General features: G+C 45.4%; 1 protein-coding gene across 3 annotated transcripts; it reads left to right on the plus strand.

The window, feature by feature from the left end:
- Positions 1-29,890: 29,890 nt before the first annotated feature.
- Positions 29,891-33,464, plus strand: LOC125508760 (protein DETOXIFICATION 21). 3 transcript variants are annotated; one of them, XM_048673552.2, is made up of 9 exons: positions 29,891-30,292; positions 31,036-31,577; positions 31,714-31,800; positions 31,932-31,988; positions 32,080-32,318; positions 32,451-32,569; positions 32,697-32,783; positions 32,920-33,038; positions 33,115-33,464. In XM_048673552.2, the coding sequence occupies exons 1-8, from the start codon at positions 29,987-29,989 to the stop codon at positions 32,998-33,000; spliced, it is 1,518 nt and encodes a 505-aa protein (XP_048529509.1). In that variant the 5' UTR covers positions 29,891-29,986; the 3' UTR covers positions 33,001-33,038; positions 33,115-33,464. The 3 variants fall into 3 exon arrangements, with proteins under 3 accessions (XP_048529509.1, XP_048529510.1, XP_048529508.1); XM_048673553.2 differs by having other exon boundaries at positions 33,139-33,464; XM_048673551.2 differs by having other exon boundaries at positions 32,920-33,464.
- Positions 33,465-72,089: the final 38,625 nt, after the last annotated feature.

Genomic DNA, 72,089 nt, shown 5'->3' on the forward strand with positions numbered 1-72,089 from the left:
CAGGGAATACCAAGATGTATTTGTATTTGAAGGAAACATTCTGGTGGACCGGAATGAAGAAGGATATTGCAGCATATATAGCAGTTTGTGACGTATGTCAGAGAGTAAAGGCAGAGCATCAGAAGCCAGCAGGATTGTTACAACCATTGCCGATACCCGAATGGAAGTGGGATAATATAGGCATGGATTTTATCACAGGACTACCCAGGACGAAAGCAGGCTATGACTCGATATGGGTAGTAGTTGATCGTTTGACAAAGGTAGCACATTTCATTCCAGTTAAGACCACTTACACCAGTGCTAAGTTGGCAAAGATATACATGACTAGGATCATTTGTTTGCATGGAGTTCCGAGGAGTATCGTATCAGATAGAGGAACCCAATTTACCTCAAAGTTTTGGAATCAGTTGCATGAAACTTTAGGAACCATACTAGAGTTCAGCACAGCTTTTCATCCGCAGACAGATGGACAGACCGAGAGAGTCAATCAGATTTTGGAAGATATGCTGAGAGCTTGTGCACTAGATTATGGATCTAGCTGGGACGATAACTTGCCGTATGCGGAGTTTTCTTATAACAACAGTTACCAAACCAGTTTGAAGATGGCACCTTTCGAAGCTTTATACGGAAGGAGGTGCAGGACACCGTTGTCATGGGACGAAGTTGGAGACGGTCAGTTCTTTGGACCAGATTTGATTAAGGAGTCTGAACGGAAAGTTAAGTTGATTTGCGATAGGCTCAAGGTAGCCCAGTCCAGGCAGAAGAGCTACGCAGATTCAAAACGCAAGGAGATAGTTTACGGAACTGGAGACAGAGTTTATCTCCGAGTATCCCCACTTCGAGGAGTTAAGCGCTTTGGAGTTAAGGGAAAGTTAGCACCGCGTTTCGTTGGACCGTATAAGATCTTGCAACGTATGGGAGAAGTCGCTTATAAGTTGGAATTACCAGAGGGACTGTCAGGAGTTCATGATGTATTCCATGTTTCTCAGCTAAAGAAATGTCATGCCGAGATGGCGGAGATACCGCTAAGAGATACCGTGCCAGTCGAAGCGATTCAGTTGAAGGACGACTTAACATATGAGGAGAAGCCAGTCAAGATTCTCGATTATGCCAGCAGAGTCATCCCGCAGCAAGGTTATCAAGTTTTGCAAAGTTCAGTGGAACCACCACTCAGAGGATGAAGCCACCTGGGAAAGAGAAGAAGATCTGCTCAAGGACCACCCTCACCTATTTTCTAGCCAACCCGAATCTCGAGGGCCAGATTCATCTTAAGGGGGGTAGGTTTGTAACATCCCAAATTTGCAATTTGGAATGTTATACACTAGATCATCATGCATATCATATTTCTTGCATTTTGGTTGATCCTAGAAATTTCACACAACTCAAGGACCTTCGGAGAGAGTTGGAGATTTCGTTATTTTCATATTTGAGAGTTTTCTCGAATTTGAAAAGAGGATCAATTGATTTATTTATTTCATCTTCAATTATTTTCCAATATCAAATATGAGAGAGGGAATAATATGACTTTCCCAAAAATTTAGGAAAATGAAGATCTAATGGATAAATCAATTTTTGTTTTCCAGAGTTTATTTGCATTTTATTTGGATAGGGAAAAATGCGTGTTTTCAAAAAATTGCATTCTAGGTCCGGAGTAAAGTTCATTTTGTTCGGCTCATTTTTAGGAGTCGGAGAAAATTTACTTTAGAATTTTTGGAGTTCGTTTAGTTTTCTTTTTCTTTGTTTTTCTATGCGCGGAACTATTTTAAAAAAAGGAGCCAGCGCCAGCCTGGGCCAAGGCCCAGCCGGCCGGCCAGTCCGCCCCGAGCGCCAGCCGCCCTCCCACCGCCAAGCCGAGTCCGGCTAGGACTCTAGGCCGGCGCCCCCCTTGCCCCTTGCCCCTTGCCCAAGCATCTACCCCCTCCCCCTCCTAGTATATATACCCCTCTACCCCCCCTCTCCTCACACCAAAACCCCAAGGCCCTCTCCTCCCAAGCAGCAGCAGCAGCAGCCGCAGCCGCGTGCCAGCCCCGCCGCCGCCTAGCAGCCGCCGCCGCCGCCTAGCCGCCGCCGCCCTTAGCCGCCGCCACCGGAGCCCCTCGCCGGAGCCTCGTCGAGGTAGCCGCGCCTCTCTTTTTCTTCCCCGGTCCGGTTTTTCCTAAAAGAACCGTTCCGTTTTCTTTTCCGGTTTTCTTTTCTTTTCTTCCGGTTTTTGTTTCGGTTTTCTTCTGAAACCCTAGATCGGTTTTCGTTCTTCTTTCGGACCGTTCGTCTCAACGAACGTGATCACCGATTTTTCCCGGTTAACGACGCCCGTTCGTTTAACCGTTCCTCGTTTTCTTTCTCGTCAGATTTATTCCGCGATCGTGATCTCAGATCCGATCTTCGTTCTAGTCTTTCTTCCCGCTCGTTTATCGGAATTAGGTGATTCAAGCGCCTGGAGTTTCATTTCGAAACCGCCGTTCCGTCTAATCAACTTGAACAAGTTTTTTCCCCGGTAAAATTTGACCTAGATTCAACTTGCTAGAACCGAGTTGTTTTCTTCCGCCGTTTGTTTTCCGTTTCTTTGTTCGGTTCGTTCTTTCTTTGCAACCGGAGTTCTTAAGTTGAACTATCTGGTTCGTTCTCCTGTTCGAGTTTTACCTGTGCATTAGATGAGTACTTATTGTGTGCTTGTTGTTTGTCTGTGATAGATCACCCGGATTGCGCCGCTTGTTACTTCGAAACCCTAGGTCTCGCGGATCATCAGCAAGGCAAGTAACACTTTGATCATACCTTTTCTACAACCCATGTTTTATTGCATTAGATCAATCCTCTCACATTGCATGATTAGGATCTAATTAAATTATGGGATGGGAAGTAGATGAGGTGGTACCTATCACCTGTATTACTATGAAACCCTTGGGAGTTACTTCTACGTTTGCTTATTATGCCATTCTATGCTAGTAGACGTGGATTGGGTGAGTGATATCCATGACAGATGTGAATTTGTTAATTTTTAATGGTTTATCTAAGGTGGCAACTTAAACACACATCTGGGTGGATTGAGGCACCTGATGTCTATCAGGACTTGCCTGTTTTTTTTCAGACCACCACCCAGGCTCAAAGGGATCGTAAGATAATTCGTGCTAGAAACTTCCGTGTGCAGCCACATGCTACTATGGGCTCTGGCATAGTTGACTAAGTTGTGCGAACTCTTACGGGGTGGACTAGCAGATGTAGGGGTTGTAGGTGGTACGGTCTACCCCACATGTAAGGTGCTAGTGCTTCTGAAAGACTATGTCTCGATCATCCGTCTTCTCAAACACCATGTAGTGCGAGAAAACAAACGGAGGCGATCGAGTCATGTGGGGAAAAGTGCGCAAACCTCTGCAGAGTGTACAAACCAATCATGATTAGTCGTGTCCCCTGTTATGGACAACTTGAGTATCTAGTACTTGAATATCATGTGAATCTCAACATGTTACTTCTAATTAATGTTGTTGGGTTTTAATTGTTCACTTAATTGGGATCGGAATGCTGTCAACCATTCTCGATGTTTCACAACCACCATGATAGTTAAATAAATTTATTCCTTTGCAGTAGGGGAAAACTGGCTTTACGCAAAACTGTAACCATAGAGCTTTCCACCAGCCATATATGCATATAGTATAGCTATTTCATTCCATTACTCTCTATGTGTTACTTTGCCAGCATATTCCATGTGCTGACCCGTTTTCGGGCTGCAACTTCTCATGTTGCAGACTTTTCAGACGACGAGTAAGGTGCTTTTAGGTCGTGGTTCTATACTCAGTGATGCCGCTGGAGTTGATGGACCCATTTATCTTCCGAGTCTTCCGCTGTTATCATTATTAGATGGCCTTAAGCCATTTTTATTGTAATAAGTTCTCTTTGAGACAATGTTGTAATAAGTGTGTGATTGCCACTCTGCTATAAATCCTTCGATGTACTGTGTGGTGTCAGCATTACTGATCCAGGGATGACACCTGAGCACAGAGCACTTGATCCATTCGGATCGGGTCGCTACATACCACATCATCTGATGCAAGTGCTTATGAAGTCATTGACTGAAGGAGAAGCTCCAAGGACAACATTCCTTGTGAAGGATTTGCTATATGTTCCAAAACAATGTATCTCATTCTGGCCAAAACCCTCAGCCCCATCAAAGGTCACAACTCCAACACTGCAGAAATTGTGGGAGTCATGAAGAATCTGATGTTCCACATCATACATGGTACTCCCATCAACATCCATTTTTTCTTCATGAGGACTTTTGTCACGGTGGCACATTCACCTTTTGATCTGAAGCCGTATGCTCCATCGATCATGAGATTCATCAGATCCCGGTCTTCAATTCATTACAAGGCTGATTGTCAGAATCATCTAAGCTATCTGCCACAAGTTGAAGTTCTTTAGAGCACTATCTCCTTAGTCCTGGCAAGGGCAAGGCTGTAATTGATGAAGGAATTCGTCCCCTTGATGGACAATTTTGCCAGCCTGTCTCAAATTCCACTATTGATGAAACTGCAAGCCAAGACACAACTGCAAAAGCTTCAAGACCATCTTATTCACCAGAAGGTCCATGTGTCATGACTGACCGTGAACTCCTCATAAGCTTGCACCAGAAAGTTGACAAGAATCATCGATGGGTTAAGCGTCAATTTGCTGCAATTCAAGCCAATATGGCTGTGACGCATAACGCCGACCGCAAGAACCATTACTATGCCCACGAGATCTTTGACATAACATGGGCCATACTCTCGCACCTAAAGACAGATGCAGAACTTGCTACAATGGATTTTCATATGAACTTTGATTGGGCCGATCCGCCCAGCAAGAAGTTCAAGAAACTCAAGTTCCTCCTCTCATGCCGAGCTCGGAGTCTTCATCGTGTTTTATTGATGAACATGAAGTTGTTGAAGACATTGTTGCTGGCCCCACTGCTTCATGCGACCCCAACAACATTGGCGCTCCCTCGACTTCGTCATGATGATATTCTTTAGGGGCGTTAGTGTTGGGGAACGTAGTATTTCAAAAAAAAAATCCTATGATCACGCAAGATCTATCTAGGAGATGCATAGCAACGAGCGGGGAGAGTGTGTCCACGTACCCTCGTAGACCGAAAGCGGAAGCGTTAAGTAACATGGTTGATGTAGTCGAACGTCTTCGCGATCCAACCGATCAAACACCGAACGTACGGCATCTCCGCGATCTGCACACGTACAGCTCGATGATGTCCCTCGTACTCCTGATCCAGCTGAGGCCGAGGGAGAGTTTCGTCAGCACGACGGTGTGGTGACTGTGATGATGAAGTTACCGGTGTAGGGCTTCGCCGAAGCACTGCAACGATATGACCGAGGTGTGTTTCTATGGAGGGGGGCACCGCACATGGCTAAGAGAAACTTTGGTGTGTCTTTGGGGTGCCCCCCTCCCACGTATATAAAGGCGGGAGGGAGGAGGAGGCCGACCAAGGGAAGGAGGCGCGCCAGGGGGGGCAATCCTACTCCAAGTAGGATTCACCCCCCCTTTCCTATTCCAACTAGGAGAAGGGGGAAGGAGAGGGAGGAGAGAAGGAAAGGGGGGCCGGCCCCCCTAGTCCAATTCGGTTTGGGCTAGGGAGGCACGCGCCACCTCTTGGCCTTCCTCCTCTCTTACACTACTAGGCCCATGATGCCCAATAACCCCCCGAGGGGTTCCGGTAACTCCCCGGTACTCCAGTAAATACTTGATACATCTCGGAACCATTCCGGTGTCTGAATATAGTCATCCAATATATCAATCTTTATGTCTCGACCATTTAGAGACTCCTCGTCATGTCCGTGATCACATCCGGGACTCCAAATTACCTTCGGTACATCAAAACACATAAACTTATAATACCGATCGTCATCGAACGTTAAGCGTGCGGACCCTACGGGTTCGAGAACTATATAGACATGACCGAGACTCATCTCCGGTCAATAACCAATAGCGGAACCTGGATGCTCATATTGGCTCCTACATAATCTATGAAGATCTTTATCGGTCAAACGGCATAACAACATACGTTGTTCCCTTTGTCATCGTTATGTTACTTGCCCAAGATTCGATCATCGGTATCATCATACCTAGTTCAATCTCGTTACCGACAAGTCTCTTTACTCGTTCCGTAATGCATCATCCTGTAACTAGCTCATTAGTTACATTGCTTGCAAGGCTTATAGTGATGTGCATTACCAAGAGGGCCCAGAGATACCTCTCCGACAATCGAAGTGACAAATCATAATCTCGATCTATGGCAACTCAACAAACACCATCGGAGACACCTGTAGAGCATCTTTATAATCACCCAGTTATGTTGTCACGTTTGATAGCACACTAAGTGTTTCTTCGGTATTCAGGAGTTGCATAATCTCATAGTCATAGGAACATGTAAGTCATGAAGAAAGCAATAGCAATAAACTAAACAATCATAGTGCTAAGCTAACAGATGGGTCAAGTCAATCACATCATTCTCTAATGATGTGATCCCGTTCATCAAATGACAACTCATGTCTATGGCTAGGAAACTTAACCATCTTTGATTAACGAGCTAGTCATGTAGAGGCATACTAGTGACACTCTGTTTGTCTATGTATTCACACATGTACTAAGTTTCCGGTTAATATAATTCTAGCTTGAATAATAAACATTTATCATGATATAAGGAAATATAAATAACAACTTTATTATTGCCTCTAGGGCATATTTCCTTCAGTCTCCCACTTGCACTAGAGTCAGTAATCTAGATTACACAGTAATGATTCTAACACCCATGGAGTCTTGGTGCTGATCATCATTTGCTCGTGAGAGAGGCTTAGTCAACGGGTCTGCAACATTCAGATCCCTATGTATCTTGCAAATCTCTATGTCTCCCTCCTTGACTTGATCGCGGATGGAATTGAAGCGTCTTTTGATGTGCTTGGTTCTCTTGTGAAATCTGGTTTCCTTTGCCAAGGCAATTGCACCCGATGCACTAGGTATGACACCTAGTTGGATATGAACTCCTTCATCCAGACTCCTTCATTTGCTGCTTCCGAAGCAGCTATGTACTCCGCTTCACACGTATATCCCGCCACGACGCTCTGCTTGGAACTGCACCAACTGACAGCTCCACCATTCAATGTAAACACGTATCCAGTTTGTGACTTAGAGTCATCCGGATCAGTGTCAAAGCTTGCATCAACGTAACCATTTACGACGAGCTCTTTGTCACCTCCATAAATGAGAAACATATCCTTAGTCCTTTTTCAGGTATTTCAGGATTTTCTTGACCGCTGTCCAGTGATCCACTCCTGGATTACTTTGGTACCTCCCTGCTAAACTAATAGCAAGACACACATCAGGTATGGTACACATCATTGCATACATGATAGAACCTATGGCTAAAGCATAGGGAATGACCTTCATTTTCTCTCTATCCTCTGCAGTGGTCGGGCGTTGAGTCTGACTCAACTTCACACCTTGTAACACAGGCAAGAACCCTTTCTTTGCTTGATCCATTTTGAACTTCTTCAAAACTATATCAACGTATGTGCTTTGTGAAAGTCCAATTAAGCGTCTTGATCTATCTCTATAGATCTTGATGCCTAATATATAAGCAGCTTCACCGAGGTCTTTCATTGAAAAATTCTTATGCAAGTATCCTTTTATGCTATTCAGAAATTCAGTATCATTTCCGATTAATAATATGTCATCCACATATAATATCAGAAATGCTACAGAGCTCCCACTCACATTCTTGCAAATACAGGCTTCTCCAAAAGTCTGTATAAAACCATATGCTTTGATCACACTATCAAAGCGTATATTCCATCTCCGAGAGGCTTGCACCAGTCCACAAATGGATCGCTGGAGCTTGCACACTCTGTTAGCACCTATTGGATCGACAAAACCTTTTGGTTGCATCATATACAACTCTTCTTTAAGATATCCATTAAGGAATGCAGTTTTGACATCCATTTGCCAAATTGCATGGTCATAAAATGCGGCAATTGCTAACAAGATTCGGACGGACTTAAGCATCGCTATGGGTAAGAAGGTCTCATCGTAGTCAACTCCTTGAACTGGTCGAAAACCTTTCGCAACAAGTCAAGCTTTGTAGACAGTAATATTTCTGTCAGCGCCAGTCTTCTTGAAGATCCATTTATTCTCTATGGCTTGCCAATCATCGGGCAAGTCAACCAAAGTCCACACTTTGTTCTCATACATGAATCCCATCTCAGATTTCATGGCCTCAAGCCATTTTGCGGAATCTGGGCTCATCATCGCTTCCTCATAGTTTGTAGGTTCGTCATGGTTAAGTAACATGACCTCCAGAACAGGATTAGCGTACCAGTCTGGTGCGGATCTTACTCTGGTTGACCTACGAGGTTCGGTAGTAACTTGATCAGAAGTTTCATGATCATCATCATTAGCTTCCTCACTTACTGGTGTAGGAATCACTGAAACTAATTTCTGTGATGAACTACTTTCCAATAAGGGAGTAGGTACAGTTACCTCATCAACTTCTACTTTCCTCCCACTCACTTCTTTCGAGAGAAACTCCTTCTCTAGAAAGGATCCATTCTTAGGAACGAATATCTTGCCTTCGGATCTGTGATAGAAGGTGTACCCAACAGTCTCCTTTGGGTATCCTATGAATACACATTTCTCCGATTTGGGTTTGAGCTTATCAGGTTGAAGCTTTTAAACATAAGCATCGCAACCCCAAACTTTGAGAAACGACAACTTGGGTTTTTGCCAAACCACAGTTCATATGGTGTCATCTCAATGGATTTCGATTGTTCCCTATTTAACATGAATGTAGCCCTCTCCAAAGCATAACCCCAAAACGATAGCGGTAAATTAGCAAGAGACATCATAGATCGCACCATATCTAATAAAGTGTGGTTACGACGTTCGGACAAACCATTACGCTGTGGTGTTCTAGCTGGCGTGAGTTGCGAAACTATTCCGCATTGTTTCAAATGAAGACCAAACTCGTAACTCAAATATTCTCCTCCACGATCAGATCATTGAAACTTTATTTTCTTGTTATGATGATTTTCCACTTCACTCTGAAATTCTTTGAACTTTTCAAATGTTTCAGACTTATATTTCATCAAGTAGATATACCCATATCTGCTCAAATCATATGTGACTGTCAGAAAATAACGAGCATCAACACTCATCGGACCGCATACATCAGTATGTATTATTTCCAATAAGTCTGTTGCTTGTTCCATTGTTCCGGAAAACGGAGTCTTAGTCATCTTGCCCACGAGGCATGGTTCACAAGCATTAAGTGATTCATAATCAAGTGGTTCCAAAAGCCCATCAACATGGAGTTTCTTCATGCGCTTTACACCAATATGACCTAAACGGCAGTGCCACAAATAAGTTGCACTATCATTATTAAACTTATATCTTTTGGCTTCAATACTATGAATATGTGTATCACTACTATCAAGATTTAGTAAAAATAGACCACTCATCAAGGGTGCATGACCATAAAAGATATTATTCATATAAATAGAACAACCATTATTCTCTGATTTAAATGAATAACCATCTCGCATCAAACAAGATCCAGATATAATGTTCATGCTTAATGCTGGCACCAAATAACAATTATTCAGGTCTAAAACTAATCCTGAAGGTAGATGTGAAGGTAGCGTGCCGACGGCGCTCACATCGACTTTGGAACCATTTCCCACGCGCATCGTCACCTCGTCCTTAGTCAATCTTCGCTTAATCCGTAGCCCCTGTTTCGAGTTGCAAATATTAGCAACAGAACCACTATCAAATACCCAGGCGCTACTGCGAGCATTAGTAAGGTACACATCAATAACATGTATATCAAATATACCTTTCACTTTGCCATCCTTCTTATCCGCCAAATACTTGGGGCAGTTCCGCTTCCAGTGACTGGTCCCTTTGCAGTAGAAGCACTTAGTCTCAGGCTTAGGTCCAGACTTGGGCTTCTTCACTTGAGCATCAACTTGCTTGTCATTCTTCTTGAATTCCCCTTCTTCCCTTTGCCCTTCTTCTTGAAACTGGTGGTCTTATTGACCATCAACACTTGATGCTCCTTCTTGATTTCTACCTTCGCGGCATTTAGCATCGCGAAGAGCTCGGGAATTGTCTTATCCATCCCTTGCATATTATAGTTCATCACGAAGCTTTTGTAGCTTGGTGGCAGTGATTGGAGAACTCTGTCAATGACACTATCAACCGGAAGATTAACTCCCAGCTGAGTCAAGTGATTGTGGTAGCCAGGCATTCTGAGTATGTGCTCACTGACAGAATTGTTCTCCTCCATTTTGCAGCTGTAGAACTTATTGGAGACTTCATATCTCTCAATCCGGGCATTTGCTTGAAATATTAACTTCAACTCCTGGAACATCTCATATGCTCCATGACGTTCAAAATGTCGTTGAAGTCCCGGTTCTAAGCCGTAAAGCATGACACACTGAACTATCGAGTAGTCATCAGCTTTGCTCTGCCAGGTGTTCACAACATCTGGAGTTGCTCCTGCAGCGGGTTTGGCACCTAGCGGTGCTTCCAGGACGTAATTCTTCTGTGCAGCAATGAGGATAATCCTCAAGTTACGAACCCAGTCCGTGTAGTTGCTACCATCATCTTTCAACTTAACTTTCTCTAGGAACGCATTAAAATTCAACGGAACAACATCACGTGCCATTTATCTACAACAACATAGACATGCAAAATACTATCAGGTACTAAGTTCATGATAAATTAAAGTTCAATTAATCATATTACTTAAGAACTCCCACTTAGATAGATATCCCTCTAAGCATCTAAGTGATCACGTGATCCATATCAACTAAACCATGTCCGATCATCACGTGAGATGGAGTAGTTTTCAATGGTGAACACCACTATGTTGATCATATCTACTATATGATTCACGCTCGACCTTTCGGTCTCAGTGTTCCGAGGCTATATCTGCATATGCTAGGCTCGTCAAGTTTAACCCGAGTATTATGCTTTTGCAAAACTGGCTTGCACCCGTTGTATGTGAACGTAGAGCTTATCACACCCGATCATCACGTGGTGTCTCGACAGGACGAACTGTAGCAATGGTGCATACTCAGGAAGAACACTTATACCATGAAATTTAGTGAGAGATCATCTTATAATGCTACCACCGTACTAAGCAAAATAAGATGCATAAAGGATAAACATCACATGCAATCAATATAAGTGATATGATATGGCCATCATCATTTTGTGCCTTTGATCTCCATCTCCAAAGCACCGTCATGATCACCATTGTCACCGGCTTGACACCTTGATCTCCATCGTAGCATCGTTGTCGTCTCGCCAACTATTGCTTCTACAACTATCGCTACCGCTTGGTGATAAAGTAAAGCAATTACATGGTGATTGTAATTCATACAATAAAGCGACAACCATATGGCTCCTGCCAGTTGCCGATAACTCCGTTACAAAACATGATCATCTCATACAATAAATATAGCATCATATCTTGACCATATCACATCACAACATGCCTTGCAAAAACAAGTTAGATGTCCTCTACTTTGTTGTTGCAAGTTTTACGTGGCTGCTACGGGCTTAGCAAGAACCGTTCTTACCTACGGCATAAAAACCACAATGTGGTATAGTGATTGCTTTTTGATCTTCAAAAAGAACCCTGTTCATTGAATCTGATTCAACTAAAGTTGGAGAAACATACACCCGCCAGCCACCTGTATGCAAAGCACGTCGGTAGAACCAGTCTCATGAACGCGGTCATGTAATGTTGGTCCAGGCCGCTTCATCCAACCATACCGCCGAATCAAGAAACAACTAGTGACGGCAAGCAATATGTATATACCCACGCCCACAACTCCTTTGTGTTCTACTCATGCATATAACATCTACGCATAGACCTGGCTCTGGTACCACTGTTGGGGAACGTAGAATTTCAAAAGATTACCTACGATCATGCAAGATCTATCTAGGAGAAGCATATCAACGAGCGGGGAGGGTGTGTCCACGTACTCTCGTAGACCAAAAGCGGAAGCGTTAAGTAATGCGGTTGATGTAGTCGAACGTCTTCACGATCCAACCGATCAAGCACCGAACGCACAACACCTCCGCGATCTGCACATGTACAGCTCGATGACGTCCCTCGTACTCTTGATCTAGCTGAGGCCGAGGGAGAGTTTCGTCAGCACGACGGTGTGGTGACTGTGATGATGAAGTTACCGGCGTAGGGCTTCGCCTAAGCACTGCAACGATATGACCGAGGTGTGTTTCTATGGAGGGGGCACCGCACACGGCTAAGAGAAACTTTGGTGTGTCTTTGGGGTGCCCCCCTCCCACGTATATAAAGGGGGAGGGAGGAGGAGGCCGACCAAGGGAAGGAGGCGCGCCAGGGGGGGCAATCCTACTCCAAGTAGGATTCGCCCCCCCTTTCCTATTCCAACTAGGAGAAGGGGGAAGGAGAGGGAGGAGAGAAGGAAAGGGGCCGCCCCCCTAGTCCAATTCGGTTTGGGCTAGGGGGGCACACGCCACCTCTTGGCCTTCCTCCTCTCTTACACTACTAGGCCCATGCGGCCCAATAACCCCTCGGGGGGTTCCGGTAACTCCTCGGTTCTCCGGTAAATACTCGATACACCTCGGAATCATTCCGGTGTCTGAATATAGTCATCCAATATATCAATCTTTATGTCTCGACCATTTAGAGAATCCTCGTCATGTCCGTGATCTCATCCGGGACTCCAAACTACCTTCGGTACATCAAAATACATACACTTATAATGTCGATCGTCATCGAACGTTAAGCGTGCGGACCCTACGAGTTCGAGAACTATGTAGACATGACCGAGACTCATCTCCGGTCAATAACCAATAGCGGAACCTGGATGCTCATATTGGCTCCTACATAATCTACGAAGATCTTTATCGGTCAAACGGCATAACAACATACATTGTTCCATTTGTCATCATTATGTTACTTGCCCGAGATTCGATCGTCGGTATCATCATACCTAGTTCAATCTCGTTATCGGCAAGTCTCTTTACTCGTTCCGTAATGCATCATCCTGTAACTAACTCATTAGTTACATTGCTTGCATTACCGAGAGGGCCCAGAGATACCTCTCCGATAATCGAAGTGACAAATCATAATCTCGATCTATGGCAACTCAACAAACACCATCGGAGACACCTGTAGAGCATATTTATAATCACCTAGTTACGTTGTGACGTTTGATAGCACACTAAGTGTTCCTCCGATATTCGGGAGTTGCATAATGTCATAGTCATAGGAACATGTATAAGTCATGAAGAAAGCAATAGCAATAAACCAAACAATCATAATGCTAAGCTAACGGATGGGTCAAGTCAATCACATCATTCTCTAATGATGTGATCCTGTTCATCAAATGACAACTCATGTCTATGGCTAGGAAACTTAACCATCTTTGATTAACGAGCTAGTCATGTAGAGGCATACTAGTGACACTCTGTTTGTCTATGTATTCACACATGTACTAAGTTTCCGGTTAATACAATTCTAGCATGAATAATAAACATTTATCATGATATAAATAAATATAAATAACAACTTTATTATTGCCTCTAGGGCATATATCCTTCAGTTAGTTCTCAGTTGTGTCTCATTTTGGTCATTTGATGACAAAGGGGGAGACGTCTGAGTTAGTCTTCAAGCGGGTCGTTATACGAGCTATTTTTTGCTGAGTTACAACTCTTGAACTTCATTTGATTTGATGTTTGATGGGTTGTAACTTAACTAACTATTGGTGGTATGACTCTTATGCTACTTCATTACGCATGCTCTGATCTTCAATATATCTACCCAAGCATGCACAATCTCGTCAGACACCATTTTTTCATCATCAATCATATTCTTGAAATATCTTATCATATGATCATGCATGATTGGATTCCAAGATATGGGGAAGATCTCCACAATTTCAACCTGTCATGTGCATTTGCAATCCAAATCAAATTCATCATATGCACATCTTCAAGGGGAGTTCCTCAATATCATGTAACCAATTTCTTCATACTTTGTATTTACACTTCAATTATTTACTCCCATTGAAAAGCTAACCAATTTGTCATCAATCACCAAAAATGGGGAGATTGTAGGCGCATCAAGTGGCCCCTCAGTGGTTTTGGAGTATTGGAGACAAATAGGTTGAGGGACTAACGTATTTGTGAGTGTACACAGGAGATATAGTCCCTGAAGATTTGGTTTAACACATGGAAGACGACCCCTAAAAATGGATTTCTTCAAGTGAAGGATTTGGTGATGAAATTGGTATGGTCTTTGAATAAATTGATGTGAAGACTTGAAGCTTGAAGACTTTTGTTTTTGTAGTTTCTCTCTTCTTGTTTTGAGTCATAGGAAAAAAATGTATTGTTAAATGGGGTCTACGTGAATCATAGTTCACATTTCCAAAGTGATGCTCAAACCTATACATACACAAGCCGCTTCGAGTGAAGCCTTTGGAAATCTCCAGAACAGCTGACGTATTTGATAGCGAGAGTGATGAAGTTCATCTGGTCGCTGACGAATTTGGTCAGGCTGAGGAGTTAGGATTTTGGCAGTGTGATCTACCTAAAAGTGAAGAAATTGAGTGCCCCAGCGAATTTGAGAGTTCAAATTTTGACCGTTGCTGCTTCGCGGGCCAGCTATCGAGCGGATGCTTATCTTGACGACGGTCATATCAGATAAGGGCATTTATGACAATTCATGTCGGGTTGCCACTTGGCTATAAATAGCCATCCCCACAACCACTTGTTGGTTGACTGCTCAGAGAGAACTTGACACTTGTCATTTGAGAGCAACCCATCCTCTAATGACTTTGAGAGAATCCTAAGTGAGGAAAACCCAGAGCCAAAGTGATTGAGCATCACTGAAGAGATTGATTTGTGTGATCCAATGCCTTTCACCTTTGAAGACTGTCATTCTTCCAGATGGTTAGGCGTCATGTTCTAAGCACCCAAGAGTCATTGTGGTGTGCCAGTGAACAAGTCTGTGAAGATTTTGGAAGTCTACGTTGAAGACTTACCATGAGTGATTGGATGAGGTCTAAGTGACCTTAGCTCAAGAGGAATACGGTGGGGACTGTGTGTCCTCTGAGTTCGTCTTAGCCCCCTCAACCAAACGTACAAATGATACAACAACTGGAACTGGTCTACCAAATCGTCGTGTCTTCACCGAGCCAACCTGGTTTCAAATTCCTCACCCACCCCCTTACTTTATTCCGCTGCTGAAGAATTTGTGATCTACTTTCTGAAGAACTTGAACTAAAGACTTTCATTATGTTGTATTCTATTTCTTCAGTTCATCTTCCTCATGCTTGTATGACTATATGATTGCATGTTCTTCATCTGTATATATCTTGAGCCGCCGGCCCTAGGCCTATGCTCCTCTCTCCCCCCTCCCGCCGCCGCCAGAGGCCATGCTAGCGTAGCCTGGCCAGTGATGGTGGTGGCGGGGCCCTCCCCCTCGTGCAATGGTGGCGGTCTCCTATCATCGGCGACGACTCATGGATTGGCAGTGCACCGGCTGCAAGGAGCAGTGGGCACCCGGCGGCGAGTGTGGTGGCAATGACAGCGTAGGCGCATTATCCCCGCGGTTGAGGAGCACCTGTGGCGGCGGCCCAGATCGCGGGCCTCGTCCGTGGGTCGGCAGATCTGGAGGGCGTCTACAGGCGGGCATGGTGGGCCTGACGGCGCCGGCTTAGGGACCATGGTGGTGCCATGGCCGGTCAGGCGGCGGCGGCTTGGATCCATCATCCAGTCCTCGGCAGAGATGGCGACGATCCGTGCACGGGATGCTTGATGGAGGTCCATCGGACAGATCCGGGTGAAAACTTGCTTTCGGCTTACTGCCAAAGCCGGCGGTGACGGCGCTATTTTGCGACATTCCCTTCTTGAAGGCATCGTCGAGGAGAGTTTTAAGGTCACTGTCTGCTACCTCTGGGGGTAACCCTAGATCAGTAGATCGGAAGACAGCGGCATTCTTATGTCGTTTCCCCCTTGGGGCGTCGTTCTTGGAGGTGTGCACGGGCTTGAGGGACCAGTGGACCACATCTTTGGTGGAGCGGTGCTTTATCCTATACATTAATGGCGACGGATCTCGACGGCGTGGCGCAGTGCAGATTTGGCGTCCGATGTACGAGGATGGACTTGCGCAGGAGGACGACGCTGTCTGGCGTCGTGGTGGCGTCGATGGCAGAGAGACCTAACACGGTAGATGCAACAATACAACTCTGAAGATGGATTGGTGGCAGGTGGCTGCGGCGGCATCATACCCGGTAGGCGTCCTGGTTGAGGAGTGCGCCGGACTGGTGGGTGCCCCATACCCGGCAGGCATCCTAGTTGGGACCTCATGTCTTAGATGTTAGGTTTGGCTGCGAGGTTTGTTTGGTATAAGGCCCAGACTATCAACATCCCTACATCTACTAGATAGGAATAGCGACAGATGTTGCCTAGACGGTGGCTTTAGTCTTACTGTTGTATGACTTTGTAAGGTCTTATGTGAATAATTAATAAAGTGGCTGCATGCATTGTCCAGATGCAGAGGTCGGGGGTTCTCCCCCATTTCTAAAAAAATTTGTATCTTGTATGTATGTTTTTCATTTCTATGATGACTTAGTTTTCTAGAGTTTCTATTTCTTCACTCTGATCTTCGTCAAATTCATTAGACGAATTTCCAAAATTCTCCCATCCCCCCCTCCTCTGGGAGTAAACATGCGCTTTCAGGATCATACTAACCGGCATGTAATCACCCACATGGGCCGCGTCTGACTTCTTTGGCAAGACCATGATGTTATGAGGTCACACAATCTCCCCAAAGGATTGCCAGCTGAAAGATGGTCAGCGTGATATCTACTTGATAATAACCCAACATGACTTGAAGGAGGGCACAATGAAGTCATCTAGTCCGGTAGCCTTGATAGATGAGAGGATAACACATCATGATAATACCCCCAACATGACTTGAAGAATGGCACAATGAAGCCATCTAGTCCGGTAGCCTTGATAGATGGGAGGGATAATACATCATCCTCGGTTTCATGATCATCAAAATTTGCCTCAAGATCCGAGAGGTCGTGGACCAGGATGTCCAAATTATCCTAGATCAGGCTAGCCTTCCTCCCGATGGGCGTCCCGAGAAGCTCAAGTGAGAGTGCGGGGCCTTCTCCTTGTCCTCGGTGATCGCAATGTCCATGTCAGAATGAATGGTATGAATGAAGTTCTTATACTTGTGACCATTGACCCTCGCATGAAACAGCTTCTGAATTTACGCCCCTACTCGATCCAAATGTGACGTGGTCGTTGCCCAAATTGATCCAAGTGAGATGGGATCGTTATTGTAACTTGATCTTTTGGATGAACAACATACCCTAATAAGAAGACTTTAGGATGCGCCTTAGGTCGCCCTCAACTAGATGCCTAGAGGAGCAACATACCCAAATTAGGAAGACTTCCTTTATGCCTGAGGTCACGCTCGGACAATCATAGGGATATGTGGTTCTTCGCAGGTCCAGGCACCAGATCACCTTTTTTTCATAATGAGCCGAGTCTTTAGGACACCCACTCACTCATGCTCTCACTTCTTGATGGCCTTGGTCGTACGACAAAGCTTAATATGGACGCGGCGGATGACATCTCATATGTTTCTATTTGACAGTGTCGATGTTGTTCTTTTTCATTTTGAACTTTTTGATTTTGGGTAAAACCTATATGCACTATATTAGTATGTTTTCTATGAAGTTTTCAAAAGTTTGACTTAGGATAAAACTGTATGCACTGTGTTTTTTTAGAATAAAAAGTAGTAGGAGTAGTACATATGGGTGGATATCAAGTGATGCCACCTTTCACATGCTCCCATGTTATACATTTTGAAAAATCACATTTAGATGTTTCAAAAATTTCTGAAAAAACTTGGGGATGTCCACAAGACATGTCTATAACCTCTAAAAAATTTAGATTATAATTCAAAATATACATCAAGAAACAAAAAAATACAAATCTATATGTGAATAGAGTCATTCCTGACACAGGTAATGTTTTGTCTTCTTTTGACAATATTCATTCTAGATTTGTCTTTTTTGTTTCTCAATGAGTATTTTGAATTTGTATCTGAATTTATTAGAGTTTGTAAACATATGTCTGGTGAACATCTACAGATTTTTCCAGATTTTTTTGAAACATCTAAATGTGATTTTTTTTTTCAAAAGTTGGAGCATGGTAGCATACAAGAAATTGATAAATACACATATAGGCGAACCAACTTGTGGTTGGATGGTTAGAGGGACTGTGGTATCCCCATCCCATCAAGGTTCAAATCCTGGTGCTCGCATTTATTTCTGTATTTATTTCAGAATTTTCGGTGACACGCATTCAGTGGGAGGAGACGTTCCCGTCGACGATGAGGCGCCTACGGTGACTTTGTAAAATCTCAAGATGATAAGCCGGCTCAGTCTTTCGGAGGTGCTCATAGGGGTAGGGTGTGCGTGTGTGCGCTCATAGGGGTGAGTATATGCGCGTGTATATGAGCGCTTGTGTCTGTACTGATGTTCAAAAAAAAGATAAATACACATATATGTATGACCAATTAAATGTTGGGGACTGATCGGCCAGCTATATGTATGGTCCAGCTAAGACGAAGGCGTGGGATGAGTTTACGTGCAAATCCTTAGTCTGGTCATAGTGGGGAGTAACTTAGGCTGGTCATTGTAGGTCGGAATCGTAGTCTTGGAGCGTACACTATCACGTGGAAACTTACCTCCTCCAAGAAATTTACGGTCAAGTCCCTTTATGACAAATTGACCGAGGGCACATCGCTAGACATAGCTAGAGGGTTATGGAAGGCCGTGTATCCCTCTTAAAATCAAGATATTTATGTGGCAAATGTTCTGCAACCGCTTACCAACCTCGGATAATGTGGCCAAGTATAACGGGCCGACGGATGGAACTTGCACCACTTGCGGTTTAGGGGAAAACGCAAATCATGTGTTCTCCAGGTGTGCTCTCACTAGATTCGCGTGGAGTGCGGTTAGGGATGCTTTCAAGCAAAACTGGAACCCACAATCTAGTGTTGACCTACTTACATTGATTTCGGCGCAAAGAGGGGCCAATGCAAGGATAATTTGGAGATGCGTTGGGCCGCTACTTTGGTCGCTTTGGTCGGTCCGAAACAAAATTACGACTGAACACAAGTTCCCGGCTCACCCTGCTGATATTATCTTCAAATGTCACATTTTTTCTTCAGGTTTGGGCGCCGTTGAGGAAGACGCGTGACGCGGATCGCATGAACGAGATCATGGAGCAGATCAAGACGACTATGGAGTGAAGGAAATATGCCCTAGAGTTAATAATAAAGTTATTATTTATTTCCTTATTTCATGATAAATGTTTATTATTCATGCTAGAATTGTATTAACAGGAAACTTGATACATGTGTGAATATATAGACAAATAGAGTGTCACTAGTATGCCTCTACTTGGCTAGCTCGTTGATCAAAGATGGTTATGTTTCCTAGCCATAGACATGAGTTGTCACTTGATTAATGAGATCACATCATTAGGAGAATGATGTGGTTGACTTGACCCATTCCATTAGCTTAGCACTTGATCGTTTTTGTTTACTACTATTGCTTTCTTCATGACTTATACATGTTCTTATGACTATGAGATTATGCAACTCCCAAATACCGGAGGAACACTTTGTGTGCTACCAAACGTCACAACGTAACTGGGTGATTATAAAGGTGCTCTACAGGTGTCTCCGATGGTACTTCTTGAGTTGGCATAGATCAATAATAGGATTTGTCACTCCGATTGTCGGAGAGGTATCTCTGGGCCCTCTCGGTAATGCACATCACTATAAGCCTTGCAAGCAATGCAACTAATGAGTTAGTTGCGGGATAGTGCATTACGAAATGAGTAAAGAGACTTGATGGTAATGAGATTGAACTAGGTATTGGTATACCGACGATCGAATCTCGAGTAAGTAACATACCGATGACAAAGAGAACAACGTATAGTGTTATGCGGTTTGACCGATAAAGATCTTCGTAGAATATGTAGGAAGCAATATGAGCATCCAGGTTCCACTATTGGTTATTGACCGGAGACATGTCTCGGTCATGTCTACATAGTTCTCGAACCCGTAGGGTCCGCACGCTTAAAGTTCTGCGACGATCGGTTTTATGAGTTTATATGTTTTGATGTACCGAAGGTAGTTCGGAGTCCCGGATATGATCACGGACATGACGAGGAGTCTCGAAATGGTCGAGACATGAAGATTGATATATTGGAAGCCTACATTTGGACATCGGAAGAGTTCCGAGTAAAATCGGGATTTTACCGGAGTACCAGAGGGGTTACCGGAACCCCCCGGAGGCTAATGGGCCTTGTTGGGCCATAAGGGAAAGAGAGAGGGGCCGGCCTAGGGCAGGCAGCGCCCCCCCTCCCCTCTGGTCCAAATTGGACTAGGAGAGGGGGGGCGCCCCCTTTCCTTCTCTTTCTCTCCCTTCCTTTCCCCCTTCTAGTAGGAGTAGGAAAGAGGGGAATCCTGCTCCTACTAGGAGGAGGATTCCTCCTCCTGGCGCACCAACAAAGGCTGGCCGGCCTCCCCCTTGCTCCTTTATATACAGGGACAGGGGGGCACCTCTAGACACACAAGTTGATCACAAAGATTTCTCCCAGCCATGTGTGGTGCCCCCTCCACCATAATCCACCTCGGTCATACTCTAGCGATGCTTAGGCGAAGCCCTTCCACGGTAGCTTCATCAACATCGACACCACACCGTCGTGTTGACGAAACTCTTCCCCGAGCTCTACTGGATCGTGAGTTCGCGGGACGTCACCGAGCTGAACGTGTGCTGAACGCGGAGGTGCCGTACGTTCGGTACTAAGGATCGGTCGATCGTGAAGACGTACGACTACATCAACTGCGTTGTCATAACGCTTCCGCTTAACGGTCTACGAGGGTACGTGGACGACACTCTCCCCTCTCGTTGCTATGCATCACCACGATCCTGCATGTGCATAGGAATTTTTTTGAAATTACTACGTTCCCCAACAGTGGCATCCGAGCCTGGTTCTATGCGTAGATGTTATATGCACGAGTAGAACACAAGTGAGTTGTGGACAATACAAGTCATACTGCTTACCAGCATGTCATACTTTGGTTCGGCGGTATTGTTGGATGAAGCGGCCCAGACCGACATTACGCGTACGCTTACGCGAGACTGGTTCTACCGACGTGCTTTGCACATAGGTGGCTGGCGGGTGTCAATTTCTCCAACTTTAGTTGAACCGAGTGTGGCTACGTCCGGTCCTTGAGAAGGTTAAAACAACACTAACTTGATGAACTATCGTTGTGGTTTTGATGCGTAGGTAAGAACGGTTTTTGCTCAGCCCGTAGAAGCCACGTAAAACTTGCAACAACAAAGTAGAGGACGTCTAACTTGTTTTTGCAGGGCATGTTGTGATGTGATATGGTCAAGACATGATGCCATATTTATTGTATGAGATGATCATGTTTTGTAACGGAGTTATCGGCAACTGGCAGGAGCCATATGGTTGTCGCTTTATTGTATGCAATGTAATCGCCCTGTAATTGCTTTACTTTATCACTAAGCGGTAGCGGTAGTCGTAGAAGCAATAGTTGGCGAGACGACAACGATGCTATGATGGAGATCAAGGTGTCGCACTGGTGACGATGGTGATCATGACGGTGCTTCTGAGATGGAGATCACAAGCACAGGATGACGATGGCCATATCATATCACTTATATTGATTGCATGTGATGTTTATTCTTTATGCATCTTATTCTGCTTTGTTTGACGGTAGCATTATAAGATGATCTCTCACTAAATTTCAAGGTAAAAGTGTTCTCTCTGAGTATGCACCGTTGCCAAAGTTTGTCGTGCCGAGACACCACGTGATGATCGGGTGTGATAAGCTCTACGTTCATCTACAACGGGTGCAAGCCAGTTTTGCACACGCAGAATACACAGGTTAAACTTGACGAGCCTAGCATATGCAGATATGGCCTCGGAACACTGAGACCGAAAGGTCGAGCGTGAATCATATAGTAGATATGATCAACATAGTGATGTTCACCATTGAAAACTACTCCATCTCACGTGATGATCGGACATGGTTTAGTTGATTTGGATCACGTGATCACTTAGATGATCAGAGGGATGTCTATCTAAGTGGGAGTTCTTAAGTAATATGATTAGTTGAACTTAAATTTATCATGAACATAGTACCTGATAGTATTTTGCTTGTCTATGTTGATTGTAGATAGATGGCCTGTGTTGTTGTTTCGTTGAATTTTAATGCGTTCCTTGAGAAAGCAAAGTTGAAAGATGATGGTAGCAATTACACAGACTGGGTCCGTAACTTGAGGATTATCCTCATTGTTGCACAGAAGAATTACGTCCTGAAAGCACCGCTGGGTGTCAGGCCTACTGCAGATGCTGCTGAGTTAAGAACGTCTGACATAGTAAAGCTAATGACTACTCGATAGTTCAGTGTGCCATGATTTACGGCTTAGAACCGGGACTTCAACAACGTTTTGAACGTCATGGAGCATATGAGATGTTCCAGGAGTTCAAGTTAGTATTTCAAGCAAATGCCCGGATTGAGAGATATGAAGTCTCCAATAAGCTCTATAGCTGCAAGATGGAGGAGAATAGTTCTTTTAGTGAACATATACTCAAAATGTTTGGGTATCATAATCACTTGACTCAACTAGGAGTTAATCTTCCTGTTGATAGTGTCATTGACAGAGTTCTTCAATCACTACCACCAAGCTACAAAAGCTTCGTGATGAACTATAATATGCAAGGGATGAATAAGACAATTCTCGAGCTCTTTGCAATGCTAAAGGCAGCGGAGGTAGAAATCAAGAAGGAGCATCAAGTGTTGATGGTCAACAAGACCACCAGTTTCAAGAAAAAGGGTAAAGGGAAGAAGGGGAACTTCAAGAAGAACAGCAAACAAGTTGCTGCTCAGGAGAAGAAACCTAAGTCTGGACCTAAGCCTGAGACAGAGTGCTTCTACTGCAAACAGACTGGTCACTGGAAGCGGAACTGCCCCAAGTATTTGGCGGATAAGAAGGATGGCAAGGTGAACAAAGGTATATGTGATATACATGTTATTGATGTGTACCTTACCAGAGCTCGCAGTAGCACCTGGGTATTTGATACTGGTTCTATTGCTAATATTTGCAACTCGAAACAGGGACTACGGATTAAGCGAAGACTGGCTAAGGACGAGGTGACGATGCGCGTGGGAAATGGTTCCAAAGTCGATGTGATCGCCGTCGGCACCCTACCTCTACATCTACCTTTGGGATTACTTTTAGACCTAAATAATTGTTATTTGGTGCCAGCATTAAGCATGAACATTATATCTGGATCTTGTTTTATGCGAGACGGTTATTCATTTAAATTTGAGAATAATGGTTGTTCTACTTATATGAGTAATATCTTTTATGGTCATGCACCCTTGAAGAGTGGTCTATTTTTGTTGAATCTCGATAGTAGTGATACACATATTCATAATGTTGAAGCCAAAAGATGCAGAGTTGATAATGATAGTGCAACTTATTTGTGGCACTGCCATTTGGGTCATATTGGTATAAAGCGCATGAAGAAACTCCATACTGATGGACTTTTGGAATCACTTGATTATGAATCACTTGGTACTTGCGAACCATGCCTTATGGGCGAGATGACTAAAACGCCGTTCTCCGGAACTATGGAGCGAGCAACAGATTTGTTTGGAAATCATACATACTGATGTATGTGGTCCGATGCATATTGAGGCTCGCGGTGGGTATCGTTATTTTCTCACCTTCACAGATGATTTGAGAAGATATGGGTATATCTACTTAATGAAACATAAGTCTGAAACATTTGAAAAGTTCAAAGAATTTCAGAGTGAAGTGAAAAATCATCGTAACAAGAAAATAAAGTTTCTACGATCTGATCGTGGAGGAGAATATTTGAGTTACGAGTTTGGTCTACATTTGAAACAATGCGGAATAGTTTCGCAACTCACGCCACCCGGAACACCACAACGTAATGGTGTGTCTGAATGTCGTAATCGTACTTTACTAGATATGGTGCGATCTATGATGTCTCTTACTGATTTACCGCTATAATTTTGGGGTTATGCTTTAGAGACGGCTGCATTCACGTTAAATAGGGCACCATCAAAATCCATTGAGACGACACCTTATGAACTGTGGTTTGGCAAGAAACCAAAGTTGTTGTTTCTTAAAGTTTGGGGTTGCGATGCTTATGTGAAAAAGCCTCAACCTGATAAGCTCGAACCCAAATCAGAGAAATGTGTCTTCATAGGATACCCAAAGGAAACTGTTGGGTACACCTTCTATCGCAGATCTGAAGGCAAGACATTCGTTGCTAAGAATGGACCCTTTCTAGAGAAGAAGTTTCTGTCGAAAGAAGTGAGTGAGAGGAAAGTAGAACTTGATGAGGTAACTATACCTGCTCCCTTATTGGAAAGTAGTTCATCACAGAAACCGGTTCCTGTGACACCTACACCAATTAGTGAGGAAACCAATGATGATGATCATGAAACTTCAGATCAAGTTACTACCGAACCTCGTAGGTCAACCAGAGCAAGATCCGCACTAGAGTGGTACGGTAATCCTATTCTGGAGGTCATGTTACTTGACCATGATGAACCTACGAACTATGAGGAAGCAGTGATGATCCCAGATTCCGCAAAATGGCTTGAGGCCATGAAATCTGAGATGGGATCCATGTATGAGAACAAAGTGTGGACTTTGGTTGACTTGCCCGATGATCGACAGGCCATCGAAAATAAATGGATCTTCAAGAAGAATACATACGCTGATGGTAATGTTACTGTGTACAAAGCTCGACTTGCTGCGAAAGGTTTTCGACAAGTTTAAGGAGTTGACTACGATGAGACCTTCTCACTAGTAGCGATGCTTAAGTCCGTCCGAATCATGTTAGCTATTGCCGCATTTTATGATTATGAAATTTGGCAAATGGATGTAAAGACTGCATTCCTGAATGGATTTCTGGAAGAAGAGTTGTATATGATGCAACCTGAAGGTTTTATCAATCCAAAGGGTACTAACAAAGTGTGCAAGCTCCAGCGATCCATTTATGGACTGGTGCAAGCCTCTCGGAGTTGGAATAAACGCTTTGATAGTGTGATCAAAGCATTTGGTTTTATACAGACTTTTGGAGAAGCCTGTATTTACAAGAAAGTGAGTGGGAGCTCTATAGCATTTCTGATATTATATGTGGATGACATATTACTGATTGGAAATGATGTAGAATTTCTGGATAGCATAAAGGGATACTTGAATAAGAGTTTTTCAATGAAATACCTCGGTGAAGCTGCTTACATATTAGGCATAAAGATCTATAGAGATAGATCAAGACGTTTAATTGGACTTTCACAAAGCACATACCTTGACAAGATTTTGAAGAAGTTCAAAATGGATCAAGCAAAGAAAGGGTTCTTGCCTGTGTTACAAGGTGTGAAGTTAAGTCAGACTCAATGCCCAACCACTGCAGAAGATAGAGAGAAAATGAAAGATGTTCCCTATGCTTCAGCCATAGGCTCTATCATGTATGCAATGCTGTGTACCAGACCTGATGTGTGCCTTGCTATAAGTATAGCAGGGAGGTACCAAAGTAATCCAGGAGTGGATCACTGGATAGCGGTCAAGAACATCCTGAAGTACCTGAAAAGGACTAAGGATATGTTTCTCGTTTATGGAGGTGACAAAGAGCTCATCGTAAATGGTTACATTGATGCAAGCTTTGACACTGATCCAGACGATTCTAAATCGCAAATCGGATACGTGTTTATATTGAACGGTGGAGCTGTCAGTTGGAGCAGTTCTAAACAAAGCGTCGTGGCGGGATCTACATGTGAAGCGGAGTACATTGCTGCTTCGGAAGCAGCGAATGAAGGAGTCTGGATGAAGGAGTTCATATCCGATCTAGGTGTCATACCTAGTGCATCGGGTCCAATGAAAATCTTTTGTGACAATACTGGTGCAATTGCTTTGGCAAAGGAATCCAGATTTCACAAGAGAACCAAGCACATCAAGAGACGCTTCAACTCCATCCGGGATCAAGTCCAGGTGGGAGACATAGAGATTTGCAAGATACATGCGGATCTGAATGTTGCAGACCCGTTGACTAACCCTCTTCCACGAGCAAAACATGATCAACACCAAGGCTCCATGGGTGTTAAAATCATTACTGTGTAATCTAGATTATTGACTCTAGTGCAAGTGGGAGACTGAAGGAAATAGGCCCTAGAGGCAATAATAAAGTTACTATTTATTTCCTTATTTCATGATAAATGTTTATTATTCATGCTAGAATTGTGTTAACCGGAAACTTGATACATGTGTGAATACATAGACAAACAGAGTGTCACTAGTATGCCTCTACTTGACTAGCTCGTTGATCAAAGATGGTTATGTTTCCTAGCCATAGACATGAGTTGTCATTTGATTAATGGGACCACATAATTAGGAGAATGATGTGATTGACTTGACCCATTCCATTAGCTTAGCACTTGATCGTTTTTGTTTACTACTATTGCTTTCTTCATGACTTATACATGTTCTTATGACTATGAGATTATGCAACTCCCGAATACCGAAGGAACACTTTGTGTGCTACCAAACGTCACATCGTAACTGGGTGATTATGAAGGTGCTCTACAGGTGTCTCCGATGGTACTTGTTGAGTTGGCATAGATCAAGATTAGGATTTGTCACTCCGATTGTCGAAGAGGTGTCTCTGGGCCCTCTCGGTAATGCGCATCACTATAAGCCTTGCAATCAATGCGACTAATGAGTTAGTTGCGGGATAGTGCATTACGAATCGAGTAAAGAGACTTGCCGGTAACGAGATTGAAGTAGGTATTGGGATACCGACGATCGAATCTCGAGCAAGTAACATACCGATGACAAAGAGAACAACGTATACTGTTATGCGGTTTGACTGATAAAGATCTTCGTAGAACATGTAGGAACCAATATGAGCATCCAGGTTCCGCTATTGGTTATTGACCGGAGACATGTCTCGGTCATGTCTACATAGTTCTCAAACCCGTAGAATCCGCACGCTTAAAGTTCTATGACGATCGGTTTTATGAGTTTATGTGTTTTGATGTACCGAAGGTAGCTCGGAGTCCCGGATATGATCACGGACATGACGAGGAGTCTCAAAATGGTCGAGACATGAAGATTAATATATTGGAAGCCTATTGGACATCGGAAGAGTTCTGGGTAAAACCGGGATTTTAGCGGAGTACCAGAGGGATTACCGGAACCCCCCGGAGGCTAATGGGCCTTGTTGGGCCATAAGGGAAAGAGAGAGGGGCCGGCCTAGGGCAGGCAGCGCGCCCCTCCCCTCTGGTACGAATTGGACTAGGAGAGGGGGGCCCTTTCCTTCTCTTTCTCTCCCTTCCTTTCCCCCTCCTAGTAGGAGTAGGAAAGAGGGGAATCCTACTCTTACTAGGAGGAGGATTCCTCCTCCTGGCGCACCAACAAGGGCCGGCCGGCCTCCCCCTTGCTCCTTTATATACAGGGGCAGGGGGGCACCTCTAGACACACAAGTTGATCACAAAGATGTCTCCCAGCCGTGTGTGGTGCCCTCTCCATCATAATCCACCTCGGTCATACTGTAGCGGTGCTTAGGCGAAGCCCTGCCACGGTAGCTTTATCAACATCGTCACCACACCGTCGTGCTGACGAAACTCTTCCCCGAGCTCTACTGGATCTTGAGTTTGCGGGACGTCACCGGGCCGAACGTGTGCTGAACGCGAAGGTGCCGTACGTTCGGTACTGTGGATTGGTTAATCATGAAGACGTACGACTACATCAACCGCGTTGTCATAACGCTTCCGCTTAACGGTCTACGAGGGTACGTGGACGACACTCTCCCCTCTTGTTGCTATACATCACCATGATCCTGCATGTGCGTAAGAATTTTTTTGAAATTACTACGTTCCCCAATGGTGGCATCCGAGCCTGGTTCTATGCGTAGATGTTATATGCACGAGTAGAACACAAGTGAGTTGTGGACGATACAAGTCATACTGCTTAACAGCATGTCATACTTTGGTTCGGCGGTATTGTTGGATGAAACGGCCCGGACCGACATTACGCGTACGCTTACGCGAGACTGGTTCTACCGACGTGCTTTGCATATAGATGGCTGGCGGGTGTCAGTTTCTCCAATTTTAGTTGAATCGAGTGTGGCTACGCCCAGTCCTTGAGAAGGTTAAAACATCACTAACTTGACGAACTATCGTTGTGGTTTTGATGCGTAGGTAAGAACGGTTCTTGCTCAACCCGTAGCAGCCACGTAAAACTTGCAACAACAAAGTAGAGGACATCTAACTTGTTTTTGCAGGGCATTTTGTGACGTGATATGGTCACATTGGTCGTAACATAGGCAGTAACATCACACATATCTAGATAAAATAGATGATGTGACGAGCAATAAGTGAAGAAAGAGAGGCATGTAGTAACATAGCTAGTTACTACTCCCTCCGTTCGGAATTACTTGTCTCAGAAATGGATGTATCTAAAACTAAAATACGTCTAGATACATCCATTTCTGCGACAAGTAATTCCAAACGGAGGTAGTACTAGTATAAGTAACATCACACATATCAAGGCATGATGAGTCTATAACATAATACATGAAGTGTTGCATGTTACCACACATATGTTACTCCCTACTAGAGAGGTAGTAGTAACATAGAGTAGTAGTATGAGCATGTTACTACTCTATGTTACTATCCATTATGGCTAGTCTTACTCCCACTACGACTAGCCTTACTCACTACTAGTATAAGTAACATCACACATATCTAGATATGATGAGTCTATAGTATAATAAATGAAGTGTTGCATGTAACCACACATATATTACTCCCTAGTAGAGAGGTAGTAACATAGAGTAGTAACCTGGGCTTACTACTCTATATTACTACATAGAGTAGTAACCTGGGCTTACTATTCTATGTTACTACCCACTATGATTAGTCTTACACCCACATATGTTACTCCCCATTAGAGAGATAGCAACATAAGTATGTTACTACTTTATGTTACTACTCATTATGAGTAGACATAAACAAAATGAGAAAGTTTCGATAAAGAAAATGAGGGAAGAAAAGAAATCGGAGGAAGACGTGCGTATGTGGATCGATCCGAGGAAATCGGAGGATGGGTGCGGGAGCTGGATTGCGGAATTTTCGGCCGCAGCCCACGCCTCGAATGCACGGAAGTAGTATTTTCTGGAACTGATAAAAAGTACTACTCCGTACAACTTTATAATATATGTATGACTAATTAAATGTTCGGGACTAGCCGCCCTCATATGCGGGCAATGACTTCTCTGCAGGGAGAGGGAGGGGTTCGATCATCAATGAATCTCGTCGTGGGCCGTCACCCAACGTGTTCAACTGCTGCGTCGGACGGCCAACGTGCGTACTGACGAGAGCTAGCGACAGTGCCACGACCGGCGAGGTCCAGGCGTCTACGTGCCAGCGCCCAGACCGCGCGCTGCAACCGTGGAACGCCACAGGTTAAGGTTAGCTTGAACCGCGGGGCGTGTAAACGCTGGTGACCAATGGCCGGGCACATATGCCCGATCTGCCCGTCCTGCTCCCCCCTACCAACCAAGAAGCAGAAGGTGCCACAGGGGCAAACTCGTCCTCGCGTCGCATCTACCAGTACCAAGCACGCACGCCCCCGGCACCAGCGAACTCTCTCTCTCTCTTGCCGCCTCCTCTATAAAGACGGCTGCCCGTTGTTAGGCCTGGCTGCGTGTGTCAAATCCGCGCCTTGATCAGATTCTCTCCAAGATTCTACTAGGATAGACGTGGCTGATTCACTGGGCCTTTCAGCCAATGGAGAAGAGGGGGGAGGAGAGCCAGGCCCCGCTGCTGGAGCCCAGGCCGGCGGCGGCGGAGAATGGCGGGAGTGACATGGTCGGCGAGGGAGGGGCGGAAGAAGAGGAGGTGGGGCTGGGGCGTCAGCTGCTGGAGGAGAACCGGAAGCTGTGGGCGGTGGCGGGGCCGTCCATCTGCACGCGCTTCTCCACCTTCGGGGTCACCGTGATCAGCCAGGCCTTCATCGGCCACATCGGCCCCACCGAGCTCGCCGCCTACGCCCTCGTCTCCACCGTGCTCATGCGCTTCAGCAACGGCATACTGGTAATCACCTTCCTGCTTTGCTTCTTCCTTTTCTTTTTCCGAACATCATGATTTTGCTTCAATCTGACAAAGAATTAAGGCTTGACCATAACTGAACTGCTTAAGTTTTTAGTATACTTGTATATACAAAAAACTGATTAAATTTGTAGAACCAAACCAGGAGCGCGCCCCTGCTTCAGTCTGTAGACAGTTTCAACATCATCATTAACATACAAACAACGGGGCAGAATAAGAATTAAGAACAGTGTTTCCTCGCAAAAATAGAACACGGTTTCTCTATGTGCAAGTAGCGCATTTTGATACCGATGATGTGACACGACATGATATTGATAGGAAATGTGCGGGCAAACATATACGCCAACTGTATCGTGGTCCATGCTTGGCACCGTATTCTTCATTTTTGGCAAATCAAACTCCAGTTTGCTGTCGACTTGTACACCAAAAGTAAAGTAGTTCTGGTACACGCAGTACTTTCAAGTCACTGCTCATGTCAAAGCGGGACAAACCCCATATGATTTTTCTTTGGGCGAAAACAACCCCATTGGATTTTTCTGTCATTTTCCATCCCGAGCCGGTCTAAGTTACTACTTAATACCATTTGCTCTTTGTCCGGTAGACCAGTGGCATTGCACCGGTTCAGACATTTCAGAGTCTTCACTGCATCAGAAGCAAATTTGTATCAAACCAGAAAAGGCTGATGATCTCAAACACAACTACTAATAACGTAAGTGAACTGAATGCAGCTCGGCATGGCGAGCGCGCTGGAGACGTTGTGCGGGCAGTCGTACGGGGCGAAGCAGTACCACATGATGGGCATCTACCTGCAGCGGTCCTGGATCATCCTCAGCGGCTGCGCCGTGCTCATGCTCCCCATCTTCATATTCACCGAGCCGCTGCTCGTCTTCATCGGCCAGGACCCAACGATCAGCGCCGTCGCCGGCACCATCTCCATATGGTACATCCCCGTCATGTTCGCCAGCGTCTTCAACTTCACGCTCCAGATGTACCTGCAGGCGCAGAGCAAGAACCTGATCATCACCTACCTCGCCTTCGTCAACCTCGGCCTCCATCTGTTCCTCTCGTGGCTCCTGACCGTCAAGCTGCACCTTGGGCTCGCCGGGGTCATGACCTCCATGGTCATCGCCATGTGGATACCTGCGTTTGGGCAGCTCATCTTCGTCCTCTTCGGTGGCTGCCCTCTCACGTGGACGGGCTTCTCCTTCACAGCACTCACCGACCTCGTCCCTATCTTCAAGCTCTCTCTGTCCTCTGGTGTGATGCTCTGGTATGAACAAACTTGAGCTTTCACTATATATACTATTTCAGCTGCCCAAGTGTACCTACTCACCAAGTGTGGGTCGACATTTTATACTTCACCGTCCTTGTCAATAATGCATGTTTTTCCCTATTTGCCTTTTCAGTTTGGAATTGTGGTACAGCACCATACTGGTCCTCCTAACCGGGTACATGAAGAATGCAGAGAGTGCACTTGACGCTCTTTCAATATGGTAATACATACTTATTACTCTTTACTTCACAGTTCATCATTTCATATTGTCATTGCATTGTTTCATATTGTTTCCCTGCCATTGCATATCAACTAATTAGGTACTGTGGTTTCTATCTGTGAAATCTGCAGCCTTAACATCAATGGTTGGGAGATGATGATCTCTATCGGCTTTTTGGCTGCAACAGGGTAACTTGTTGATTTAGAGCTCTCTGTTACTCGTATCATGTGACTGAATCAGTTTTCAGATTTTTGATGATAATGATTTTGTGTCTTATAGAGTGCGTGTGGCAAACGAGCTCGGAGCTGGAAGTGCAAAAAGGGCCAAGTTTGCCATCTTAAATGTCGTCGCGACTTCTTTCTCAATAGGCCTTGTGTTGTTCGTCTTCTTTCTTTTCTTCCGTGGGAAGCTTTCCTACATATTTACCACGAGTGAAGAGGTGGCTGCCTTAGTTGCTGACCTGTCGCCTCTTCTGGCCTTCTCCATCTTGCTGAACAGTGTTCAACCAGTGCTATCAGGTTTGCTTTAGCATTTGACTGAATTCCAAATCTTCTAGTTTGCTTACTTTTTTCAAAACGAGGCAAACGATTTGCCTGTCATACTAATGAAAGGTCCATTTGGTTTACTGATACTATAACTTCGTTTGATAGGTGTTGCCGTTGGTGCCGGTTGGCAAAGTGTCGTTGCCTATGTTAACATCGCAACATATTACTTGATTGGTATCCCTCTTGGAGCGATCCTAGGTTATGTTCTTGGATACCATGTGAAGGTACGATAATTATTTTAGACATTGCTGTTGTACCTATCAGTCGACTACTAGTTACAAATTAAAATCATTGTCCTTGTGTCTCCTGGATCAGTGTTCTGGTCCTAACTCTCATTGGTTGTTGTTACAGGGCATTTGGGTTGGCATGCTGCTCGGGACACTGGTTCAAACAATTGTACTTCTGTTCATAACAATTAGGACCGACTGGGATAAACAGGTTAGCTTGGTTAACTGTTCGTTCATCACTGTAATCAAACATTGCTAAGTAAAGTCTTCATATGACTTATCTACTGAATAGAATTCTTCATGAGTAGGAGATGTACTCAGTTATGGTTTCTATTCTATTTTTTCAGGTGGAGGTTACTCAGGAGAGATTGAAGAGGTGGTACATGGACGGGAACAATGGAAAGTCAGATTCAAGGTCAAGTCCATGAGATTAGAAATCCGGCACAAGTAATGAATCGCCATCAAGGTAGAACATGCATACTCTGCTTGATCGGAGTTCGCGGCGTTTCAGAGGTTAACTACGGTTCTTTCAATATGTGAAGAATGAATGGATGGAACATTTGTAGGCGCAGATGTGTCGGAGGTTGTTCCTCAAGATCGAGCAAAAGGTAACAGTGAGTCAGTAACGCAGGCTCCACTAGAGAATGGAGAACATACTATCTCTGTTTCTGGATATTAGACATTTTGGCAGTTCAATTGAAACTGCAAAAGCGTCTTATATTTAGGAAGAGAGGGTGTATTACTCAAGGGACACTTGATTTTCTGTAATTTCTACCACTGCTTCAGCATGTAAAATATGCCTTGGATTGCTGTGGGCTGGTGGCACTAGTGTTGTTTTGGATTGATTGATTTTGGTTGTGATTAGTAACATGGTGTTTGTATATCCATTGCATTCGCTTGGTCTTGTCATCAGGTATCTTGGTGTAATTATGAAACAATCAGTTAGGCGTAAAGATTATCCGAGATTTCTCTCTGACGGACGAACTTTGCTAAACGTACACGCTGATTTTACAGATTATACCGGGGAGGGCTGACGTGAGATTAGAAGAAATATATTGACCAATTTCTTCTGCTCCTTGTCCGGTTTGACACTGTTACTTATCAAAAAGGGCTACAATAGATCCCCTACACTTATGGATTGTCAGATACCCTGTCCTTAGAGCCACATACTGATGAATCTGAACTGGAGATTCAGAAGATTATCAATTTGCAACACATCATAAATAATCTGCCAGTTGCATTTAGTGAGTGAGTATATAGGTGTCACAAATTAAAACATTTTCATTGTGAATGTGTTAGTGAGAGTGGATGTGACCCATAGGTCCACTCAGCCACCCAAGAAGAGGAGAAATCTGGACACAATAGGACAAGGCTTCACAAAAGTGTCTAAAAGCAACGAGGTTCCTGACAGTAAATGCATGTCAACTTCCTATTAATATGAACATAGGGTTGAAGAACACCTAAGGGATGTTGAACATTCGGGACCCGGTGCGAGTGTGTGCACAAATTTTTGTGCGGGGACATCGGAAGACCTGGCGTCAATTGTTGTGGGAAATCGAGTCAAAAGGTATTGAATAAATCTTCACTATTTATGTGGATTCAAGGAGAATTATATAATAGAAAGACTATATTTTATCGACTCTTGATTTTCCTTGAGAATTGCAAAAGAGTTTGGATTGGATCCAAAACCTAAGTCCATGCATGGTTGAGTGCCGTGAGCGCTTAGGTTGACCCAAAGTAAGGTAGAAATTGAGGATAAATTGTGCTCGCTCTCAAGAAGATGAGTGTTGACTTGATCAGTAATACCCACTCCTCTGAATTTGTTCACTGAGGGGAGCAAAATGAGTTTTTTTGTTCATGAGAAGAACGAACACAATGAGGTGGTAAGACATGAAGCGAGGCTTGTAGCACATGGATTCACGCAGAGACCCATCGTCGTTTTAAGATGAAACATATTCTCATGTTATTAGCGGAATGATGTTCTGATATTTGATATTATTGCAATGAATATTAATTTTGTATATCCAACTGATGGATGTCTTGACTGCATAGTTGCATGAGTCACTTGATTCGGATATACCTATGATAGTTCCTGGGGGAACGAAGATACTTAATTGAAAAGCTAATTGCAACATGTATTGTGTAAAGCTTCAAAAGTCATTATATGGCTTAAAGCAGTCAGGATGAATGTGGTATAACTGACTGAGTGGGTTCCTTTGTTAGAAGAGTTACTCACAAAATGATGATTCCTCATGTATGCATCAAGAAATTCAAAAAAGGACTTTGCGTCATTTGTGTATGTTGATGATCTGATTATCATTGGCACTACACAAGAAATACATCACAAGCAAATTATCTTAAGACGTAGTTTCAGATAAAAAATTTGGTTGAGACCTAACTTTGATTGAGTTTGGTACTTGAGCGTATTCCTTCAAGAATACTTGTTTATCGATCTGCATTTATCCAAAAGATTGTTGAAAAGTTCAACATGGATAAATCACACCATCAAAAAAACTAGACCGTGAGATCTCTTGATTAATACAGATAAATACTCATTTATACCTAAGGGCGGTCATGAAGGGGTATTGGAACTGAGTCTCCATATCATGGTGCAATGAAGCACTAATGTATCTAGCAAACTGCACCAGGTATGAAATATTATTAGAAGTGAATTATCAGATAGATACAATGCATCACCAATGGAAAGGTGTTGGGTTGGTACGAAGAATATTTTTGGATATCTTGTAGAGGCCAATGATCTTGGTTTATGTGAAAAATCAAGATATGATCATGGTTGGATATCATGATGTTGGCTATATATCAGATCTCCATAATCCCATATCATTTTTGGGCGTTGCGCCCATGACAACTTCATGCTAGTGCAACAAACAATGAGACAACTACACAGGCTTAGGTTAGCGCGGGTGGTTCTCAAGCTCGACATCGTGTGGGCATTTGATTCGGTATCTTGGCCATTTCTCCTTGAGGTTCTAGAGCACCTTGGTTTTGGGCCTTGCTGGTGCAAGTGGATCTTCATCCTCATCTCCACCGCCTCTACTTGGGTCTTGATGAATGGTACTACCGGGCCACCAATCCTGCACATGTGTGGTCTCTGCCAGGGTGGTCCCTTATCGTCGATGTTCTTCACCATGGTCATCAATGGGCTCAACTCCCTACTCCAACACACTATTCAGATTGGAGTTCTTCGGCACCTTACCCCTCGTTACGCAGCATCCAACATCTCTCTTTCCATAGATGATGTGGTCATCTTCTTCCTCCCTAACACCGACGAGTTGCAGTCAGTTTGTGCACTACTCAATACCTTTGGTACGACATCCAGTTTGTGCATCAACTATAATAAATGCTTGGCTACGCCAATCTCTAGTGCTCGCAAGTGGTCTTAGAAGACATTGCGACGACCCTTTATTTCCCCGTCACATCCTTCCTGGTGCAATATCTTGGACTTTTGCTCTTTATCGGTAAGGTTCCCTCATCGCAGCTGTTCCCGCTAGCTGGCAAGCTTCGCAAGAAATTGGCGACTTGGAAGGCATCCATGTTCTCCCGTGTTGAGCGGCTGGCGCTTGTCTGGCATGTGCTTTCCGCCATGCCAGTACAGATTCTTCTTGCCATGGCCATCTCACCTCCCATCCTCAAGAAGGTTCACCAAGTTATTCGTTACTTCCTATGGCATGGTCGTGACGTCAGAGTGGCGCTTTCCTAGTGAATTGGCCCAAGGTTTGCTGCCCTCTCGAGCTTGGAGGCCTTGGTGTCCGAGACCTCCAACGTACAGGTGTCTCGCTTCACGTTCGATGGATCTGGCTGCATGATACTGATCCATCACATCCTTGGCATCACCTGACGCTACTGCATGATCGGGAGGTCCGCAACTTTTTTCGTGCATCAACCACCTGAACACTCGGGGATGGTCACACTTGCAAGTTCTGGACTGGTCATTGGCTAAACGGCCAATCTGTTGCTCTGAAGGCTCCTTTCCTCACGGCCTTGGTCCCACACGACAAAACGCCGCTGCACTCTCTAAGGTGCTCTCTTTAACCGGACTTGGATTCTGGACATCCATGGGGCCCTTGGACTGGCTGCTCTTATCGAATACATCGATGTTTGGCGGCTACTACAGCAGGTGACTCTTACGGACCTACCCGACTCTTTGCTATGGCGATGGACGAGTTCTGGTACCTATATCGTGGCCTCCTGCTACATGGAGCTTTTCCTTGGTAGCACTACGTCCCCTTTTCTAGAGGCTGATCTGGAGGAGTTGGGCCCCCTTGAGCGTGATTTTTCTTCTTTGGCTGGCTGCTCGACATCGTTGTTGGACGGTAGATCGACTTGCTCGCCATAGGTTGCCTCATGACCACGTCTTCATCCTATGTCTTAAGATCCGGAGACCCTGGACCACCTTCTGGTTGATTGCGTTGATAACCCACAAGTATAGGGGATCGTTTGTAGCCTTCTTTGATAAATAAGAGTGTCGAACCGAACGAGGAGCTAAAGGTAGAACAAATATTCCCTCAAGTTCTATCGACCACCGATACAACTCTACGCACACTTGACGTTTGCTTTACCGGGAACAAGTATGAAACTATTTTGCAAGGATAAAACTACGAGTACTTTGCGAGAATAAAACTATGAACAAATTTCAAGGTAATAAAAGTGGATAGCTTTTGTCAACAAGAAAGTCATTTGTCCCTAGACAATCGATAACAAGTATCGGTAATCATTCTTGTAATTTTATATGAGGGAGAGGCATGAGCTAACATACTTTCTCTACTTGGATCATATGCACTTATGATTGGACCCCTAGCAAGCATCCGCAACTACTAAAGATCATTAAGGTCGTGAAACCCAACCATAGCATTAAGTATTAAGTCATCTTTACTTCCATACGCCATAACCCACTTATCCGTGTTTAGGTTGCTGTCACCCCCGCAACACCGACAATAAGCAAACCATGAACATATTGTAACACCCTACAGCGGGGGGCCCTCACGTTTGCACGAGACAGAGGGCACCGTAGGACAGCACCATAAATAAAATATACAATCATACCAACCAAGATCACGATTAACCCACATGACAAAACGGATCTACTCAAACATCATAGGATAGCCAAATATCATTGGGAAATAATATATGGAGTTGATCACCATGTTTAAGTAGAGATTACAGTGGCAAGAAGGGGTGTTACACCACTGCATAGAGGGGTAGAGAGTTGGTGTTGACGGTAGCAAGATTGTTGATGTAGATCGCCTTCACGATCCTAGCCCCGGCGGCACTCCGGCGCCACCGGGAGAGAGGGGGAGAGAGCCCGCCTCATTCTTCTTCTTCCTTGGCCTCCCCCTAGATGGGAGGAGAGTTCTCCCTCTGGTCCATGGTATCCATGGCGGCGTAGGGGTGGGAGCCCCTCCGAGATTGGATCTCCCTCTCTGTTCTCTTCTGTTTCGCATTCTCAGATTTGGCCGAAAACCGTTTCTTATATTACGGGAGATTCGTAACTCCGATTGCATTGATATTTTAACACGATTTTTTTCCGGATATAAGCTTCCTTGTGCCCGAAGTAGAGCCCCAACTGATGTTCGAGGAGGGCACAACCCACCACCACACGCCAGGGGCCTCTGGCGCGCCCTGATGTCTTGTGGGCTGTGCGGGCCTCTGTTTGCGGTGATTCCAACTCCCAAAAATCGCATATGTTCCAAAATAATTCGCCGTAAAATTTTATTGCATTTGGACTTCGTTTTATATGGATTTTCTACGAGACAAAAAACATGCAAAAAACAGGAACTGTCACTGGGCACTGGATCAATAGATTAGTCCAATAAATCATATAAAAAGTTGCCAAAAATATGTGAAAGTTGTATAATATTGGCATGAAACAATAAAAAATTATAGATACGACGGAGACGTATCATGCGTATTTGCCAGAATAATCTGGCATGATGTGTTATCTTGGTGTTGTCTAACCATACCCCCTTGGATGGTGCTATTGGGTTCCTCAAGTGGCTTTCATTGGCGTTGGATTTGTCAGATTGCCTTGCGCAAGGGCCTTGCCATGCTTTCCATTCTCACGACATGGTCTATTTGGAAGCACCAGGACGCATGTATCTTCAATGGCATGCAACCCTCCTCAACACGCTTACTGGCCACCATCCAAGACAACGCACACGAGTGGGCTCCTGCCGAACTGAATGCAATCAACCCTGTAATCTTAAGTTGTGTATTTGGGGTTGAGCATCCCCCTCTTCTCCTGCTCCCATCGTGTCCATCTACGCCTCTCTGTGTACATAGTTGGGTACGAACCCTGTAACTTCTAACTTCTCTATCAATGCAATGATGTGATCTTGAGCGTATTCCAAAAGAAGAAGAAAATCCCATATCAAAAACTAGTTTTATCTTCTCGAATGAAGTTACAACCTTCTCTTGGAAGTCAAGAAGACAAACTTTAGTGGTTGCATCCACTAATGATTCCAAAATCATTGATTTATATGAAGCAACATGTGAATTTGTGTGACTTCGTAGAGTGATGAACTTCGTTAAAAGTTCAACTGAGATCGGTTGGTAGGAGCCACCCACCATTATCTATGAAGGTAATGTTGTTTGTATTAGGTAGATGCAGACATGTTATAAAGAGCAATATTAGTATGTGTACTACTATGAAATTAGTTGCAAAGAATTGGGAGCTAAATATTTTTGCAAAAGAAGTCATGTGATAATCTCAATGTTTTGTTCATAAAGTATTTACCAAGTCCTTCATTCCAGAATATGTTAATGGAATTGGTATGAGATGACTTCGTTATTTGCAAGGTTCAGGGGGAGTGCGCTCCTGGAGGATAACTTGTTTGAGATCCTCGAATCTTTGAATTACACTCTCTTCATCTATGAGGTTTTTTCCTAGATGGTTTCTCATGGAAAATTTACAATGAGGCAACAGTAATACAAGCATTGTGATATGTCATTTTCTCCTTATTTCCCACTCTGTTTTTGGAAGAAGTTTTTCACATACACTCCTCATATCTTTCTTGTTGGGTTTTTGGAGGAGACTTTAAACAAGATGATAATCATAAGAAAAAGCACTAATTAGGGGTGTTAAGGGTTAATTAACATCCATCAATTAGGGATAATCCCTGCTTTCCCACTAACCACCGACAATTGTTATTTGGGCAGCAAATGTGACTATTCGCTCGCGTCCTTTCGGTGAAAGAAACCTCTTGTAACACCCTTTGGGAGGGTGTACAACTGCAAATACCTAGATCAATGAATAAGAAAACAATGTTCACAATTGCTTCTCTTTCACGTTATTTCTAAATAGTATTATGCATGTTGCCACCATTGTCGTGGGCGGTAGAATATTGCCATGTCAGCGCCCGCATGCAAGCGTAGACCAGGGTTCACTGCCGTTGACCATGGTGATAGCCCATTAACCCTACCATTCTCGTGTATGACAATGGTCTGTTGGGGAACATAGCATGTAATTTCAAAAATTCCTACACTCACGCAAGATCTATATAGGATATGCATATCAACGAGAGGGGTAGAGTGTGTCCACGTACCCTCATAGATCGAAAGCGGAAGCGTTTGATAATGCGGTTGATGTAGTCGAACTTCTTCTCGTTCCGACCGATCAAGCACTGAATGTACGGCACCTCCGAGTTCTGCACACGTTCACCTCGATGACATTCCTCGAATTCTTGATCCAAAAAAGTGTTGAGGGAGAGTTACGTTAGCACGACGGCATGGTGACGGTGATGGTGAAGTGATTTGCGCAGGGCTTCGCCTAAGCACTACGATAATATGACCGAAGGCGTAAACTGTGGAGGGGGCACCGCACACGGCTAGGAATCAATGTTGTGTGTTCTAGCGGTGCCCTCCCCACATATATATAGGTGGGAGAGGGAGAGGGGCTGCAAGGGGCGCCCCAAGTAGGATTAATCCTACTTGGGCGCCTCCTCCAAGTTGGCCTCCCCCCTTCCATATCCATCGGAGGGGAAGGAAAGAGAGGGGGGAGGGGAAGGAAAGGGGGAGGCCGAATCCTCCCCTTTCCTTCTCCCTTCACTTCCTTTCCTTCTCCTCCTATTCAGCCTATAGGGGCGCACCAGCCCCTTTTGGGGCTGGTCTGTCCAACTCTTGGCCCATTAGGCCCATATAGCTTGCCGGGGGTTGTCAGAAACCCCTTCCGGTGACCTGATACATACCCGGTACCCCCAGAACACTTCCGGTGTCCGAATACTATCGTCCTATATATGAATCTTTACCTCTCGACCATTTCGAGACTCCTCGTCATGTCCGTGATCTCATCCGGGAGTCCTAACAACATTCAGTCACCAAATCACATAACTCATATAATACAAAATCGTCATCGAACGTTAAGCGTGCGGACCCTACGGGTTCGAGAACTATGTAGACATGACCGAGACACCTCTTCGGTCAATAACCAGCAGTGGAACCTGGATGCTCATATTGGTTCCCACATATTCTACGAAGATCTTTATCGGCCGTACCGTAATGACAACATACGTTATTCCCTTTGTTATCGGTATGTTACTTGCCCGATATTCGATCGTCGGTATCTTCATAGCTAGTTCAATCTCGTTACCAGCAACTCTCTTTACTCGTTCCATAATGCATCATCCCGCAACTAACTCTTTAGCCACATTGCTTGCAAGGCTTATTATGATGTGCATTACCAAGAGGGCCCAGAGATATCTCTTCGATACTCAGAGTGACAAATCCTAATCTTGATCTATGCCAACCCAACAAATACCTTCGGAGATACCTGTAGAGCATCTTTCTAATCACCCGGTTACGTTGTGATGTTTGATAGCACACAAGGTATTCCTCTGGTATTCGGGAGTTGCATAATCTCAGAGCAAAGGAATATGTATAAGTCATGAAGAAAGCAATAACAATAGAACTTAACGATCATTATGCTAAGCTAACGGATGGGTCTTTTCCATCACATAATTCTCCTAATGATGTGATCTCGTTCATCAAATGACAACACATGTCTATGGTTAGGAAACTTAACCATCTTTGATTAACGAGCTAGTCTAGTAGAGGCTTAGAAGGGACACTGTGTTTTGTCTATGTATCCACACATGTATCAAGTTTCCGGTTAAAACAATTCTAGCATGAATAATAAACATTTATCATGATATAAGGAAATATAAATAACAAATTTATTATTGTCTCTAGCGCATATTTCCTTCAGTCTCCCACTTGCACTAGAGTCAATAATCTAGTTCACATCGCCATGTGATTTAACACCAATAGTTCACATCTTTATGTGATTAGTTCACATCGCAATGCGACTAACACCCAAAGGGTTTACTAGAGTCAATAATCTAGTTCAAATCGCCATGTGATTAACACCCAAAGAGTACTAAGGTGATATCATGTTTTGCTTGTGAGAGAAGTTTAGTCAACGGTGATAACCCACAAGTATAGGGGATCAATTGTAGCCTCTTTCGGTAAGTAAGAGTGTCGAATCCAATGAGGAGCTAAAGGTAAAACAAATATTCCCTCAAGTTTTATTGACCACTGATACAACTCTACACACACTTGACGTTCGCTTTACCTAGAACAAGTATAAAACTAGAAGTACTTTGTAGGTGTAACGGGATAGGTTTGCAAGAATATAAAGAGCACATAAATAAAAACTAGGGGCTGTTTTAGGTAAATAAGCAATAAAGTTAGTATAGCGAGTGTGGAGAAGTGGTGGTAGGAGTTGCGAAATTATCCCTAAGCAATTGACTACTTTACTAGACCGATATCAAGTTTTATGTGGGAGAGGCCACTGCTAGCATGTCATCCCTGACATGGAATTCTATGCACTTATGATTGGAACTATTAGCAAGCATCCGCAACTACTAACGTTCATTAAGGTAAAACCCAACAATAGCATTAAGATATATTGGTCCCCCTTCAATCCCGTATGCATCAATTTCTATGCTAGGTTGAAGCTTCTGTCACTCTTGCCCTCCAATACATAGTCCTATCAACATACAACTAACCCTATGGTGTGATCCACGTGCGCACTCATATGATGGGCACCAACGGATAGCAACATAACCGCAAGCAAATTAAACCAATCATAGCAACTCACCAATTACCGATAGGACAACGAAAATCTACTCAGACATCATAGGATGGGAACACATCATTGGATAATAATATGAAGTATAAAGCACCATGTTCAAGTAGAGGGTACATCGCGTTGCGGGAGAGTGGACCGCTGTAGATAGATGGGGGAAGGTGATGAAGATATTGGTGAAGATGACGGAGGTGTTGGTGTAGATCGCCATCACAAGATGATAGCCCCGATGGCGTTCCGGCGCCCCCGGGAGAGAGGGGGAGAGAGATCCCCCTTCTTCTTTTTCTTCCTTGACCTTCTCCCTAGATGGGAGAAGGGTTTACCCCCTGGTCCATGGCCTCCATGGCCGGCGAGGTGCGGCGGCGGCGGCGCTAGGGTTGCGGCGGCGGTGGGCTCTCGTGGGCTGGGGCGTGGCCTCGGCCGGCTTTTAAAGCCCGTTCGGCTCAGGCATGGCCCGTTAGGTCGGTTTGTTTTTTTAAATGGTTCCGCTGAGAAAAATCCTAATTAATTAAATAAAAATCTAAAAATGCCAAAACAAATTTTCACCGTCTAAATAAAATATTTCAAACAAAGTGAACATTTTTCTGGACTAAAAATGCAATTTAAAAAATGCAAATTTTTGTAATTCAAATAAAATAGCAACAAAATCCAAATAAAATATTTATTTGATTTTAATAATTTTCTTCCAATATTTCATTTATTTTGGAGAAGTCATATTATCCCCTCTCATATATTTTTAATATGAAATATTTTTGGAGAGAAAAATAATAAAACCAAAATGATCCATTTTTTTAATATTTGAGAAAAAATCGAATATGAAAATAATAAAATCCCCAACTCTCTCTGTGGGTCCTTGAGTTTCTTAGGATTTTAGGATCACAAAACCAAAATGAAAATTAAATATGATATGCATATGATGACCTATGTATAACATTCCAAATTGGGAATTTGGGATGTTACAAACCTACCCCCCTTTAAGGTGAATCTTGCCCTCGAGATTCGCGTTGGCTAGAAAATATGTGTGGGTGGTCTTTCCGTAGATCATCCTCTCATTCCCAGGTGGCTTCATCCTCGGTATGGTGGCTCCACTGAACTTTGCAAAACTTGATAACCTTACTGCGAGTGACTCGGCTGGCAAACTCGAGAATCTTCACTGGTTTCTCCTCATAAGTCAGATCACTATCCAGTTGAATTGCTTCCAGGGGCACTGTATCCCTCAGAGGAATATCAGCCATCTCTGCATGACACTTCTTCAACTGGAAAACGTGAAACACATCATGAACTCCTAATAGTCCTTCGGGTAATTCCAACTTGTAGGAAACCTCTCCCATATGTTCCAAAACTCGGTATAGTCCTACAAATCTTGGGGCTAACTTTCCCTTAACTCCAAAACGTTTAACTCCTCACAGAGGTGACACACGAAGATATGCTCTATCTCTGATTTCATAGACTACCTCCTTACGTTTTGAGTCTGCATAACTCTTCTGCCTGGACTGAGCTACCTTCAGTCTATCTCGAATCAACTTAACCTTCCCTTCTGACTCTTTAATCAGATCCGGTCCAAACAACTGACGGCTTCCAACTTCATCCCACATCAACGGCGTCCTGCACCTCCTTCCATACAAGGCTTCAAAAGGTGCCATCTTCAGACTAGCTTGGTAACTGTTGTTGTATGAGAACTCTGCGTAGGGCAAATTATCATCCCAACTAGATCCATATCTAGCGCACAAGCCCTCAACATGTCCTCCAGAATCTGATTGAATCTCTCGGTCTATCAATCTGTCTGTGGATGAAAAGTTGTATTGAACTCTAGTCTGGTGCAGCTGGTGCCAAAACTTTGAAGTAAACTGTGTTCCCCTATCTGATACGATAGTCCGCGGAACTCCATGCAGACATACGATCCTGGTCATATATATCTTGGCCAACTTTGCACTTGTATAAGTGGTTTTCACTGGGATAAAGTGGGCCACTTTGGTCAGACGATCCACTACTACCCAAATAGAATCATATCCCGATCGGGTTCTGGGCAATCTGGTGATGAAATCCATGCCAAGCTTGTCCCACTTCCATTCGGGAATCGACATAGGTTGTAGTGATCCTGCTGGCTTCTGATGTTCTACCTTCACTCTCTGACATACATCACATACGGCTACATACTCGGCAATATCCTTCTTCATACCAGTCCACCAGAAACGCTCCTTCAAATCCAAATACATCTTGGTGTTTCCGGGGTGTATCAAGTATGGCGAGTCATGAGCTTCCTGAAGTATCAACTTCCTGATCTCTGCATTATTGGGTACATAAACACAATCCTCAAACCACAAGGTGTCGTGCTCATCCTCACGAAAACCCTTGGCTTTTCCTTTGCTCATCTTCTCCTTTATCTCGGCAATTGCCTTATCATCCTTTTGAGCTTCTCGAATTTTCCCCAATAGTGTTGACTGAATTTCTAATGCTGCAACAAAACCTCTAGGGACTATCTCCAAACGTAGCTCCCTGAGATCTTCGGTTAACTCCTTTAGAAATCCTGCACTTACGAGGGTATTGGCGTAACTCTTCCGGCTCAAGGCGTCTGCTACGACATTGGCCTTGCCTGGATGATAGTGCAACTTCATATCATAATCCTTTATGAGCTCCAACCATCTCCTTTGCCTGAGATTCAGCTCCTTCTGTGTGAAAATGTACTTCAAACTCTTATGATCCGTGTACATGTCACAATGATTACCAATAAGGAAATGTCTCCAGGTCTTGAGCGCATGCACCACTGTTGCTAACTCCAAATCATGCGTGGCATAATTCAACTCATGTGGTCGAAGCTGTCGTGAGGCATACGAAACAACTCTCCCGTCCTGCATAAGCACGCCTCCAAGTCCTAAGCGAGATGCGTCGCAATACACTTGGAAATCCTTGCGTATATCCGGCAAAATTAGCACTGGGGATGTAACCAGAGGTTTCTTCAACTCTTGGAAACTTGCCTCACATTCATCTGTCCACTTGAACTTGGTATCCTTCTTCAACAACTCCATCATAGGCTTCGCAATCTTATAGAAATTCTCAATGGATCTCCGATAATATCCCACGAGTCTAAGAAAACTGCGGATCTCTCCAACTGAGGTGGGTGCCAACCACTCAGTGACTGACTGAACCTTAGTAGGGTCTACTGCTATACCTTCTCCTGATATAACATGTCCAAGGAATCCAACTTCCTTCAACCAAAACTCACATTTGCTAAACTTGGCGTATAACTGATGTTCCCTGAGCTTCTCAGGAACTATTCGAAAATGCTCCTTATGTTCCTCTTCATTCTTCGAGTATACCAATATGTCATCAATGAACACCACAACAAAGTTATCCAAGAACTCCATGAACACCTTATTCATCATACTCATGAAATAGGCAGGGGCGTTAGTTAATCCAAATGACATAACCGTGTACTCATATAGCCCATACCTTGTGGTGTAGGTTGTCTTAGGTATATCCTGTTCTCGGATCTTCAGCTGGTGGTATCCTGATCGAAGATCGATCTTGGAAAATACTTTAGCTCCTTGCAGCTGGTCAAGTAAATCATTGATCATCGGCAGTGGGTACTTGTTCTTGATCGTCACTTCATTCAATGCACGATAATCAACAACCATTCTCAAGGATTTATCCTTCTTCTCAACCAAGAGAACTGGGGCTCCCCATGGTGACGAGCTTCGTCGGATGTAACCTTTTTCCAATAACTCCTTAATCTGTTTCTTAGTCTCCTCCAGATCATTCGCAGGCATCTGGTATGGTCTCTTCGATATTGGTCCGGTGCCTGGCAACAACTCTATCAAAAATTCAATGTCTTGATCCGGCGACATGCTCGGTAGTTCCTCTGGAAATACATTCGGGTAATCCTTCACTACCGGCACTTCCTCCTGAACAACTCTTGTGAGAGAATTTACGTGGGTCCTCTTTGGTGTATGCCGGGATACATACTTAATCCTTTTTCCCTCCGGTGTGGTGAGTAGAATTGACTTCCTGGCGCAATCGATGTTTCCTCCATACATCGATAGCCAATCCATTCCCAATATCACATCCAATCCTTGTGACTCCAAAATTCTCAAGTCATAGGGAAAACATGCCTACCTATGGTTAATGGCACCTGAAAACATCCTTGGCTTGCCATGTGCTCCGCTCCTGGCGAGCTTACTAACGTAGGTGTCCTAAGAACTTTGGTGGGCAACTTATACTTATCCACAAATCCCCTTGAAATGTATGAATGCGATGCACTAGTATCAAAAGAACGATTGCAGTAAACGACTTAACCAAAAACTTAACTATTACTGCATCGGGCTGCTCTTCAACCTCCTCCACGTTCACGTGGTTCACCTGTCCCCTATTGAAAGGGTTGGGCATCTTCCCAGAGCTTCCATTGCCATTTCCATTCTTTGCGTCAGAACACTCGGTGGCGTAGTGTCCAGTCTTCCCGCACTTGAAACAAGTATTGTGACTTAAATCCTTCTTGGTGGGCGTGCTTGGGTTAGAGCGGTTCTGATTGCTGCCTGCTCCATTCCCGTTTCCATTCTTGGGGCCACTGCGGTTATGCGAACTGCCTCCATTGTGGGTATGGCCTCCATGGTTATGGGTAAATCCTCCCGAGTTCGGGGTGAAACGAGGCTTTTGATGAGCTCCTGAATTGTACTTCCCTTGTCCATACTTCCTCTTGCAACTCTCAATTTGCTGCTGCTTCCCTTCAATCATAAGAGCCTTATCTACCAACTCCTGGTAGTTGTTAAATGTTGCCACCATCAAATGCACACTCATTTCATCATTCAGTCCTTCCATAAACTTCTCTTGCTTCGCGGCATCTATGGCCACATCATCCGGGGCATAGCGAGCTAACTTGCTAAACTCCTCCACGTACTGCCGTACAGTACGGTTGCCCTGGCGTAAGTTGTGAAACTCACGCTTCTTCATGCTCATAGCTCCATTTGAGACATGAGCAGTGCGGAATGCTTGCTGAAACTGCTCCCAAGTAACATTGGCTATAGGGAAGGTGGCTGTGTAATTCTCTGATAGAGGCTAAGGTGTCCCGATGTTTCGATGAGATGGTGGCTATCGTTTTCTATGGGAGTCGACCTTGACGATCCGACTACGAACGTGCGAGACGTCGCGCCTTAGCAATCGCTAAACCAACTTCCGAGGGTTATTGACCACGCTGGAGCACGATCAACCTGACCACGAGGGTCTGTTTCCTGCGAGCAAACGAAGAACAAGCAAGAAACTGAGATTGCAATCGGGATATTGCGAATATTAGATGAAAGCTTTATTGATCAAGGTGGGGTATTGTGACGTCTTGGTCTGGTCGTTGGACACAAACGAAGTACGCGAAGTTGCAGCTATGGCGAACTTTTAATCTAAACAAAACCCAAAGTCTAAACGACGCCCTAAGGGCTGTATATATGGAGGAAGAGGGGGGAATTTCGTGGCCCTTGAGGGTGGGGTCCGAAACCAACCCTAACTCTTGTTTCCCCACACATACGGACTCTAAAAATAGCCTATACTTAAGTATTTCGCAATTACATGGGCCTGGCCCATTAATAAGGTGACGCGGCACCTAGAATAGCCTATGGACGAATATTATGAAGTGGCATGTTGTATATTTCGTCCAAGGCTTCATGCACTCCTTATGGCGGCTTTAAAGTCCTGAAATCATCACTTGTAACTCCGTTCTTGATCCCCTTGCGCATGCCATCAACTCCATGTGTGTTCTTGCTCCAATGTTCATCCTTCTCCAAGTTAGGCCCTTCATTTGTAAGCAAAACAAATGTATCCAATTTAGGCAGCATCATAATCTCATGAACATTAGAATCATTACCAAGAAACGAAAGTACCTGGTAATTTAATTGGCGTGCGCGAGCTCTAGTAATTGGTCCAGTATATCTAACAGTAGGGGCTGTGGGTGTAACAATGGTATTGATGTCCTCATCATCCTCCCCTTCTTGAAATGAAGTCGTCCTCGACGGAAGCGCATCTTCCTCACCCAAATAAGGCTTCAAATCTGCAATGTTAAAAGTGGGACTAACCCCAAAATCTACAGGTAGCTCAAGTTTATATGCATTATCATTTATTTTCTCTAACACCTTAAAAGTACCATCAACACGTGGCATTAGCTTTGATTTGCGCAGATTAGGAAATCTATCTTTACGCAAATGTAACCAAACAAGATCTCCAGGCGCAAACACAACATGTTTTCTACCCTTATCTCCAGCAAGTTTATATTTAGCATTCATACGCTCAATGTTTTCCTTAATTAACTCATGCATTTTTAAAATCAATTTAGAACGTTCTTTAGCATCAAAATTAACCTTCTCTGAAGATGGAAGAGGCAACAAATCAATAGGTGCACGAGGTAGGAAACCATACACAATTTCAAAAGGGCACATCTTAGTAGTAGAATGCAATGAACGATTATAAGCAAATTCAATATGAGGCAAGCATTCTTCCGACATTTTCTTGTTATTCTTCAAAACAGCCCTAAGCATAGTAGACAATGTTCTATTGACTACTTCAGTTTGTCCATCAGTTTGGGGGTGACAAGTAGTACTAAAAAGCAGCTTAGTCCCCAACTTAGCCCATAAACATCTCCAAAAGTGGCTAAGAAATTTAGTATCACGATCTGAAACAATAGTATTTGGCACACCATGTAAGTGAATAATTTCACGAAAGAACAAATCAGCAACATTAACAGCATCATCGCTTTTATGACATGGTATAAAGTGTGCCATTTTCGAGAACCTATCCACGACAACAAATATGCTATCCCTCCCCTTCTTTGTTCGAGGTAAACCTAAAACAAAGTCCATAGATATATCCTCCCAAGGAACACTAGGTACAGGCAAAGGCATATATAAACCATGAGGATTGAGTCGTGACTTAGCTCTTTGACATGTAGTGCAGCGAGCAACAAAACGCTCAACATCCCGTCTCATCTTTGGCCAAAAGAAATGTGTAGCAAGTATATCCTCCGTCTTCTTGACACCAAAGTGTCCCATTAATCCTCCTCCATGCGCCTCCTGCAACAACAAAAGACGAACGGAGCTAGCTGGAATGCATAGCTTGTTAGCACGAAACACAAATCCATCGTTAAGAACGAACTTGTTCCAAGTTCTCCCTTCCTTACAATTCTGCAATACATCTTTAAATTCAGCATCATGAACATATTGATCTTTGATGGTCTCCAAACCAAATATTTTAAAGTCAAGTTGTGAAAGCATAGTATAACGACGAGACAAGGCATCAGCAATAACATTTTCTTTACCCTTCTTGTGTTTAATGACATAAGGGAAAGTCTCAATGAATTCAACCCATTTAGCATGTCTACGGTTCAGTTTTGCTTGACTTTTAATGTGTTTCAAAGATTCATGATCAGAATGTATAACAAATTCCTTGGGCCATAAATAATGTTGCCATGTTTCTAAGGTCCGAACAAGAGCATATAATTCTTTATCATAAGTAGAATAGTTTAGACTAGGCCCACTCAATTTTTCAGAAAAGTATGCAACAGGTTTTCCATCTTGTAATAACACACCTCCTAATCCAATTCCACTAGCATCACATTCAAGCTCAAAAGTCTTATTGGAATTAAGAAGTTGGAGTAAAGGAGCATGTGTCAACTTATCTTTCAATACCGTGAAGGCTTCTTCCTGTGCGATACCCCAAACAAAAGGCACATCCTTCTTTGTAAGCTCGTTGAGAGGTGCAGCAATGGTGCTGAAATCTCTCACAAAACGCCTATAGAAACCAGCGAGGCCAAGGAAACTCCTCACTTGTGTGACCGTTTTGGGCTGCGGCCAACTCTCAATAGCTTCAATCTTGGCTTTATCAACTTCAATTCCCTGTGGAGTAACAACATAGCCAAGAAAAGATACTCGGTCGGTGCAAAAGGTGCACTTTCCAAGGTTTCCAAACAAACGTGCATCACGTAGAGCAATAAAAACAGCACGTAAATGTTCCAAATGTTCCTCCAAAGATTTGCTATAAATCAATATGTCATCAAAGTAAACTACCACAAATCGTCCAATGAAAGCACGTAAAACTTCGTTCATTAACCTCATGAAAGTACTAGGTGCATTAGTTAACCCAAAAGGCATGACTAACCACTCATATAATCCAAACTTAGTTTTAAATGCTGTTTTCCATTCATCTCCCAATTTCATACGAATTTGATGGTATCCACTACGCAAATCAACTTTGGAGAATATTGTAGAGCCACTCAATTCATCAAGCATATCATCTAGCCTAGGAATAGGATGACGATAACGAATAGTAATATTATTTATGCCTCTACAATCAACGCACATACGCGACGTACCATCCTTTTTCGGCACTAAAATGATAGGAACAACACAAGGACTAAGGGATTCACGTATATAACCTTTGTCGAGCAGTTCTTGTACTTGACGCATAATCTCCTTCGTCTCCTCTGGATTGGTATGGTATGGTGCACGGTTGGGTAGCGAAGCACCGGGAATTAAGTCAATTTGATGCTCAATCCCTCGAATAGGTGGTAATCCCGGTGGCACGTCTTGTGGAAAGACGTCAGCGAACTCCTGCAAAATGTTAGTGACAGCAGGGGGCAAAGAGGAAGGCACGTCCTCGAATGAAAATAATGCCTCTTTGCACACAAAAGCATAGCAAACAGATTTGCTGAAATCTAGCTCATCAATATCAGATTTGGTGGCAAGTAAACATGCACTTTTCAATTTAATTTCAGAAACAACAGTAGATGGTTTATTATTAGGCTTCATTTGGTGCTCAAATTCTTTTGCCACAATCTGATTTTCACTCTTATTTGTCTCCTGTTTTGCTTTATTAGCTCTATTAATATCATCTTTCAAAATGGAATCAGGTGTCATAGGAAGCAAAGTAATATTTTTATCGTTATGAACAAGAGTATACTGATTGTTTCTACCATGGTGTACAGAATTTTTATCAAAGTGCCATGGTCTACCAAGTAATAAGGAACATGCTTGCATAGGTACCACATCACAATCAACATAATCAGCATATGTAGAGATACTAAAATGCACACGAACAGTACGTGTTACCTTAACCTTGCCGCTGTTGTTGAACCATTGGATGTAGTAAGGATGTGGATGTGGTCTTGTGGTGAGAGATAGCTTCTCCACCATCTCCATGCTAGCCAAGTTATTGCAGCTCCCTCCATCTATGATCACGCGAACAGAACATTCCTTCACAACTCCCTTTGTATGGAACAAATTATGCCTCTGATTTTGCTCAGCTTGTGTAACCTGCACACTCAAAACACGTTGAGCAACTAAACATTCATACCTATCAGCATCTTCAGGAGCCATGTATTGCGTCTCATGATCAGAATCGTCTCCACCGTGTTCGTCACGTGTAATAAGAGCCAAAGTCTCCTCATCATAGTCACTAGCGGACTCATACCCACCATCCTCAGTAACAATCATCACACGCTTAGATGGGCATTCTCTCGCATAATGACCTCCACCCTTGCAACGTCGACAAATAATATCACATGTTTGCCCTGTTGATGCCATGGATGAAGAAGAGCTCTTTGCAGGTCCAGAAGGTGTGCTCTTGGCAGATAGTGGTGATTGCGCCTGCTTTATTGTATCACGGGTGGAGGTGGCAGCCGACGGAGGCGCCGGTCTAGCAGAACGTGTGGAAGTAGATGATGCACGTGGTGTCCATGATGAAGGTCGACCTGCAGAAAAGTTAGTCCGCGCCAATGCCTGTCGATCCTGCACTTCACGTTCAGCTTTACAAGCAAGATGGAATAAACGAGTGATATTAGTATACTCCTTATACTCTAGAATCGTCTGAATCTCTCTATTTAATCCACCCATAAAACGTGCAAGCATAGCTTCATTCTTCTCAACAATACCACATCTAATCATGCCAGTTTGTAATTCCTGATAATATTCTTCTACAGAATTTTTTCCCTGTCTTAAGCGCTGCAATTTTTGAAGTAATTCACGTTGATAATATGGTGGAACCCAACGAGTACGCATAGCAGTTTTCAAAGCAGCCCAAGTAGCCGGAATAGGATATAATCTACAATGCTCAGACCACCAAACACATGCAAAACTAGTGAATGCACAAACAGCAGCAGGAACACGTCTCTCCTCGGGATATTGTAAACATGTAAATCGTTGTTCAGTTTCTAACTCCCAAGTAAGATATATATCAGGAACATATCTACCCTCAAATGGTGGAATATTCAATTTTAGTTTAGGGAGATGGTCATGATCTCGTACCTGAGGGTGAGCCCTACCATTGCCATTATTTGCATGTGGACGACCTGGTGGTTGCTGTGCTGGTGGTGGCACGTAGTTCTGATTTTGATCAACCCCATCCTCATAATCTCCCACATAATCATCCTCCTCCACATCAACAGTAGGAGCCACAGAAGTATCAACAGCAGCACCAGCAGTTTGGCCCGACTGAAGAGGGACACGGCTCGCTCGGCGGAGGGCTGTTTCCCGACGTGGAGGTAGTCGGTGTTGTTGCTGTTGTTGCAGAGGTGCGGCAGGAGCAGCCGGTGGTGGTGGTGGAAAACGCGAAAGCAATTCAGCAAACTTGTTATCGAGCTTTGTTTCAAACATCTTCTCCATGCCATCTATCTTCTCCATGGCCTCTTCAAATCTGTTTATCACATCTTGCACCTGTACACTCATCATTTGCTGAAACGTATCATGAAGCTCCTTGTTCGTCAAGTTCTCCCAGTCAGTCTCGTCGGCTTGTGATCCTGGCATGGTTAGCAGCAATAGAAACACACAAGAATATGATCCTACAGACTACTAACAAGTGGTGGTGGTGGCGGGTGTCACAAATCCGTCAAGCAAATCTCAAATTCTTACCAGTTCTTACCCAGCAGCAGGTGGTGATCGGCAACCGTTGTAGTCAAAACTCTCAAAAGCTTGGATAGAATGATTGCCAGGGAGAGTCAAACGCACGACGTAGATGTATGTGGAGCTGGGAAGGCTTATAGTATGGTAGCAAAAAGGGTCAGCAATAATCAATTCAGAGATGCAAAGTTGAATAAACGCTCAACGACGGTACTGTGCTGGTCCTAGGCTAGACCGTGCTAGAGACGCGAGCCTAGAACACTAACAAAATCACGGCGCTGCACATAAATAAGGGAAAAGCACACTCTGGAACTCTTTTTTTTCGCTCTTTTTTTGCGCTCCTTTTTTTTGCGCTCCTCTTTTTTTTCGAAAAATCACTATAATGGCGAGTGTCTCAAAACTCTTCCCTTGTCAAACTGATAGGATGGGCACAAAATTTTTTTTTTCACTTTTTTTTCGGAATCAGGGCAGCGACGACGAAAAAGTGCGACAAAAAATCACTATGATGGCACGTGGCTCAAAAGACTCAGAAAAGCCTAAAAATAGGATAGGGAAAAAATTGCCCGTGAAAATTTTGGCCTAAAAGCTGCCCGGGGGTCTCCAGACTTTTTTTTCCGAGACCTACGCAGGCAAGGAAACACGAATCGGAATTTAGATTGATCTCAAGAACAAACCTAATATGAGAAGAACTCGGATTGGTGGTGGATATATGGTTGTGGTATATGCCAGCGGTGGTGGTATATGGTAGCGGTGGTGGTATATGGATAGAGATTGGTGGTGGTATATGGATACGGATTGGTGGTGGTATATGGATATGGATTCAGAGCGGTGGCGGATAAGCAAAAGTGGTAGATGGGAGATGATGATGGTGCGGCGGCGGCGTGACAACTTATGACCAGAACTCGAAACTCTAAAAGACTAGACTCTAAGACCAGCAACTTGACACGACGATGCAACCGCAAATTCAACAAAGCAAAAACCCTAAAAAGATTATGCAAAGGCTCAGATTGGTTCGGATATGATGAACTAACCCTAAATTTTTTTTGTGGCTTTTTCATGGACTGTAGGTATGAAGAACAGACTCGATCTAATCTACGAAAAACTGTAAAATCTCACCGAGCAACCTGGAAATCTTATACCACTTGATAGAGGCTAAGGTGTCCCGATGTTTCGATGAGATGGTGGCTATCGTTTTCTGTGGGAGTCGACCTTGACGATCCGACTACGAACGTGCGAGACGTCGCGCCTTAGCAATCGCTAAACCAACTTCCGAGGGTTATTGACCACGCCGGAGCACGATCAACCTGACCACGAGGGTCTGTTTCCTGCGAGCAAACGAAGAACAAGCAAGAAACTGAGATTGCAATCGGGATATTGCGACTATAAGATGAAAGCTTTATTGATCAAGGTGGGGTTCTGTGACGTCTTGGTCTGGTCGTTGGACACAAACGAAGTATGCGAAGTTGCAGCTATGGCAAACTTTTAATCTAAACAAAACCCAAAGTCTAAACGACACCCTAAGGGCTGTATATATGGAGGAAGAGGGGGGGAATTTCGTGGCCCTTGAGGGTGGGGTCCTAAACCAACCCTAACTCTTGTTTCCCCACACATACGGACTCTAAAAATAGCCTATACTTAAGTATTTCGAAATTACATGGGCCTGGCCCATTAATAAGGTGACGCAGCACCTAGAATAGCCTATGGACGAATATTATGAAGTGGCATGTTGTATATTTCGTCCAAGGCTTCATGCACTCCTTATGGCGGCTTTAAAGTCCTGAAATCATCACTTGTAACTCCGTTCTTGATCCCCTTGCGCATGCCATCAACTCCATGTGTGTTCTTGCTCCAATGTTCATCCTTCTCCAAGCTAGGCCCTTCATTTGTAAGCAAAACAAATGTATCCAATTTAGGCAGCATCATAATCTCATGAACATTAGAATCATTACCAAGAAACGAAAGTACCTGGTAATTTAATTGGCGTGCGCGAGCTCTAGTAATTGGTCCAGTATATCTAACAGTAGGGGCTGTGGGTGTAACAATGGTATTGATGTCCTCATCATTCTCCCACCATGAGGCTGTAGGTCCATCCAATTGGTGTGCGGCAAAACGCACCTTCTCAGCATCTGTGTAACCTGCAGTGGTCAACTCCCTTCCAATCCTGCGTAGCCAATCATCAGCAACTATGGGCTCGGTGCTACCGTAAAACACCGGTGGCTATAACCTCAGAAAATGGGCTAAGTTGTCAACTGGAGGTGGTGGCAGTGGGTTGTTGTTATTGTTGTTGTTGCCTTGGTTCTGAACTAGCAACTGCATCGGTGTATTCTGCTGTTGAATTAACTGAGTGAGCTTCGGTGGGAAAGCAAATCCGGGGTCACGTCTCAGAGGCATCTGATGGGTTTAGAGGGGAGAGATTAGAATAGAATGAGGTCTAGTGAGAAAACACTACCCATATGCACATGAGACAAACACAATCAATATCACTTCAAAACAATTCAGGCAAGGGCATACATCGATCTAACTATCGTTATAGTGCTCGGACTACTAATATATACATGGGGAAAATACTACTAATAATATGGTGGTCCACTAGAAATTTTGATCGGTAGAAGGCTCCATGATATTTTCTCCAGCTTCGTCTTCACAATCATCATCACTAGGGGCGGAGTTAGTGTTGTCAATTATGATGTAGTCCTTGGGATGGTCGTCATCTCCTCCTGGCGCAGGGTCTCCCATGAATACTCCTAGCTTCCTTGTCAGGTCGTCATTCATCTCCACTAGTATGGTGATTTCCTCCTTGTATCCGTCGTGTGTAGACTTGAGTTCCTCTTCTAGCTCCATGTTCCTAGTCATCAACTTCTTCAGGTCTATCATGCTTGCGCACATTTGGTTCTCCTGGTGTCGAATGTGCTGGTTTAACTCCTGAATGTAAGCTGCAATGGACATGCCCTTCCTGGTGCTGATCATCTCCCATTGCTCATCTCGGCGCCCACATATCTGGTAGGTAGTGTCACTACAAAAAAAGACACATCCGTGACATTTTGGGCCGAACGAAATTTTTTCTGTCATACATATGACACTTCTATGACGATAATTGTGACAAAACCCGGTATCATCATACATGTGGTGGGCTCCTACTTCTATGACAAAAAATCATGACAGAAAATGGGCTTTTCGTCCTGGGCAGGCCGGAGACGCAGCTGCATGACATTCTTTGGGCCATCCATGACAGAGAAAACCGTGGTAGAAGCGAGGGCGAGGAAAATTTCAGGGAGTTCCTAGTTACGGTGGGAGGTCAGGTCGGGGGCCGAGTGATGCGCGTTTCTCTCATACACGTACGCGCGTGTGTGCGAGGCGTTGGCTCTAACTGAACCCGAGCGAGGCGTTGGGCTCTAACTGAACCCGAGCGATTGCACTGCAGGCTACGCGTTACTGAACCCGAGCGATCGATCGATGGCTGTTAACTGAACCCGATCGAGCGATTCCTTCGCTACTGCTGCTAACTGAAGCCGATCGATGCTGCCTCTGGATGAACAGTGAGCGTTGCGGGGGGGGGGGGGGGGGGTTGGATGAACAGTTCCCAGTGCGGGTGGATGAACAGGACCACGTGGTGTTGCCTCTGGATGAACAAGACCCTGATCGATCGTGTCGGTTGGGGCTGGATGAACAGGACCCCGTGGAGGGCTGGATGAACAGGACCACCCCATGGAGGGCAGGATGAACAGTAGATAGTGGAGGGCGGGATGAACAGTAGCCCGTGGAGGGGTGGTTGAACAGGAGCCCGCGGAGAGGGCTGGTTGAACAGTAGCCGGTGGAGTAGCGCGCGGTGGAGGCTGGATGAACAGGAGCCCGTGGATGAACAGTCGCAGGTGGAGGCTGGAGGAGGTCAACGGTGGATGAACAGTAGCTCGTGGAGGCTGGAGGGGGTCGACGGTGGAGATGAACAGTATCCCGTGGAGTCCCGTTTTGCGGTACGCCACACCCCTCCCGATGAACAGGACCCCCGTTTCGACCGTAGGAGGTCCGTTTCGTCTGTTTTGCGGTACGCCACACTCCTCCCGATGAACAGAACCCCCGTTTCGATCGTAGGAGGTCTGTTTCCTCCGTTTTGCAGTACGCCAGACCCCTCCCGATCAACAGGACCCCGTTCCGAACGTAGGAGGTCCGTTTCCTCCATTGTGCAGTACGCCAGGCCTCGTTTCCATCGCCTGTTCCGTCCAAGCCCTCCCGATGAACACGACCACGCATTCCATTCCGACCCAGCCGGTTGGCTCCCACACGTTCCGTTGCCTCCCGATGAACACGATGCATTCCACTGCCTCCCATGAACACGACACATTCCGTTGCCTTCCCATGAACACGACGCATTTTTTTGCCTCCCCATGAACACGACGACGACGCTGTTTCTCCGTTCCGACCCAGCCATGTACACGAGCCCTCGCCGTATGTATGCGCGAGTAGGCGTTCGAGACCCCACCCGTATGTACACATACGTGGCCGTATTTTCTTTCTTGCACCCTGGCCGCTGTACGTACGTGTACATGCTACGTGCGCGCCTCTACTACGACACGTGCGCGCCTCTACATCGACCAGTATGTACGTACACGTTCGCGATCAGAATGACAACGCTACGTACGCTTCGACCAGGTGGGTCCTGACTGTCAGGCACTTCCTTGCCTGCGAAGATGTAGCTGGTGGGTCCCAGCAGTCAGGGGGCAAATCTTTTTTTTGCCCGGACGCACTTCCTTGCGTGCGAAGATGTAGCTAGTGGGTCCCAGAAGTCAGGGGGAAATGTTTTTTTTCGCGAAATACAGTGGCCCGTCCGGTGGGTCCCAGCTGTCCGGTGGAGGAATCATTATTTTCCACGTAATAAGGAGGCACTTCCTTGCTGCGGCCGTGGACCCAGCTGTCAGCCTCTCCACATACAGTCCATGTCCGATGGAAGTCGTTCCTTGACCACGTTGACCATGCCGCGCCGAGAGCACCAAGGCGGTGGACGACGGCGAGGCCTAGGAAGGGGACGACACGGAGGCAGGGAAGACTCGGCAGTTCTTTCCCACGCGGAGGGGGGGGGGTACAACTGTACGAGGGTTTACCGGTTCGTCTGCCGTCGCCGGAGAATAACAGCAGGTGCGGGTGAGTAGAGGGATGGCTAGGCCAGCGATGGGGGTACGATCGGGCGGTGAGGCCTGCGCGGCAGCACAGCCGACAGCAAGAAGGAGGGAGCAGGCAGTCCCACCGGCGCTTGTTTGAGCGGCTGGAGCAGGAAGAGCAGGGATTGAAGAAGCACGACGGCCATTGGATGGACATCCAACAGTCAATGCTTGTGCGTCAACCTTTTTTTAGGAAAGCCTCAAATCTGTGGAAAACAGCATACAGCCCATCTGCCATTATTTCTAATAATTTACAGCCCATTTGCTAATTCTTAAGGTTTTTTTGGAGCCCATATTCTTTTTGTTAGCATTACAGCCCATATTGTGGCAACGGTTAAAAAATTATAGGAAATTTTGCATATTTCGGTGCGGTCCGAACTGTTTTTAATCCCGAAATTTCAACTCACATTCAAATTTATTTTAAAAATAAATGTATATCAATATAAAATCCAACAAATTCTCCACGCATAAAAATTAATGTAATTTAAAATCTTGAAATGAAAAAAAGATATTTGAAACTAATTGCCGGTTTGATGTGTTTTAAAAATGTACAACCCATTTCTCATTACGGATGGGCCATTTTCTCGGCCAGCCGAATGAAAGCTCTCCTCGTCTTGAAAGATTTGCAGCCCAATAGGCCTGACAAAGCGACTTACTTGGCAAATCACAAAAAAACTGGGCTGTGGCCATGGACCCAGTTGTTAGCCTCTCCACGTATAGTACTCTTCCGATGGAAGTCGTTCCTTGACCATGTTGACCACGACGCGCGGAGAGCACCACGGCGGTGGACGACGGCGAGGCCTAGGAAGGGGACGATGCGGAAGTGGAAGCCCGCGTAGAGAGGACTACGAGGGTTCACTGGTTCGGCTGCGGTGTGAGGCTGCCGTCGCCGCAGGGCCTGGCCAGCGGTGGGAATAGTAGGGGGCGGTGAGGCCTCTGCGGCAGCACAGCCGGCCACGGGAGGCAGGAGCATGCGGCACGACCGGCGCTGCTTTGGGCAGCTGGAGCACGAAGACCAGAGGTTGAAGAAGCACTACGGCCGTTGGATGGACATCGTACAGTCACTGGAGCTAGAATCGTTCATATTGACTAAGTTGGCAAAGCCCTTCGTCCCCGTCAACTTAGTAGGCCCACAAGTCAGCCTCCCAGCAAGGTGGGTCCCAGCTAGCCGAGGGAGTATTCATTTTTTTGTGCGTAATAAGGAGGCACTTCCGGTGGGTCCGAGCTGACAGCGGGGGGGGGCATTTTACGGTGGCCCGTCCGGTGGGTCCCAGCAGTCAGGGGGAAACGATTTTTTTCGCAAAATACTGGTGGCCCGTCCGGTGGGTCCCCGCTGTCAGGTGGAGGAATAATTATTTTGCACGTAATAAGGAGGCACTTCCTTGCTGTGGCCGTGGACCCAGCTGTCAGCCTCTCCACGTACAGTCCACGTCCGATGGAAGCCGTTCCTTGACCACGTTGACCACGCTGCGCCGAGAGCACCAGGGTGGTGGACGACGGCGAGGCCTAGGAAGGGGACGACACGGAGCCGGGGAAGACGCGGCAGTGGATGCCCACGCGTAGAGGAGTACGAGGGTTCACTGGTTCGCTGCGGTGTGAGGCTGCCGTCGCCACAGAATAACAGGGGGTGTGGGTGAGTAGAGGGATGGCCTGGCCAGCGGTGAGAGTAGTAGGGGGCGGTGAGGCCTCTGCCGCATCACAGCCGGCCATGGGAGGCAGGAGCACGAGGCACGACCGGCGCTGGTTTGGGCGGCTGGAGCAAGAAGACCAGAGGTTGAAGAAGCACTACGGCCGTTGGATGGACATCTTACGGTCACTGGAGCTAGAATCGTGCATATTGACTAAGTTGACAAAGCCCTTCGTCCCCGTCAACTTAGTAGGCCCACAAGTCAGCCTGCCACTAAGGTGGGTCCCAGCTAGCAGGGGGGTATTCATTTTTTTGCGCGTAATAAGGAGGCACTTCCGGTGGGTCTGAGCTGACAGCAGGGGGAACATTTTTTTTGCAAAATACGGTGGCCCGTCGGGTGGGTCCCAGCAGTCAGGGGCAAACTTTTTTTTTTCGTGATATACTGGTGGGCGTCCGGTGGGTCCCTGCTGTGAGGTGGAGGAATAATTATTTTCCGTGTAATAAGGAGGCACTTCCTTGCGGCTATCGTGGACCCAGCTGTCAGCCTCTCCACGTACATTATTCTTTTGATGGAATTCGGTCGTTGACCACATTGACCACGCCGCGTCGACAGCACCACGGTGGTGGACGACGGCGAGGCCTAGGAAGGGGACGACGCGGAGCCGGGGAAGACGCGGCAGTGGATGCCCACGCGGAGAGGAGTACGAGGGTTCACTGGTTCGGCTGCGCTGCCGTCGCCGCAGAATAACAGGGGGTGTGGGTGAGTGGAGTGGAGGGATGGCCTGGCCAGCGGTGGGAGTAGTATGGGGGCGGTGCGGCCTCCGCGGCAGCACTGCCGGCCACGGGAGGCAGGAGCATGCGGCACGATCGGCGCTGCTTTGGGCGGCTGGAGCAAGAAGACCCGAGGTTGAAGCACTACGGCCGTTGGATGGACATCGTATGGTCAGTCGAGCTAGAATCGTGCATATTGACTAAGTTGACAAAGCCCTTCGTCCCCATCAACTTAGTAGACCCACTATACTGGGTCCCAGCTAGCAGGGGGAGTATTCATTTTTTGTGCGTAATAAGGAGGCACTTCCATGCGTGTGAAGATATAGCTGGTGGGACCGAGCTATTAGTGGCGGTAACGTTTTTTCGCGAAATACAAAGGCCGTTTCGGTGGGTCCCAGATGTCAGGTGGAGGAAATCATTATTTTGTGTGTAATAAGGAGGCATTTCCTTGCGTGCGGCCATGGACCCAGCTGTCAGCCTCTCCACATACAGTTCACTTCAGATGCATGTCGGTCGTTGACCACGCTGACCACGCCACGCCGAGAGCACCAGGGCGGTGGACAACGGCGAGGCCTAGGAAGGGAACGACACGGAGGCAGGGAAGACTCGGCCGTTGTTTTTGTTTTCCACACGGAGGGGAGTACGACTGTATGAGGATCTACTGGTTCGTCTGCCGTCGCCGGAGAATAACAGCAGGTGTGGGTGAGTAGAGGGATGGCTAGGCCAGCGATGGGAGTACGGTGGGGCGGTGAGGCCTGCGCGGCAGCACAGCCGGCCGCGGGGAGGAGGGAGCAGGCAGTCCCGCCGGCGCTTGTTTGAGCGGCTGGAATAGGAAGAGCAGAGATTGAAGAAGCACGACGGCCATTGGATGGACATCCAACAGTATATAGGCCATCTGTGGAAAGCCTCAAATCTGTGGAGAACAGCATGCAGCCCATCTCCCATTATTTCAAATAATTTAAAGCTCATTTGCTAATTCTTACGAGTTTTTTTGGAGCCCATATTCTTTATGTTAGCATTACAGCCCATATTGTGGCCATGGTTCAAAAATTATACGAAATTTTGCATATGTCGGTGCGGTCTGAACTGTTTTTAATCCCGAAATTTCGAGTCACATTCACACTGATTTTAAAAATAAATGTATATCTATATAAAATCCAATAAATTGTCCACCCATAAAAATCAATGCAATTTAAAATCTTGAAATGAAAAAAATATATTTGAAAATAATTGTCAGTTTGATGTGTTTTAAAAATGTACAACCCATTTCTCATTACTGATAGGCCATTTTCTCGGCCAGCCGAATGAAGCTCTCCTCGTCTTGAAAGATTTGCAGCCCAGCTAAGGATGGCAATGGGTCGGGTTTGGATCGGGTTGAACAATCTCAAATCCATATCCATGTCCGTGAAGACAATCTTTGCCCGCCCATGAAAAAATCCATGGGTGAAAAATTGTGTCCATGTCCAAATCCGATGGATATCCATACCCATTGGATATCCATTGGGTCCTCTCGAGACATATAAATAAGACATAACACAATATTAACATAAACTCTTCTATTCTTCACCTCGTGGTAGGCTAGGCTTCACTTATGGTAAATCAACATCCACTAATAACCTAAGATCATTTAGTATTTTTCTAACAGATGAGAATGATGAGTCATTTAAGAAGGAGGTAAAAATAAGGGACGAGGTGTTGGAGTATGTTACAGAGGGGATTGAATGTCAACTAAAAAAGTTACGATGGGGATTGTGTAATTTCTTATGCATGTTTTAGATAAAAAAGTGTAAAATTGCTGTGGGACATATGACCGTGGGGCAGGGATAACAGATTTTCCCCCATTAAGTCATACTATCGGGTCGGGTTTGGGTATATCCATGGGTACAAGATTATATCCATGCCCAATCCACGAACAATCGGGTCGGGTTTGGGCGTCGCCCATGGACACAAAAGCATATCCAAACCCTATCCATTCGGGTCGGATATCCATGGATATCCATGTCCATGGATAAAATTGCCATCCTTAAGCCCAGCAGGCCTGATAAAGCGACTTACTTGACAAATCACAAAAGAACTGGGCTAGCCATTTTCAGAAAAAAAAACTACTAGGTTGGTCTGTGGTAAACATAAAAGAAAAGGTTGTCTAGACAGGCCAGAGTGTCCCGCACAGCCCAGTTGACACCCTACTTCCATCTCAAAAACAAATTAGATAAATGTCACTCCAATTATGGTGATTCATAAAAATGCCACTGCAATTTCCAAACTTTGAAAAATGCCACAGCAATTTTTGCAAACTTTGAAAAACGCCACTGCAGTTTGCAAACTTTGAAAAATGCCACTCCAGACTTCGAAAAATACCACTAGAAATGGCATGAAATGGCATTTTTCAAAGTTTGGAAATTGTAGTGGCATTTCTCGGATACACCAGATTTGGAGTGGCATTTATCAAATTAACCCAAAACAAAAATAACTGGGCAAGCTGCTGGGTCCCTGGTGTCAGCCACTCGTTGTGCAATTCTCTCGTTTATTGACTACGTTGACAATGGCATGGGACCCAGATGTCAGAAATCCACTAGGAGGAGCCATTTTTTATTGGCTTGAAATAAGGAGGCACTTGCTTGCATACTGCCATGACCTTGGCGGGTCCCTGCTGTCATCCTCTCCACGTACAGTACTAGTTAGTCATGCTTCAATCAAAACTGATCGGCACACCATTAAAAAATAAAGGTCGATAACTAATGCGGCACTTCGGGACAACGCGGCCAGATCGCATTTTGCACGAGAAATTACACACCATGTTTTGTTGACATGTGGTCCCGTTCCAACATATCAGTGAGACGACGGCGAGTAGTAGGAGTATTTCCAAACGGACGTGTAGGCCGGGGCGCCTCTTCATGAACCGTGGCAAACTCGCAACCGTCCACCGACTCTTTGCCTTTCCCTCTCGATTTGGAACTGCTGTCGCACGCTCTTCCTCTCCCTCCTCCCTTTTTCTTCAGCCCTTCACCCTTTCTTTTGCCATTGTTCGATCGTCTTCTCCATGGAGGGAACAGGCCGGAAACGACCCCGTTATTCTTGCCCCGATCTGAAAGATGACGTGGTGGAGGAACTCATTGATCGGTGCAACGTCATCACCTCGGCTAGCATGGCAGGTTCGTTCAAGCCCATTCTCGACTCAACTAATAACATCATTACAAAGAACCCAAGAGTCAAGGAGCGGTTTGATCTCCCCTATCTTCTTCGCGGTGACCCTGATGACTGGCGCCGGCACGACGGAGGCCTCGCCCTGTGCCAGTTGATGCCGCTTGATAATGATACGTATGATGTTAAGATGCCATCGCTTGAGGGCAAGGCTTGGGCGGGCGCAAATGGAGATTGGGTTGTTTACATTGGGTCCAACTGCGAGCGGGAACTTGTGAATGTGTACACTCGTCACTGGGTTCCACTTCCAAAAATCTCAGCACACTGCCCAGAGGTTGAGCACACCGGTAATGTACGCAAGTTCAAATACGATCATGGTGACTGTCTTCTATGGAAGATAGCAATTTGTCGAGTTCCCAACCGCTCTTGGAATTACAACAACTATCAAGTTGTTGCTATCTTCGACAAGCTTGTTGCCGTCCTTCGTGGTTCGACTCGATGGATATTGCTCAAAAATCAGTTTCTGTACACGGATGAGTACTGTGATGCAATTCAATACGAGGGCCTTGTGTTTGCTGCCACCACTCGTGGAACTATTTTTGCATGGCATCCTAGTAGTTTCGGTACGTTTGTCTTCCACCGTAATTATAATTGTTTCATCCACATGCGTGCGGGTTTGCAAGTTTCCCTTTACTAATTAACCTTCTTGTGTTTCCAAGGTCCTGTGAACATCCCACCACCTATACTTGAAAATTTTTATAACCAAGGGGGAGATGACGATGGTGATGATCATGAGCATAAGGACGAGCAGCGCCGATATACTCTGTGGCGCCTGGCAACTAATTCCAATGGATCACCTCTTCTTGTGTGTATACAGCCCACTGATGATGTTACTGCTAAGGAAGCAGGTGTCTCCCATGGTCGCACTCTCTGGACCTATTCCAACACCCGTTGCATGGTATTCGGGATGGATACTAGTGTGCTAGCGCCAACTCCTTCTCCCTGGCACAGAATTGATAGTCTTGGAGAAAACTCGCTCTTCCTTGGACAAAACTATCCGATGATGGTGAAAGGCGATCCAACTGTTGTTGACACATTTATGAGAAGCAACTGTGTCTATACCTCGGACATTTGGGTGGTTCCCTACCCTGGTACTGATATAGTAGGCCGCTCCAGCCTGGATGATCAGTCCTGCGTTGGTCTCCAGATCGACAACGGATGGCCCGTCCCAGAGAATCACTTGTGGTTCAAAGCAAGCGTTTCCAACGCCACGGAATGGTTGAGTTGAAGTTCATTTCATGGCTTGTTATTTGTTGTGTGGTGAAAACTTTAGTATTTATAATGTATCCTCGTTGTCGATGTGGGTTGATGACCTGTTGTATGTAATAAAATGATATGCCTGTGATAAACTTACTAAATTTATGAATGGCTTTCGAGTCACTTCTCTAAATTTGTACTACTAGCTTCACATGCTTCGCGCGTCGGGCGGGTGTTTTTACTGCAGCCATATGTTAATGTGTTCGTTGTACGTAACCAGCACCTCGAATCCTCGATACTAGTATACTATATACTAGTTGGAGTAAGTAGTAGGAGTAGTAGGGTGGCATGGGCCAGAACAAGCATTCACGTCCAGGAGTACGGCACACGCCACCACCACGACATCCATCTGACACCATATTATTTCTTGGAGTCCGTGCTAGAGCAATCTCTTCAACCTCATCGTTTCTCTAACTTCAGCCATCGCGCGGCGGGCAAGGTGGGGGTTTGCCGATAGTCGGTTTCCTTAATTGCGGTCCCACTTGTAAGGCCAACTCCAACGCACGGCCCCAAACGGACCTCCGTTTTGCATGAACTCCAACGATAATTTTGACTAGAAAAGCAAGACCAAAGAAAACAAGAACCACAAGAATACATTTTACTACTCCTGTAAGTTGGATTAGTGCCTTATCGATGCATTCATTGTTGATCTGTGGAGGCTCGATCTTGTGTGCTTCTTTCTTCTTCGAGTGTAAAGAAGTAGACGTTGCTTCCTCACATCTAGTCTCATGTCCAGCCTCTATTCTAGTAGGAGTATCAACAAGTGAACTAATCTTATCCGAGAGCAGAACCGAATATTTGGTCGGGTTCTTCCTCCTTTTGCCAACACGTGGGACATCCAGCATCCAGGTCGTGTCATGAAACAAAATAGAGTGGTAGTTGAAGCCACGAGATGTGCATCTTGGGCTAAACTATAAAGAGAATCTTACTACTCTTGAGTAACTCCAAAAGCGGCCACCGAAGATCTTTATTGGATTTGTTTTTCATCACCAGCACGTCGAGGTGAAAGATGTGCAGGTTCAGTGGGTCCTCTTGCGTTTTCACTGACATGTGGGGCCGCATGTGAGCAAACAGACGATGGGCTCCACGCGTCCGCTGGCTGGCTGAGAAGAGAGATAGAGGAGGGCTGAGCACAGACTGCAGGAAATTTGTTCTACGTACCTCGATATAGTGGGGTGGCATGGGCCATAACTCAGTAGCATTCACCTCAAGCAGTACGGCACACGCCACCCACACGAGTCCCATCCGACACCAATTTTCTTGGAGTCCATGCTACAGCCATCTCTTCTCCCTCCTGTTTTCTCAGCCATTGTGCAGTGGGCGGGGTGGGGGTTTGTCGATAGTCGGTTTGCTCAACTACGGTCCCACTTGTAAGTGAAAATGCAACACCGCACGCATTCCCGCTTCAGCGGCGTGCTGGACCAACCGTGTGGGGGTGCGACGCGAACACGACAGACTTTTCCTTTTGAACTCGTAACTTGTAAACTTTGGTTCTGCTCCATGGCGTGACCGGTAGATAGAAAATAACGATTTTGCCTAGAGTAATGAGAAGTTTGGTTCTGGCGCCGTTCATGCATGGAGTATGTACGAAAATTATGAAGTTGATGCGAAAGGTAAGATAATTACTGTAGTATCATATACTACTACATGGATTTGACGGAAAGATAAAAATACATACGGATCCATCAACGTTAAACGACATCCTCACGCCCTAGTGCGCCGGGTCACCAACCGACGTGTCAGGAGCAGCGGCGTTGGCGGCGAGCTCAACGTGCTTCTGAACAGTGCCGTCCAAGGTTGCCCTGCGCTCCAAGAAGGCCAGCGTCCTATCGTCCTCCTCTTGCATGTAGTAGTCCTTGTGGACGATTTGCGCGTAGACGTGGGTGATTATGTCGATGGTGTCTTGCTGCGCCAGGCGCTGCGCGGCGAGCGCGACCTCGAGGTGGACATTCTCCGGCGCGACGGCAGGCAGTCACAGGGCCACCAGTGCGTCGAAGAGGTTGTTACCATAGTGGCCGTTGAGGGTGACGGGCATCGCAGAGCCTGGGCGCGTCGGCTGGAGGCTTACGTCAAAGTCGTCTGCAAGCTTCTTGATGACGGTGAACTTGTCGAGGAAACCGACGAGGACCTCGTCGAACAAGAAGACGAAGCTGTCGTCCAAGCGCCCCCTCGCCCTGGCGGCCTCAAGCAATACTACCTGGAGACGTTCCTCAGTGCCGGTGGACGTGGTAGTACTCCTAAATCCAGACGGTGGTGCTACTAGTACTAGTAGTAGGAGTACTAGCACTGTACTACCCGTTGGTCAAATTATTACGTGCTGCTCCTCACAGTGAAGTGACAAGACCCTGCGCCGGAGATGGCACCTGAGTATAGGCGCCATGTTCGGCATACCATAGTCAGCCTCACCGTCTGCAGTCACTATCATCATGGCTGTAGAGCTAGCCTGCTTACAACTAGCCCTGTTTGACATAATTTCCCGTGCGTAAATGCCCGTGCATTGGGGGTGGACGGCTCCGGTAGCGGCCATCGCGCCAAATTTTTCCACGGCCTTCTACTCCTAGATTGTGAGAGACAAGGAGTTGTTTGTAAATAGGGAACAAGTGCGGGAATCTTTTTGCAAAAATGGAGAAGCTTGGTTTGTATGCGTCAGATCTAGATCCGACGGCTATTGGTGAAAGATGGGAGGCACAACATCATCACCAACTCAGAACCTGTTTGATTCACAGGATTTTGAAAACGCAGTAATAGGACACGGCAATATTACAAGTTTCAAATTGATATTACAAATGTTAGGAGTAATGCTGCACCTACGAAGAGGGAATTACTAGGAAGTTTGTGTAAGAACTTTCGTTATTTTAGGTGGATGCAGCATTATCGTACAAACTAAAATCCACCGCCCTGACAAGTCACTAATGGGAAAATAAGTTTTCGAGTCTCTGGCCACTTGATGTTTCAAAAACAAATTCAGCTTCTGCGGAGAAATGAGCTCCACCGTGTGCCCGCGCGGGTGTGGCTGGGCACGAAGCGTGAGTACGTGCACGGTGCACCTATTCTCTTCTTGTATACGACACCACCTACGTGGGGTTGTGTGAGAGAGATACAAACCTAGAGAGATATAGTGTGTGGGTTCTTGAGAGTTTTTTTTGTGGGGGGGGGTGAATCAAAAAATTTAACATATGCAATGTGTGTGAAATAGAGTCCTGGATATAACATATATATAGAGGAGGCGATCCACGAGAAGTGAGTGAAGGTATCATCGGCTTGAGGTGTCCATAGAATCAAAGAGAGGGATGATGTGTGTGTGTGTGTGCGCGCGCGATCAATAAAGAGTGCCATCGAATTTGTGTGTGCCCACGTCAAAGATATAGAGTGGCTGGCCTACTGGAACATGAGATGGGACATGTGCAGTTTGTCTTTGTGGCATGGATACCTACCTGCAGCGCTTGACTATCGGTGTGTGGTGGGGGAAGAGGGAGGCCCAATTAACTATAGAGGTACAATGGCTGGTATATGTGTGAAGGAGGATAGAGGCCTACCTCATGTATTAAGGAGATCGATCTGCCTCATGTATTAAGGGAGATCGATCGGCATCCATGCATATGTGCAGGAGATGAATAAGGTTGGGAGAGAGACAGAGCTAGAGTGTTGGAGGGGGTGGTAGTGGAGTTGCTTCTAACAAATGGTGGGATAGGCTTGCTAGAAAAAACGGAGGGCACACCCGCAATATCAATAAGAGAGGAGATGGCTGCTTGTTGTTTGTGCACGTGTGTGTGAGAGACGGGTCAGGAGGCATGCACGAATGATGAGGGGGGACGATGTGGCTGTGGTAAGCAGACATAACTACATAGGAAGATCAATCGCCCTTTGTAAGAGAAAGGAGAGACACAACTTGTGAGGTACATCGATCGATGGGGGGGGGGTAGTTAAAGTCGATCTAGGTATATGTTGGGAGATCGATCGGTATACATGCATGTGTGTGTTAGAAGCAAATGAGGCACGAGGAGAAGGATAGAGAGAGGGATGCATGTAGGAGGTGGTACGAGAGGCATACTATATCGAGGGGGAGGAGTGTGCGAGTACGAGAATGATGAAAAGAGTGGTGGGAGTGAGGCATGGACGGTGACAAGAGAAGAGGGGAAGCTTGTGTTTGTGCTAGGAACACCTGGCTAGAGAGGCATATCGATCGATGTGCGCCATAAAGAAGGAGCTGGGGGGCCTACACACACCGTGGGTGAACGACCTAAAGTGAAAAGACGAATTTGCGCGATGGAGCTAGAGAATGCTGAGGGAGGGTGAGAGGGATGTGGGCGTGTGCATGCACAAGAGAAAGTTAGCGCTAGCTACAAAGATAAGAGGGTTGTGTGGGTGTAAAAGACGAATAGAGATCATATATACTTCATTATAAAAAGCGAATTCAGATATTTGAAGAATTTATCATAGTGTTTCAAACCGACGGATGTGTGAATATATATAACGGTGATACACATGGTGTGGTTATGAACATGGTATACTACATTTAATATATTTTATCTCTACTCTTATAAAAAACGGAGTTGTTGATGATGGTGTGCCTGCCATCCTGCATTATGGGCCGTCTGATTTATATCTGGCGGATAGCAAGGAAACTATGATGGTTGAAGTTGGCAACAATCATGATTGTAGATTCTTATTGAAATAGAGAAACAAATTCAAATTTAGTTCGAATTGCAGCGGTAGTATAGACATTTGGAATGCACTAAAATGTTGGTATGAGTAGGTTACATGCATTATACAGCAAGCAAAAAAATTTAATCGGACATAACATGGATTCATACTCCCTCCTTCCATCTATATAGGGCGTAATGAGATTTTTAAGACCGCCTTTGACTATTGACAAGATTAATAGTACATGACATGCACAATGTGAAAATTATATCATTGAAAGAACCTTTCACAGACGAATTTAATGGCGTGCTTTGTGTAAGTTGCATGTCATATATCATTGCTCTAATATTTGGTCAAAGTTAGCATCGAAAAACACATTAGGCCCTATATAGATGGAAGGAGGGAGTAGCTTTGAATAGCATTTGTATAGTAAAATGGGGCAAGACTCTCTCTTTGTGTGGTGTGAATAGTTTTATTTTTTTCGTTTTCTTTTTGGTTGAGGGAAGTGCGAATTGATTTAGTATGTACAAGTACAATATTACTACACGTTAGGCTTGTCCCTAAAATTCAACCCGCGTCTTGTTATATCCCAAAAATTCAGATATCGTGCTCCCAAAACTGACGCCTTCACAACCCGCGCCTTGCTATCCCGAAATTACAACGCGCGCGAAAACTCCCTCCAGCTGCCAAATTCCAACACGCAAAATCCCCCTTCTAACCCTGAGCCGAAAGGGCCACTAGTTCAAATTGGTGGGGGCTACTTTTGTAACACACCCTACATTTTGGACAAGCGTGTTCCTAAGTCATGCTTCACCCCTTCCCATCGCCCCCTTTTCGCCATTCGAAATCCCAGTCCGCCATAACCACTCCGCTCCAGCCACGAAACCCCACCCTCCTCCGTCCGCCACGTCACCGCTGCCCAGCCGGAGCCTCTTCCTCGACGATGTCGTCCACCGCAACAGCTCGACGTCCCTCGTCCACCTCCCCGGATGAGGATCCGTCGTCCATCTCGCCGTCCCGCCGGTTCAGCTGCCCCGTCCTCCACCTCCAAGGAGCTGCTCTGATGATCGTCTCATCTATCGCGGCTGCTCCATCCCCACAACGCCGCCTTAACCTGCTCTACCGGAACCGCAGCATCCTCACCGACTCCTTGGACGAAGCCGAGGCCTACTCGGTGCCACCAAAGAGGTTGTACACTCATCGCATCGCACCTTCTCCTTAACTCGATCTCCCGGCGCCGACGGTGCTCCATCCCGCACCCCCATGGAGCGGCTACCTTGAAGCTGGTGCCGCGGGCGACATCTCCACGGCGGCTCTCCCCCAGTGTGAGGCCCCTTCGGCGGCGGCGTCCATACCAGCGGATCTGCTGCTGCTGCTCCGGCTCTCGCTTGATCGCTCGCTCGGCCAGCTGCTGCTACTGCTCTCCCCCTCGCTCGTGCTGCTGCTCTGCTCCGATTAAGCCACACTTCTGTCGACTGAACCGACTTTTGGGTCAGTCGATTTTCAGGGGTTGGGGGGGCTCGCCAGAGTTAAGGAAGAACCACCCGCAGCGGGGACAGGGGCTCACCGGAGAGGTACCCGACCATTTTTTCTTAGGGTTCAGGGTGGGGGCAGGGGGCCTAGAGGGCTGGCCGGGGTGGCGGTGGCGAGTTGTTTCGGGGCGGCGAGGCGGCGCTGGGACCGGCGGTTCGGCCGGTGGTGGCTGGCGGCTCAGGGGGGTGCAGGTTGAAGATGAACTGCAGGCCCTCCCTAAACTACATGTCAAGTGCCTCTCTGCTACCATTGCGTTTAGTTTCAACAGTAGTATTCAGATTCCACAGTAAATTTCAGTTTCGACAGTTAAGTTCAGACTCAATAGTTTTTACGTCATCTATTGTAGTCAGGTGGTTTTTGGTGATGT

The sequence above is a fragment of the Triticum urartu genome, chromosome 5A (genome assembly GCF_056163025.1).
Source record: "Triticum urartu cultivar PI428250 chromosome 5A, HENAU_Tu73, whole genome shotgun sequence".
NCBI lineage: Eukaryota > Viridiplantae > Streptophyta > Magnoliopsida > Poales > Poaceae > Triticum > Triticum urartu.

What these genes read in the sequence shown, in the direction of transcription:
- LOC125508760 (XM_048673551.2), top strand. Translation starts at nt 29,987, where the DNA reads ATGGAGAAGAGGGGGGAGGAGAGCCAGGCCCCGCTGCTGGAGCCCAGG. An exon ending in TCCTCTGGTGTGATGCTCTG is followed by an intron (nt 31,578 to 31,713) that starts GTATGAACAAAC and finishes TTGCCTTTTCAG; the next exon opens with TTTGGAATTGTGGTACAGCA. An exon ending in GGCTTTTTGGCTGCAACAGG is followed by an intron (nt 31,989 to 32,079) that starts GTAACTTGTTGA and finishes TGTGTCTTATAG; the next exon opens with AGTGCGTGTGGCAAACGAGC.